General features: G+C 59.5%; 3 protein-coding genes and 1 pseudogene across 5 annotated transcripts; 3 read left to right on the plus strand and 1 right to left on the minus strand.

The window, feature by feature from the left end:
- The first annotated feature begins 32,582 nt into the window (after positions 1-32,582).
- Positions 32,583-33,289, plus strand: LOC114096960 (large ribosomal subunit protein eL6-like; annotated as a pseudogene).
- Positions 33,290-36,270: 2,981 nt separating this feature from the next.
- On the plus strand, positions 36,271-41,360 carry Tekt4 (tektin 4). Of its 2 annotated transcripts, none has more exons than XM_027940668.2 (6): positions 36,271-36,804; positions 38,056-38,126; positions 38,460-38,603; positions 39,369-39,591; positions 40,259-40,413; positions 41,144-41,360. In XM_027940668.2, the coding sequence occupies exons 1-6, from the start codon at positions 36,271-36,273 to the stop codon at positions 41,358-41,360; spliced, it is 1,344 nt and encodes a 447-aa protein (XP_027796469.2). The 2 variants fall into 2 exon arrangements, with proteins under 2 accessions (XP_027796469.2, XP_071461645.1); XM_071605544.1 differs by having other exon boundaries at positions 36,271-36,789.
- Positions 41,361-44,829: 3,469 nt separating this feature from the next.
- Positions 44,830-48,177, plus strand: C1qtnf8 (C1q and TNF related 8). 2 transcript variants are annotated; one of them, XM_027940965.2, is made up of 3 exons: positions 44,830-44,939; positions 46,802-47,023; positions 47,448-48,177. In XM_027940965.2, exons 2-3 carry the CDS (start codon positions 46,813-46,815, stop codon positions 47,996-47,998), a joined length of 762 nt encoding a protein of 253 aa, XP_027796766.2. In that variant the 5' UTR covers positions 44,830-44,939; positions 46,802-46,812; the 3' UTR covers positions 47,999-48,177. The 2 variants fall into 2 exon arrangements, with proteins under 2 accessions (XP_027796766.2, XP_027796767.2); XM_027940966.2 differs by lacking the exon at positions 44,830-44,939 and adding an exon at positions 45,949-46,007.
- Positions 48,178-55,672: 7,495 nt separating this feature from the next.
- On the minus strand, positions 55,673-56,764 carry Sstr5 (somatostatin receptor 5). The gene has a single exon (XM_027940979.1). The coding sequence runs from the start codon at positions 56,762-56,764 to the stop codon at positions 55,673-55,675; it is 1,092 nt and encodes a 363-aa protein (XP_027796780.1).
- Positions 56,765-68,144: the final 11,380 nt, after the last annotated feature.

Here is a 68,144-nt window from a genome sequence, read left to right on the forward strand (position 1 = left end):
CAGAGGATCCCTCAGCATCCCCACCCTGCCAAGCCTTTGCTCCAGGGCACCCCGTCCACATGCACTGTAGCCCCATAGCCCCTCCATCTGGCCTGTGTGGCCTCTTCCTTCCTCTCCAGCCACCCCCTCCATAGACCCAGGTCCTTCCTGAGGCCCTGTGGGTGGAGACCCACAGCTTCCCAGAGCTGGAGCAGACCCTCTTCCAGGCACTGACTCCTGCCTGTCCTCCCTGCCTGCCCCCTCTGGACCACAGACCCCCACAGACTAGGTGAGCCTCTAGGCCCCTGGCTTGGCCCCACCCTCAATTATCCAGCTCCCCCCAACTCAGCAGGCCCCATGCTTGGGGGTTTCCAAGGTGCAGCAAGATGATTTTGCATTAAAGACGAGCTTAGGACTTGCAGGGGGCCAGTGTTCCACTGAGCCTGTCTACCAGAGATGCCTGAGCTTGAGGAAGATGACCTCCATCAGGAAAGCACCCCCGGCTTCCTGCTCTGTCCTGGGGTCTGAGGGAAGAGCACAGGCAGCTGGTGCACTCTGACTGTCTATGGGCAGCCTGTAGTTTCAGGTGGGCCAGGGCAGGTGTGGACAGAGAGTGAGGCTCCCATCAATGGAGGTATCCCAGCCAGGCAGGGTCAAGGCCAGAGCTGAGGTAGCCTTGCCACCTGCCCTGGAGTCTAATACCTGCAGAGGATTCCAGCCTATGTACCAAGGAGGACCTTTAGGCCTGATTTCAAAACAGCAGTGGGCTGGGATGGCCCCTTGGTGACAGTGGCCAGAGGGTGACAGCAAGGACACCAAAGCCAACTAGGAGTGGGCCCCTGCTGGACCCACAGGCAGGAACCACAACGGCAGTTGAGTCTCAGGTTCTGCCAAAACAACTCTGTTTATTCAGCCTTGGGTCCAGCTCATAGCAGGCCAGCCACTGGGCCAGTGACATGTGTCCCCATGGCACTACACTGGACCTCACTGCCCTGGACCCCTCCTTCCTGAGAGGTGAGTAGCTGGAATCTAGGGGCCACCAGCCAGGAGCCCAGCCCCAGAGGAGTGCGGGGGACCCAGACTGCTCAGCATCACTAGGGAGAGGGGCTAGGGGTGAAACACAGGCCCCAGCTCTACTCCTGCCCCTGGGGCACCTTGCTGGAGATGTTCACCCACTGACAACTCCTTCCTCCTCTCTGAGCCCTGGGGTCACCATGTCATGTATGGCCCACTCACCTGGCAAGTCCTCTCCACCTATGGGGACTGGCTCACATCACACGTGAGGTAGCCAGTCACCTGCAGGAAGCCACATAGGGCCTGAAGACAACCCATTCCCAGTGAGCAGTGAGGTGAGGGCTTTGGAACTGGGAAGCAGGGTTGGCAGGGACAGCAGCAAGACCAAAGGCAGATGGGGCCCGTCTTGGCGTCCCCACAGTCTCCAGTGGCAGAAAGGGAACACTGCATTGTGCTAACAGAAGCCATAGGTTGGGGTCGGCGGATTCAACAGATGAAAATACAGATTGCTCAGTTAACTTGGGATTTCAGACAAATAATGAATGACTTTAAGTACATCCCGTTCATTATTTGAAACATGGTAAGAAACACTTGTTTATATCTGGAATTCAAGTTTAACTGGGCATTCTGTGTTTTACCTGGTGACCTACTGGAGGTAGTGAGAGGTGGTGAGGCCCCAGCCTCAGGGGAGCTAGGTGTCCCCCAAGGACACATAGCACCTGGCGGGCTATGGCTGTGTGCTCCACACAGTGTATCCCATTCTGTCCTGGCTGCATGAGGGAATACCATCACTGGGTGCCTTGCACAAGGCAGGCCTGTGCCTGACTGGAAGAGCACATAGCTGCTGGTGCTTGGTGGATGGAGCCTTCTCACTTCCTCATCTCTCTTACAAGAGCCCCAATCACCTGTCACCAGCCAGCTGGCCCCATGAGGCATGGTGAAGGATGGGGGCAAGACCTGAATTCTGGGGGGCATTTTAACAGACCCCCAGGGACTTCAGTGGGAGCCAGGTAGGCCCCCTCAGGTGGAGGTGGCTCCAGGAGGAGCAGAGCCTTCAGCCTGTCCCTTGGGGTCCTTGAGACCTCTGAGGTCCTCGGGAGCCAGGGCTACCTCTGCAGCCACATCTGGCCAGGACAGGCAGGAGGTGGACCCATGATAGGAAAACAGCAGGGATCTGGAGTCACATGCCCAGACAACCTCAGCAGGGCATCACCCAGGACTGAGCGCACCTGGAGAGGGGCATGCCAAGCTAGGGGCCCTAGAGTCCAGGCTGATCATCTCTGGCTAGCTTGGGTCACTGTGGGGACAGGGCAGCGGTGGGTCCCTGCAGGATGCCCTAGGCAGTGCTGTAAAAGCAGGGGAAAGCCCTTACAGGCCACTTGAGCAGAAGTTCCAGACCTGCATTCTGCAATATAGTTGCACCACAAGAACCTGGAGGGAGGGAACTGGTGGGACTCCCTCACTTGATGCCTGGTATATAGTCGGTGTTTAAAAAATGCTTTCTGGGGCTGGGTTTGTAGCTCAGCAGTACAGCACTTGCATAGCACTTGCAAGGCCCTGGGTTTGATCCTCAGCACCACATAAAAATAAATAAATGAAAAATAAAGGTATTGTGTTCACCTACAACTAAAAAAAAGCTTTCTGGCTGGGTGCGGTGGAGCACGCCTATGATCCCAGTGGCTTGGGAGGCTGAGACAGGAGGATCATGAGTTCAAAGCTAGCCTCAGCAACTGCGAGGCACTAGGCAACTCATTGAGTCCCTGTCTCTAAATAAAATACAAAATAGGGCTGGGGATGTGGCTCAGTAGTCAAGTACCCCTGAGTTCAATCCCTGGTACCCCCCCCAAAATGCTTTTTGACCCCTGGCCAGGGGGCTGTGATTACATGTGAAGACAGTTGGGGGACCCATGACCCCCAGCCTTGCTGGGAAGAGCAAGGTGTTCCTGCTTGCAGGTGATTGTCTGGCTACCAAATGACCTGAGCTCTTGTCTGGGGACTCCACCTGGGGTCACATGACATTTCATCTTCTGGAGTCCTGACTTGGCAATGACAATTTCACAAGTTTCAGAGTCAAATGATTCAAACCTGTAACCGTAGCAAGTGAGGATCCACCTGTTGAGCACAGCTGAGGAGAGAGCTGGGTCTCTCTGGTGGTGTCTGCAGACCTGGCCACCGTGTTACCAGGTCTTATCCTTCCCCGTCCTTTCTTACCTTGCCCAAAGCCTGAACACGCTGGGGGACAGCAGAACCCCTTCACCAGGTCTGGCCCTGGGCACTCTGAAGAGGCCCTGGCCAGCGTGGGTGGCCCTTTCTGCAGGCTGTGCTGTGGAGGCCAGGCAGAGGGAGGAACAGAGAGAGGGCTTTAGGCCTCTCTTGGGTTTTCACATGGCCTGTGTTTGAATTCCAGCTCTATCACTTTCTGGCTGTGCGGCCTTGGGTAATTGTCTTGTCCTCTCTGAGAATTAAATTTTCTCTTCTGGAAAACATTTGTTTTTATGAAATGAAAAGTGATGATGAATTGGCAAACAATTAACAAAATTACCACAAGACCCTTCCCCAAAGAGGCCAAAACTGCATTTACACAGAAACCTGTACACAAATGTCTGTAGCAGCACCATTCACAGAGGCCAAGAGGCGGGAACAATCTCGGTCCAACAGACAACTGGGTAAGGGAGCTGGTCTATCAGTACAGTGGAATAGTATTCAACCACAAAAAGGAAGGAAACACTGACTCCTGGATGAACTGTGAAGGCATTCTGCAGCATGAAGGAAACCAGGCGCAGAGGACAGGTGTCGTGATGTTTATGTGAAAGTTCCAGAATAAGTCAACCATAGACAGGCAAGGGTGGTTGCTGGGACCATGGAGCTTCTTTTGGGGGTGGTCATGCACTGCAAGTATGGACTGCACATGGTGAAGGATGGGGGCTAGACCTAAATTCAGGGGGGGCATTTTAACAGACCCCCAGGGACCTCAGTGGGAGCCAGGTAGGCCCCCTCAGGTGGGGGGCTCCAGGAGAAGCAGGGCCTTCAGCCTGTCCCTTAGGGTCCTTGAGACCTCTGAGGCCTTGGGGAGCCAGGGCTGCCTCTGCAGCGACATCTGGCCAGGCTGGCAGGAGGTGGACACATGATGGGGAAGAAGCAGGCAGGCACCAAGCCCCTTCCCTCCCCACCCTGTAGGCCTGCTCAGCCCCCTCTGTGGGCAGGAAGGGCCTGGCAGATCCTCTGTCAGAGCCCTTCCAGGCTATGGGGCATCCTTTCTGAAAGAGGTCCCCTAGAGGTCCACCTGGCAGGTACCCCAGATCATAGGTCAGACAGGCAGGCAGCCTTCTCAGCATCTCTATCCCCAGTCCATGCCAGGGATACCTCTAGGTCTCCCCTGATGCCCAGCCCCTGGCAGGTGCATTCTTCATGCAGCCCCAGCACCTCTCCCTTCCACCCCGTTCCCCAGAAGCCCAGCCAGGTACAGACCTGGGCACATCCTGCAGGCAGCCCAGTGCCTTCCCCCCTTACCCCAGGAGCTGGCCAAGTGCAGACCAGGCACCTCCTGCAAGCCCAGTGCCCCCCCCCCCCAGCAGATAGCCAACAGGGCCTGGGGGCAGGGGCTTGGCCTGAGGTGCCACCACTACTTGGTGCCATCTGAGGGAGAAGCTGAGTCAGACGGGGCCGTCAGTGTCACATGGAACAGCCTGCAGGCTCCCAGGGGTGCTGAGGGTGGGAGTTGTTCAGGGTGGCGTGGCCTTGCTTTACAGCTTGGTTTTTGTCATAGAACTGAACAGGAGGCAAGACCTACGTGACATGATCCCTGGAGGCAGGTGGAGGGGCTGAGGCTGCAGTCAGTGGCCAGTGGGACCAGGGCTGCAGAACTGCTCATGCCCAGCTAGGAGGTGAAGCTGCTCTCACTTTCCTAAATCCAACCCTGGTGGATGGTTCTTTATGGTTAACTGGATTAGGTCATCTGCTAACAGACATTTGAACAGTGCCTCTGAAGGGACTCCCCCTCCCAGCTGTGACAAAGGTCAGTGCCCAGAGGCCCCCATCCAGTGTCTGGCAGATGACAGTGGCAGGTGCATGAGCCCACAGGCCAGCACCAAGACCTGCTCCTTGGCTTTACTGGTGACTCCAAAAGCGTTCACCAACTTTACTGTAGATCTTCATGCTTGTTTAAGCTCTGCTGATTCCACCTAACACCGTGTCCTCAGTGGCTGTCCGAAGCTGTGTTGCAGAGTGGACGGTTCAGGGAGGGAGAGCTGCACCCCAAAGGGCAGGTGCAGATGATCTGTCTGATGAGAGCTGTGATGGGGCCTCCAAGGCAGCACCTGTTGACCCTCCATGCCCAGCTGCTGCCTATGGCCAGTCTCCATGGTCCAGCATCCCTATGCAGGGACACTGTCCTTCCATGGAGAGTGAATAAGGAAGAGTGGAGTTTCAGGCTGCAATAGGCGCCAACCCTGGGCCCAGAACTAGTCCCTGGAGGGTTAACCTCCAACAGGTGGCAAGAGCAGACTGGCTCCAGGGGTGCCCATAGAGGTATAAAGAGTCACCATTATTAGTGCTAAAAAGACAGACAAACCAACTTGGGAATGATCAGAAGACTAGAATAGAATGCCACCAAAAATTCTAGGCAGCAAATAAGAGAGGCAAAGTGCCCAGTGTTATAGTCACCAGGGGCTCAGGTTAGAGCCAGGATGAGACGGCACTTCAGGCCCACTGGATTGGCAGGCATGTAAGAGCGTTGGCTAGGTGCTGGGCAGGCTAGGAAGGAGCTGGAGCACTCACACTGCCTGCAGGGCTGCAAATGCTGTGGCCACAGGGAAGAGGGACTCCGGATGTCCTGCATGCTCCTTCCTCTGGGTGTCTATCCTGCATCCAAGTTCACAGCAGCTCCTGACCACAGACCACACCTGGACTCCTCCACAGGTGCCCACCAAGCCACAGCACAATGCCACTCTGAAGACAGAGCAGACTTAGCACTAAACACCGGCGATGCTCAAGGTGCGTGTGCCCAGTGGAAGGAGGCAGAAAGCAAGTGTGGACTGCAGACTTTTGTTCAGGTAACTTGAAAGTGCAGATTGACCCTGGTGACAGGAAGCCATTGATATATCTCGATAAAGCTGCTCTAAAGACATATGTGCAACCCCCTTCAAAGAACTGGACACTCCACGACCACGTGTTTCATTGCATGTGAAAATGTCAACACTAAAGGCAAACTTGTGAGAAGCCTGCCGAGGTGGCCATTGCTGCCTGCCCTGCGGGCCGCCCCAACTGTGGATTCCCACACGGCACAGCAAGTTCTCAAGCAGTTTTGATTCCAGACCACACACAGGCCCTGCTTCCCAGAGCTGACCCCTCAGGCAGTCTCTGCCTGCCCCAGGGGCCTGTACAGAGGCCTGCAGAACCCCAGATGGCTGGTCCAAGACTCTGGGAGCAGTGGTTGCATGGTCCCTGGGACCCTGCAGTGCCCAGTGTGTCCCCAGACCTGGGTAGTATTTACAGAGCCCCACTGCAGGCCACACCCTTCCAGGCAGCCACAGACAGCCAGGGCTGCTCCCTGTTGGGACAGCTGAGCCCTGGGATCTGCAGGCCCCACCCTTCCCTATTGTCCACCCTCAGCCTACTTGGACTCCTCATTTCCCTGATGGGGACACCAAGGCCCAGCGAGAGGAGGAGCTCACCCAGGGCAGACTGAAGGACAGCGAGCACTTTGGTTCCCTCCAGCCTGGTGCCACAGTAGCTGGAGGGTGGGGAGGACAGTGTCCACCCCTGGCAAGGAGGTAGGTGGTGGGCAAGGGAAGCATGTCCCAGCATGAGGATCTTCACTCTGCAGCCAGCAGGGTTCCTTCCCCTACAGTCAGGGGAGACCCAAGAGCAATGCCGTTCTGGGGGCAGGTGGGAAGCTCCTGCCCCTCTCACCTCCCCAAATGTCCTCCTTCCTGCCACTGGTCCTGCAGATCCACTTGTGCCACGTGTGCGTCTAGTAGCTGGATTCTCCTCCAACCTGAAGTTACAGGAATGAGCCCCCTTCCCACCAGCTGCAGGGCTCTGACCACTCTGTGTGGCTGAGGATGGCCAGAGGCCCAAGTTCAAGACCCAGCTGGGTTCCAGTGCCCAAGGGCAAGGTGCTGACCCCTGAGCCTCAAATTTCCCCTCTGTGGAATGGGCATGGCAGCCATCCCCCACCAGGGTTGCTGACCACCCAGGATGTCCAGCCCCAACACGTGTGAGGGGCCAGAAACACTGGCCTCTTAGACACTCCCTGCACTAGGTGCCACACAACAGGTGCCACACAGCAGGTGACTTAAAGCAACCGAAATGTCCTCTCTGTGCTTCTGGAAGAAAAATCCTCTGGCCTCTCCCACCCCCCAGTGTGGCCGGCAATCCTTGGTGTCCCTAGGCTGTGGCTCCAACCTCTACCTACCTCGTCACAGGGCCTTCCAGCCCTGTGTCCCTGGTTTGTCCATTCATTTCCTCTTATGGGGACATTTAGGTCCCACCCTGGTGATCTTTTATATTGAGGATCTTTTAATACAATTACATCTGTGGTGACCCCTCATCCAGGGAGGTGACGCTCACTGGTTCCGGGGTTAGGATGTGGATGTATCTGGGAGCAACCATGCACCCCATGCAGCCCCCAGCCCTGGCCCTGTCCGTTGTGGCAGTCCACCTTCCAAACCACCCGGAGGCAACTCCAAGTCCAGCCCGGCACCTTCTTCCTCTACTCAGCCCTCCCTTTGCCAAGTCGCCCATGGATACCTGGCCCGCTTCCGTCTCCTTCAAAGACTGTGCACAAAGCCTCATCTGTGGCCTCGGCAGAGGGCCTGGGGCTGTGCGGCATCCCCAGGAATGCAGTCGGCAGGATGTGTGGGTCTCCTTTATGGCCACTTCCTTCAGCGGTGCCAGCCGCCTGTGGCCACCTGGCAGGGGGCCTCCTTGTATGGTCAGGACTGATGTCTTCCCTCTCTCTTTTCTTCTGCCTGAGTTGGAACATGGACAGCAATCTTACCAGTGTTTTTACGTAGGTCAGGACAAGCACAGGGCCCACTCTGAGTCCCCGAGAAACAAACTTGGCCACAGAGCCATGTCTACAGCTAGGAATCTGGGCTCAGGGCTTTGCAGGGATGTACTAGGGCATATCCTGGCCACAGTAGTCACACAAGAAGGTTAACCTGAAAGTCCACCCCAGTAACACCTGGAACCGGCATGTGACAAACATTATGCAGGTTAGTTCACCAGAAGGAGGAAGATCTTCCTAAATGAGGGGGTACAAACCAGGCAGTAGGCTTGGCATCCCCTGGCAGGGACTGGGATGCTGATAAGTGTGAGGATATGGATCAAAGACTAGACCTGAGTCCCTACGAAGCTGGTCCTTGGAGGCAGGGCAGCAGAAAAGGTCCACTCTCAGGCACCATCCATCTGTCCCTGGCCTCTGGGTGGGAGGGAAAGGAGTCCCTGGAAGTTGTCATCTGGGTCTCCACAGTTTCAGACCCATATACTTGCAGGGCTGGAAACCCTCCAGCTGAGAAATCCAAAGAAGCTTGTCCCAGCCAGTGACGTCTCAGGGTGGCAGAGGGACCACCTTCCAGGCAAGCTGCCTGATTCTCCTGCTGGAGCCAAACTCAAAAGGAATGAGTCCACCAGCACTGTGCTGTGAGTCCCAGAATCTGAGCGGATGCCCTGTCAAGCAAGGAGAATGGGAAGGAGCACATCAAAGGTCAGGAAAAACACAAAAGAGGGAATCAAGGGCTGGGGATGTGGCTCAAGTGGTAGCGCACTCACCTAGCATGTGTGAAGCACTGGGTTCGATTCTCAGCACCACATTAAAAAATAAAATAAAATAAAGATATTGTGTCCACCTAAAACTAAAAAATAAATATTAAAAAAAGAGGGAATCAAAATTCTTAGGGAAGAAATAAGTTACCATTGGGGAGAGGGAGTGAGTGAAAAGTAAAGAGTAAATGGGTAGGTTAAACAGCTAATTGGGCATAGCTGATAAGAGAATCAGTGAGTTGGAGGATGAAGGTGGTAAAATCACCCTGATGCCCCACAGAGTAGTCTAGAGATGGAGGATAGGAAAGAGCTTAGGAGATCTGGAGGATGGACGCAGGGTCTGTCAGGCCTCTAAACAGGCGCCATTGATCTGCAGCCAGAGCCCACCATCTGCTTCTGTGAATAGCACCTTACGGGAACAGCCTTGCCCAGCAACCTACACAAGGTCTACAGCAGCCTCCACACTACACCCACAGGGATGGACCGCTGAACAGAGATGGCTGGCCCACAAGCCTACAATGTTTCCTATCTGGCCTTCTCCAAGAAATGTAGTGAGCCCTGCTCTAGAAAAGTTGCAGAAGAAAGAAAGTAGAGGCAGAATTTGAATTGTTACGGCTGAGAATTTCCCCACGTCAAGAACCCTCAAATCCCAGAAGCATAAGAATCCCACTCAGGATAAATAAATGAGCACTGTGCAGTCAGGCTAAGCAAGGTGTGTGTGTGTGGGGGGGGGCACAGGTGCCAAGAGGAGAGGAAAGCCCTCGGCTTTGAGGAGCAGCAGGTGGACACACAGCTGGCTGACGTCAGCAAGGTGAGGCCAGCCGGCCATGGAATGACATCCCAAAGCATGCAGGGAGATGTGGCCACCAGCCCAGAACCCTTGCTTAGCTACAGACACCACCTGACATGGAGGGGGAGACCTGGAGAGGACTTCTTCACCCCAGCTCCTGATGCAAGAACTGCTTCACAGGAAGAAGACCCAGAGGCAGGGAGCATGGCTTTCAAGGCTGAGAAGGCTTGATTTTTGTAGGGATAGCAACTGTCCCCAAAGTAATCCACACATTCTAGGCAATTTCCACAAAAAATCCCAACAGGTGTTCCTTGGTGCATACCAAGGTGATCCTAAACTTGAGCTGGGTGAGCAAAAAGCCAGGAGGAACCGAGCCAATTTCAAAGGAAATTCCCTCAACCGGATTTCAGGACTTGTGGTCATGCTAAAGCCACTAGAACACCAGGGAACAGAAGGCGGAAGCAGGGTGGACCTCCACAGTGAGAAAAAGGTCTCCCGTGGCTGGGTGTGGCACGAGAGAAGTCCTGCTGCCCTTGAGGAGGTGCTTGCTGGTGACACTGCCTGGTGTGGGAGCCTGCTCAGAGGAGCCCAAATAAGTGTTCAAGAAAGTCGTGAGCTGCTCATCAAACACAACCACTACTGTGTAAATTATGTAAACGCGCAATTAGCGCCAGAGTCTAAAGAAGTTTCAGTTTAAGGAACATCCTTCATAGCTGGGTGAGATATGAACAGTGGTCATGTGTGGCTTGGGGCGCAGCCTGCTCTCAAACTGTAGTCACACTGCAGCCTTAGGGGACAAGAGCAGAGCAAAAGGAAGCCGTGAGTGAGAACCAACTGGCCATGTCTCCTATTTCATTTCTATCTACAAAGCTTGGCCACATGGGTGCGTCTCCTACTTTGTAAGTTGCTGTGTGTGCAAAGGCGTGCGGGCGGGCTCTGCCGAGCAACTCTCACACCTCAAGAGCGGAAAACAGCAGTTCTCAAAAGGCCTCATCAGGTGTGGGGATCATTTACGTAAATTTACAAACACCGGCAGCCACGCGATGCGGTGTGGATCCGGGTGCCATCTCTCCTATTTTACAGCATGTTTAAACTGTCTCGTGATTGGGAAGCCAATTTTAAATGGACAGGTCTAGCTCTCAGGGTCTCCTGCTGTGGCTCTAACGAGACCCCACCCCGGCTCAGTCCTGTTCGCTGGTGGACTCGCTGGGGAACCGAAAGGACAGAAGCAGCCTCGCCCGAGCCATCTCTGCAGGGCTGGCTCACAGGTAGAGGCCACGGGAGGCCGGGTCACCACCTGAGGGGCGAGGGCAGTGCTCCCAACCCCCCTCCAGATGCCTCCTCCCCTGCCTGCAGGCCTCCAGGACCCTCCCCCACCTCCATAGCGACCCCCCAGCTCCCCCTCCCCTTCCCAGGTCCCTTCCCTGTTCTCTCCCCCAGGGCGCACCCTCCAGATGAATCCCCCATCCAGAAGCCTCCCTTCAGGACACCCCCCCCCCCCCCCAGTCTCCTTCCTGCCATCCCCGCCACAGCAGCTCCCAGCCCCTCCCCTCTCACGTCCCTCCTGCCACCACGGCCCCCTCCTGGCTCACTGCAGCCCCTCCCCTCGGCCCCTCCCAGGCCCCAGGCCCTGCCCCCGCCGGCGGCCCGGCGCGAGGGAGGGGAGGCAGCGCGCCCGTTGGGCCCGCCCAGGCACCGCGGAGAATCGATCCGACTGTAATTGGGGCTTGCAAGAGGTTTAATATTTAACTGGATTAAATATTTAAACAGGGCGGGCTGTGGGGGAGTGCAGCGGCCGGGAGACGGCGGACAGGTCCTGAGGCTGGTTCGGCCCTCACTCGGGGGACCCGCATGAGGCAGAACCTGGCGCGGATACGCAGTGGCGGCTGAGAGGCCCCCGGGTGGCAATTCTGCGAAGGTCATCAGATCATCCAAAAGGGGTCTGTGCCTAGCAAAGAGCAGATGAGCCTCGGACCTCCCGTTTTTCCCTCCCTCCGTACTGGGAATGTTTTGTCTTTGCCCAAACATTGGAGTAGCAGGAGCCTGTCCCTCGACCGCTTCTCCAGAGGGGGTGCAGGAGGGTGGCACAGCCAGATGGGGACCAGACACCTGGGCCCTCCAGCCTCTTGGCGCCATGCCCCCACCCCCTCCACCAATCGAGGCCCTGCCCTGCAGGTTTGGACCCTGCTCTGGGGATGTAGCCCTCTGTCCCATGGCCCAGGGCTTTTCCTGGCCTTCCCCTGGGCTCTGGCCAGGCTCTGCCCCCCTGGGTTCCCTGCCACAACTGCTGGGTGAGCTTCGCCTGGGCCAGGAAGCCTGTCATTGGCCTTGCAGTGTCTTGTGTCCCACCACTGCTGTGACCATGGGGCTACGGCTACGTGGTGTTTGCTCCTGGTCCCCTTGGGCTGCGGCTTCCTGCACAAAGCACCCCACGTGTCTGGCTGGCTGCTCTGGGGTCTGTGGAATGTCAGCTCAGTGTGGAGGAAGTGAGAAGGCAGCATCCTCCTGATGTCTTGCAGACCCCAGGAACTAGGAAAGAAAGCCCACACCCTGGCCAGCCCATGGCTGCATCTGAAGCCACCCTGGATCTGGAGGTCCTGGGCTGGACCCCAGAGCATGACCATGGTTGAAGGAGAAACAGAGCAGAGAGGGAGAAGCTGAGACACAGGGAACCTGACCTCAGGTGTGCCTTCTGCAGCAGGCAGCCCGTAGCATGCTGATGGATGTGCACATACCTGGCTCAGGCTTTCTCTAGCCACTGGAGAGCAGGTCTGGGTGAGAGATCACAGGGACCTCCTGGTTGTTGGCCTGGGCAAGTGACTTTCCTCTCTGAGCCCCAATTTCCTTACCTGTAACATGTGTTAGTATTTATGTCTGTGCAGAGGGTGGTCATATGGCAAAGTGCTTAGCTGGGGCCTCGATATCGTTGCTCTGGTCATCCTCAAAGGGTTTCCTGGTAAGTGAGGGATAGATAGACTGAGAGAAGCTGAGTAGAGCCAGGCAGGGTGGAGGCCTGGTGTTTGGGGGTCTTCTGCGACACCCCGTCAGCTGCCTAGAGGCTCTGCACAGCTGGGAAAGGGCCTGACCCAGATTCCTAGATGCTGCTGGTCTCAGGCAGGAACTTGCTCACTTGCTTCTGTGCAAGATGAGGCCTGTTCCTTTTATGGAAGGTCTGTCCTCATTCTGGGCTCCACCTTCCCTGAAGAGCCCAGTGCTGGGGTCTTGCCCTGGGGATGCCTAGAGGCTGCAAGAAAAGAGGCAACCAAAGACAGCTGGAATAGACTCAACTAGGGACAGGAAGATAGGAGGAAGGCCTGTGAGGGTGTTCCACAGGGCCAGGCCTTCCCTCCCCTGTCAGCTTACTGGGCAGCAATATGGCCAGGCCTGAGAATAGGTCTTGTCCCCAAAGGACCCTCACCCAGTCATTGCCCCAAATGTCAAAGCTGAAGTAGCTGGTGGCTCCAGGATCATCCAGGAGACCTACTGAGGTTGGTGGGGAAAACAGAGGCAGGGATCCTGAGTTTGGGCCAGCATGGTGAGCAGGATCAGGCCCAGATGGCAAGTAGGTGACTATGGGGCTGAATTGCCGTCTCCCATAGGATGGGGCTGGGCTGCATTTGCTCATCTGGTCTGGTTGTTGGCATGAATGAATGAAGGACGGTGGAGGGATGCAAGCATAGTAGGATGGGTGGGTGGAGTGGAGGGAGGGATGGGAAGGTGGAGGGAAGGATGGATGATGGGTGGGTAGATCTCACCACCCTGGCTGTAGGCTCCCCAGGGAACACCTAGCTGGTGGTGTTCTTAGACAACCAAGTAAGGGCCAGCAGGACCAACTTGCCAGGCTGAAAAAATCCAAACCCAAATCTTCTCCTGAGGAGCCTGCCTAGGGTCTGTATATCTGCTGGGGACCACCACTCCCCAGGGCTGCAGGGACAAGACAGGAAAGGCTCAGGGCAGAGACTGTGAGCTGGGAGGTGTGGGGTGGGAGGGTCGCTCCTCTCTGCTGCACCAGGCTGCCTCCTGCCAAGTTCGGCTCTCCCCCACGCCACTTGGTGATGCACTCAGGTCTGAGAATGGAGAGGCCCGTACAATACTGGCCTGTTGTTCAGACTTTCTTGGGTTTTTAAAGCAGAAGTACAAAAACCAAGTTGCTGACCAGGCCTCTGAGGCCTCCCTGAGCAGCTCCCCAACCCAGCCTGGGCAGCAGCTGGCATCTTCTGAGCCATGCCATGTGGACATGGTGGATGTCGGCCATATGGGCTGCAATTGGGGCCTTCCTGGACAGACTCTGGTCCCGTGGGTGGACACTGTGATGCTCAGATTGCACCATGAGGGTTGGAGAGGAGCCAGGAGTTCCTAGCAATGGTTCAGCAGGAGCACCAGGAATGTGCTAGAAGATGCTGCCCCTGTGTCGTCCACACCCATGGTGGACATCTGGGTGCTGTGACCTCCAGTGCGTGTGCCCATGCAGGCCCCACATGCCCTCACCAAGCCCTCCCTGTCTCCCTCGCCCTGAACTGGGCCGGGCTGGCCTCATCCATTGGTGCAGTCATGGCTGGGCCCTGGAGCCCCCAGGCCAGCTTCCTGATGGAGTGTCTGATCTCACAGCCCTGTTGGCCCAGACAGAGGAGCACTCTCAGACTTGGCGCACCTGCCCTGCACAGACCCCCGCCCAGCCATGGGGGGGCACACAAGGGGCCCGATGAGACTGAGGGGATCTGCTTGGTGGGCACCCAGGGCTGAGGAGTGGGGGCACAGTGCCTGGCATGGCTCAGGTTCTGTTCTCAAGGACAGAAGGAAGCTACTGGAGTTCAGAGGATGGACATTTCCTCAGGGCTCCAGGGTCCACTGCAGTGAACTGTGTGGGGATGGTGTGGAGGACAGGGTCGCTGCAGCTGCCAGGATCCTTCAGGGCTTAGCTGCAGGTGCTAGACCCAGGGCAGGGGACCCTAGGCCCCTGTATCCACCTGCCTGGAGAAAGCAGATCAGAGGCCCCTCTGCCACCACAGAGGTACGTTTGGACACCATCCCTGAACCCCAGACCACCATAGAATGTCCCCAGCCAGCCAAGGGGCCTGAGTGAGGTGGAACCAGGACCTGAACTGCATGAGGAGCAGGAAGGCTACAGCAAACCTCTCTGCCCCCAGCCCCTGCCCCCGGGCAACCGAACCCTCTCCGGGGAAAGGAGAGGTGGACCCCAGGCCCGTAGCTTCTGTGCACATGGCCCACACACTGCTTGGGTGGGAGCAGACTCACTTCCCAGCCCTGAGACCAGGAGCACTACTCTACCGTGTGGGCACAGCCACCCAGGCAGGGTCCCCTCCACCTTCTCCAGCTCCCGGTGGCTGTGGGAGGCCAACCTTACGGGTGACTGAGTTACACTCCCCAGCTGGGTGCTGAGGCACTCAGTCACAGAAATGGGTGTGTCTTGCTACAGCCCCATGGGTGAAGCTATGCTCACCTGTTTCTTTGTAATATAACCCCTTGCCCTGTTTAGGATAGAATCTTCCTTGGAAGTGCCTTGTGTGTGTCCCCTCCTCTTACTGTGCCCTTGGGTGTGGCCTACCCAGGTGTCAGTCAACCTGCTGACAGTGGACATCATGAAGATAGACTCAGCCCCCTGAAACCTGACCCCTTGCCTCATTTGAATAGCTTCTCCTCAATAAAAGGGGTCAGCGTGTGCTCTCGCTCTCTCTCTTTCTGCGGACCCTTAAGGTCAGAGGAACCATCACAGCAACCCCAGAGAAAAAGGTATTTGTGTCTCTTGTGTGGTTATTTCGTGCAGCCCAGTTAGCCCAGTTTAACTAGAGTGACCCCTGAGCCTTTTAGTCTCGAGAACAGAAACCCGGCAGGTGGCTCCAGGAGTGGGCTTCTGGCCACATGACTCCCGTCTGGGCCTCCGTCACCACACTCTGTCCCTGCCTGCTTGTGTCTGTATCCTCTTCTGTGTCTTATGAGGATGCTGTCATTGGATTTGGGACCTACTCAGATAATCCCCATGGTGATCCAGGATGATCCCATCTTAAGATCCTTAACTTAATTACATCTGCAAAGACTCCTTTCCCAATAAGGTCACATTCCTGGGTCCTTGTGGTCAGGTCATGCACGTGGCTGTCTGGGGCCGCAGCTCAGCCCTGCCTGGCATTCCCCGTGAGTCCATGAGAAGTCGGTCCCCAGATTGGGAGTTCTGGGGAGGACCAGAAGGCCTCCCGCTCAGGTGTCTGATGGAGGCTGAGTGTTAGGGACCCCGAGCTACGTGCCCACCTGCAGTGAGCACCTGGGAGGTGGCTGGAGTTCCTCCTCATCACTGCTGAAGCCTCTTATAATTAACCCTCGGCAGCATCCTTTGATTTTCAGCAACCCTCGAGCCATGCCCACAGCTGGAGGCTGAGGTTCAGCCAGGCTCCCTCGGCTCACACCAGCAGACTGACCTGCTGGTGGCTGTTTTGGTGAACAAGTTCCTCCTTGCTCTGGCCACTGAATGAACTCCTATTCAGTCTTCAACACCCATAAGATCTGTGCCCTTAAAATCTAACTTTTCACTGCAAGCAGTTATTCTTTCTCAGAGGTGAAGACCCTGGGCAAAATACCAGGGCAGAAAGTGGCCTCTGTTCAGGGATCAAGACTAAGTGGAGGGTTGGCAGCACGGGCCTCAGAGGGAGGAGCTGCTGGTGACCACCAGGTGTTTGTGTGACTTGCTGTTGTGCCAACAAGTGCCCAGACCAAGGCCAGCTTCTGCTGTGCTGTTCAGGCTACTGCTAAAGGGGGTCCTGGGCTGAGCTCTGAGCTGGGTGCTTTGGGGGGCAGCCCACTGCACCCTGGAGAGAGGTGGAGGTGGCTGGGTGGCTGGGCGTCTGGCCCTGTGTCCCAAAGAGCCATGGAGACTGGGCCTGGCATCTGCACTGGCCCTGCCCCTCCCCCATGAGACCCGGCCCCATCCATCTCCTCCTCCTTGGCTCCGCTGTGGACAGAGCCTGAGTGGCCTGGCGGGGGAGGTCTCCACGGAAACAGCCATGGCGACCAGCTCGTGGGCGGCTGTACTGAGGACCTCATGACACTGTCCAGAGTCAGCAGAACAGCCAGAGCGAGGCACCAGGGTGGGCCAGAGTGGACAGGGCCAGAGGGGGCGGGCAGAGTCTTCAAACACGGCCTCTGGCTCCAGGCCCAGGGTCCTGCAAGGCAAGTGAAGGCCCCATGTTAGTCTGGTGGTCCCGATAACCCAGGACGCTCTTGAGCACAGCTGCCCAGCAGAAGGGGCCCCTGGGGGGCTGCTCCACTGAACCTCTGTTGGCAGCATTGCCAGTCAGGGCTCCAGAGACACAGGCGTGTCCTCAACCTGGCCTGCACTTGTCCTCTGCAGAGCCCAGGCCATACCCAAAACCAATCTCTCCAGATCTCAGGGTCTGTAGGGTAGAGAAGTAGATTATCACACAGGAGGGGAGAAGCTGAGTGGTGGTGCATCAGGCAGGAGGGGAGAAGCTGAGTGGTGAGCCTCATGTGGGAGGGCAGGTGCGTACATATCAGATGCCCCTTGCTTGCCTTGGGCCAGGCGAGCCTGTAACAACACAGAAGATGCAGCACGGCAGCCCTAAGAGCCCCTGAGCCCAGCCACTCAGCTCTACCCTATTCCTATCTATCAGTCATGCCAGAGAGTCATGCCCCCACCTCTGGCTCCCCAGCAATGCCCCAGCCCCAGGGCGGGCAGCCTGATGTGGCTGAGGAGGCCCAAGAGTTACATAGGCCCAGCTTGCAGAAGGTGCTCTGGCCACCAGCCCCTCTAAACCTCCTGCAGGTCAGAGGCCCCTGAGGGCCTTGTGCTCAGGGGTGGGCTTGGGGACATGTGGGGCTCCTTCCTGCCTCCACAGGAACCAGCAGGGGCAATCTAGGCCCAGGTCTCCACTGGCCCTTCAGAGCCTGTTGGGGAGCCTCCTGGTGACTAGAAGCCTCTGCCCATAGAGTGATTCAGATAAACAAAAGGTGCCTCTGCCCCTTGGAGGAAGGCTGTCCAGTGCCCCGGGGGTAGGCAAGTCTGGCCCCTGAGGCGGAGGCAAGCCTGTTGGATAGGAGGGGAGAAGAAGGCATGACCAGACCTTTCCAGGGTGCAGTCAGGGCTGGGCCGGGTTCAGCTTGGGAAGTGGGAGGATGAGGGAACTCGGGCTTGTAGGGGTCCCAATAGGGACCCCAGGCAGTGGTGTGCTGGGGCGAGGCTCCTGGGATCCCCCACTCATTCCATAAACGTGACGTGTGCCTGTGTGCCAAGCCCTGTGCTGCTGGGGGCAGTGACACTGACAGGCTGACCCTGTCTTCCTGGGCTCACCAGCTAGGAAAGTTCCCAGGACCATGGACTCCTGGTCCTCCAGGATCTGGTACAAAGGGGGTGGTGCACAGAATCCAAGAGGTGGCAAAGGAGATGTCTCCTGGGTGCAGAACAATAGACACTGAGTGCCCATCCTGTGCAGGACAGTCAGACTCCACAGGGAAGTATAGGCTGAGCCCAGTGATGGGGCACTTCCCCCAGCCATCCCTAGGGAGATGGAGTCTGAACTCCATGAGGGGAACAGCCTGGGGTGGGCTGGGGCCTGGTAACCCAGAAGTCCCCATCTCCCTTTCCTGCAGGCTAGAGGTGTGTGCGTGGCCCCTGGCAGCCTGATCCCAGAGCATAGTGTTTGGTTCCCAGGCTGTGGCCTTGAAATGCAAATGTCATTGCTCTATTTCCAATAAGTAGTTTGCATTTGGGCCTGGAGGAGCCTGCACCGTTCCTGGGCTTCTGGGAGAGATGACCATGTCTACTGTCCCCGGAGAGCCAGGCAGGGCATCTTCAGCTCTGCCCAACGATAGCCCAGAAGTTGGCATGTGACCCCATCATGGGTTTTATAGATGAGCAGCTGAGGCTTACACCCTAGAGGCCCTGGGAGACCCCACAAAAGTCTGGTTCAGAACAGGTCAGTGCCCCATGAACTGCTCAAGCATCCCCCCGCCCCCTGTCTCAGGAGTGGCCCCTATGGGGTCAGTGAGGGATGCAGCTGCCCCTTGGAGGGTGTGGCCAGAAGCCAGAACTGAGGCCTGTTCCTCAAACTCAGACCCCTTCAGCCTGGCAGGGCACAGACAAATAGGCAGCAGTAAGGCTCTGGCCACCCTGGACACCAGGGCCAAGATGGTAGATCCAGCCCCAGTCCTTCTGATTCTGCAGCCCCTCTGATTCCGTCCCAAACCCACTGGAGCCAAGGGTGGGGAGGCCACTGTAGTGCAGGGTGGGACAGGAGGAGCTGGGTTGGGCGAGGCCACCCATCGTCCTGCTAGGTTACCTCCAGCCTCACCCCAACAAGCCAGCCTGTGTTTTCTGCTTACTCTCTGAAGTCCAGACTGAATTGCCAAATATCGTAAGCTCTGATCTTCCCGTTCCTGACCTGGCTGCACAGAGGGGTTGCAGCTGCCAGTCATCCTGTATGCAGTAGGTGCTCAGTAAGATGCCACCTACGGCCTGGTGTGTGGGTGCAGCCCAGGAGGGAGCCCCTTGTCCCCTGCTGCCCATGTTCCGCTGAAGCCCCAGACCATCAGCCATCGCCCCCTCTTCTAGGAAGTTGTCTTGGGACTGGGGGAACCCATGCTGCTCTCTGCTGGGCATCTGGAGAGGCAGAGGGCAGTCAGACCCTCAAACACTCTGCTGAGGATGCTGGCGGGACTCGCCTCTCACCAGCAGAAACTGCAAGTGTTCTGCAGGGGGACAGAGGTCCCAGCAGGTGCCAAATCCAGCACAGGCTGGGTCACTCCAGCTCCCAGCCCCAATAGAGACTAATCGCCCTCATTTTCAAACTGCCCGGACCCCTGTCCAGGCTGCCAGGAGAGGGGCTTGTGGATGTTCCAGAGACCCTGGGCTGAGGGCCAATGCCCAGGTTGACACTGTGCTTTGAGAGTAAGGAGAGACCTGCAGTCTGACCCCTTGGGGCCAAGGCATGGAGGGGTGCTTGGGCCTGGCAGAGGGGAGCCAAGATCCATCTGGACACCCCCAAGGTCATGGTTGCCTCTGCTAAGGGTCAGCAGATAACACCTGGGACGCCAAAGGGAGTCAGACCACCTCTCAGACAGTGGATATCACAGTGATAAACCAGCCGAGCCCCCTACTCTGGGGGTTTGGGGAACACATGTCCCCAGCTCAGAGACAGCGGCTGAGGCTCAGGGCTGAGAACCTGCCAAAGCCAGGAGCTTGGGACCAGGGAGCCACCAGGCTCAGCCTGTCCTCCTCACCATTCCAGATGGGCCCATGTGCTCCCAGGAGGATAGGGCCAGTGCCTTGCTTGGGGGAGGGGCATGGGGCCAGCCTGCTTTCAGGTGGGTGGCAGCAGAGTCCCCCACAGAGTAAGTTGCAGGAAGAGAGTTCCAGGGCTGGGTGGGGTTCCGGGGGATCCCTGGCTGGGGAGGGGGTTTCTGTAGAGGCCCTGGCAGTGCCATTGGAGGCAGGTATCCTGATCTGCTCTGAGCTGGCCCCTTGCTGGGCTTCCTCTGTGGGCAGTAGAATTGAAGAACTCCTTCCCTGGGTCAGCTTGAGCCAGTGAGGCGCTGCCCCAGGAGAGTACACCTGATGGCTCCTGCCCTCCCTCCCCAAGCGGCTCAGGAAGACACGGGGCGCTCCTGCCTGCTCCGGCCCCTCTCACAGGCCACAGAAGAAGCCCAGGTGTCACTTCCTCCCTCCACTCAGCCCCTGGTGTTCCTGTCCCTGGCCTTGTCACCCTCTGCCCCCTACAGCTCAGGCCCCCTCCTGTCCTCTGGGGCCTTTCCTGTCACCTTCCCCGAAAGCCTCCCTACCCCTGGCCACTGGCCCTGAGCAGGGTCACAAACCCCAGATGCTCTGCCACCCGATTCATTCCTGTCTCTCTAGAGGCAGGGACTTCCACCTGCTTTGTGTCCACGCATTCAGACTGGCTGGGCTGGGCTGGGCTGGGGTGCCCAGCCCTGTGGGTGCTGTGGGGGAGCAGAGAGGCCACAGGAGCCCTGGGCAGGTGAGTCCTGAGGTGGGAGAGGCAGCTCTCGCCAGCACCCCTGGGAGGGGTGAAACAAGGGGGGTGGCTGGGGCCTTGGCCTGGCTGGGGCCGAGCAGTGTGACCTCAGGAGCTCTCCATGACCAGGTGATGGTTGAGTCACCTCCTGGAGCCCAGGCAATGGAGTGCCCCCACCCCATGGGGACAGTGTCACCCATCTTTGTGCGAGTGCTAGATCATTGCACAATTGGGGGTACATGGCCCCTGGTCTCAACTGGGTTTCTGCTTCTCAGAAGGGCTGTCCAGCATCTGCTCAGGTCTAACAGATACCTTGCCTTGGATTAGCATAACCCTCTGTGCCTCAGTTTCTTCACCCAAGGATGGCAACAAGGTCACAGCTCCAGGGCCACTTAGAGGCCTTGGTGAGGCCAGAGTGCTCTGCGTGGGGTGGAGTCCCATTTGCTCTTTTTCTCTGGCCCAGTGTCCCCACCCCAGGGGACAAAGACCCAGGCCTGGCGGGGTTGTGAGGGGGACTTGGGTGTCTTCCACCCACAACTCACTCCAGCCTGGCAAGCAGGAGCCCATGGGCAGGAGGTGCTGAGTGGAGGCAGGGATGGCTGCGTGGGCGCAGGGGCTCCGGCACAGGCAGGGGGTTGCCAGGCAACCGCCTCAGCATCCGCTGCGTCTCTGCACGTGGGGCGGATAAGCCCCGGGTTCCAATGCGTGTGCTTTGCACTTGAAGGTGCTGCTTTCATTCTGGACAGGGTGTGTGGTGTGTTTGGGGGATGCTGCCCAGGTGCCCTTCCTTCATGGCAGCAAGGGTTGTGTCCAGGGCTGTAGCCCCTGGGGAGAATGGAGCCTGCTGAAAACCCAAGCTCTGCTCTCAGGACAGGGGACCAAGTTCTCCCAGCAACTTCCTGTGGCTCAGAGCTGGGAGCCACATGATGGGGGCCAAAGGGGGTCTTCCTGATGCACTAAAAATGACACCAGGGGCTGCCTGTCCCTCTGCCTGGGCCAAAGTGAAGAGAGACCCACTCAGGGTCCAGCCCCTCCTGGACCATCTTGGGCAGAGACTGGGCCTCAGTGGGGGACTTCACACCCAGCAGGGACTCCCTACAGGGTGCTCTGAGCTCAGCTCTGCAGTGAGGGACCATGGTATGTGCAAAGGGCATCTTGGGTGACTTGGTGGGTCCCCAACAATTCTGGGTGACCAAAGTGCCAGAGCCCTTCCAGGCTAGAGAACTGGGTGCTGTGAGCTCCAGGAGTGATGTCAAGCTGCAGGGGAGGCAGGGCCAGAGGCAAGCTCACGCTGGACAGGCCTCACTGCCCTGGGGTTGCATCTGAGGCCTTGGAGAGGGGTCTCCTGCCAGCTGAGCATCCAGAGGACATAGTCCCTGCAGGCCCAGTTCCCACCTGTCCACCCTCTTGGAACAAAGCCCACGCCTGGCCAGGGACTGGTGTTCTGCACCTTCTGTGGTCCATCTCCTCCACAGCCCAGGTCAGGGAGAGCGTCCCCTGCACCTCCAGGCCTGCAATTCCTCCTGGGAAGTGTCCAGGGCTGGGTGGATGGCAAAGGCCCCTCATGTGGCTGTGGGTTTACTGTGACCCCGTGCTTCTCTAGACATAATGTGGCTCCACCCTTGAGCGTGCCAAGCGTCCACCTCTTACTGTCTTGGGGACACCCTCTTCCAAGTAGCTGTGGCACACCTTCCAACTGTGGCCGTGCCTCACCTGTCCTGAGGGAGGTCTCTGGGTCCCTCAGTGATCTGTGCCTCGGCCGTACACCTGGCCCCTGAACTCCACTTGTCCACACTCTCCTGCAACCCAGGGCTGGTCAGGCACCAGCTGGGGCTGCCCCATGTCCTGAGTGCTCAGTGGTCAGCCTGACCAGGATCCAGGTCCAGGCCACAGCAGCCCCGACCTCAGTCTGGAAGCTTCATGAATTGATGGGGGAAGTGGGGCACTGTGCAGGGCAGGAGGAGGCTTTCTGGGGAGCTAGCCTTGAAGGGGTCAGTGCATGAGAACCTCTTGCCCCTGGGGGACCCTGGCACCTCCTGCCACCTGCTGGGGAGCAACCAGATTAGTAATTCTCCAGAGCCTGATGACAGGTGACAATCTTCCCATCTAATTGTCAAAGCTCTCTCCCTTCAACTGCTCCTCACCCCCGACCCCCTCAGCCCCCTGTCCCTTCCTGCTGACAGGGAAGCCCCCAACCCCCTGTTGAATTTAAGTTTCACAGATCCAGTACACAATTCATTCTCAGGGCAGAGCCTAGAGCCAAGGCACTCCCCAGCCAGCCAGGACTTGAACTTGAACTCAGCACTGGTCCAGGGGGGCTCTGCAAGCAACCCAAGGTTTCCTCCAGCCCCTGCCCAGCCTGAACCCCTATGGTGGGAGGGTCTCCTGGTGAGGGCAGCTGGGGTCAGGGAGGGGTCAGGGAGGGGTCAGGAGAGGACTGAGCTTATCACACTGAGTGCCCAGTGGTCAGGGCACTCTATAGGAACCTTCTCAACTGGGATGTTGGGGATTCGATGTCTTGCTGACCAACCTCTTTCTTGATGGCCATTTCTTAGTAGCAGAGGGGACAGGCCAGCCCATCTCTCTCTCCATGGGTCCTGCTGGCTCAGGGCAGTTGAGAACCCCACAGTGGCAGCCCAGGCCCTCCTTGAGGTGCAGGGGTTTCTGCAAATAGTGACCTAGAGGAAGGACTACAGAGTGTAAACCAGCCAGTGAACACGGCCTGGAGATGGGTGGGGCAGACTTGGAGCTGTGCTTGGCCAGAGAGAGCTGGGGTCTGCCTTTGCCCAGCGTGGGGCATGTGGGTGAAACTCTAAGTGCCGCACATTGGCAGGTCAGCACCCCCAGCCCAGGGCCTGGGCCCAAGACCCCACCCAGCTACCTTCCTGCTGACAGGGAAGCCCCCAGCCCCTGTAGTGGGGGGCTGAGTGCCCACACTCCCCTAGCAGCTCCATAATGAACCCTTAGGGTGGCCCTGGTTGCCACACAGACATCCTGAGGGATGGGGGCCCTCAGCCTCAGCCCCGAGCCCTCCCTAGGCCTGCCTGCTCCCAACCCCAGCAGCCGTGTCCTTTCAGAACTGATGTCCCTGGCCATGGAGTCTCTCTACCTTCTGGAGGGTTCTGGGCTCGCTGTGGGGACAGATGGTGGGGCTGAGGAGGGGGCTGGCCTGGCAGCAGCCTCACTGAACCTTGGTTCTTCATATTGATCAGGGACAATTATTCCATGGTAAACTCCATTATGTATCCCACACACCATTAAGAAGTTTAAAAATAACAATTTGTCATGGATCCCGGGGCCAAAGTTCAGGGCAGGATGTTGGCACTTGGCTGAGAAGTGGCTGTAACATAAAGGTGCACCTCAAGGAGGGGGTGGGATGATCCATGTGCAGGTAGGGACATTGATCTCCCCCAGGGAGCCTGGCCCCTGGGAGACACTGTCCACTTCAGGACCCAGGAGACCCAGCCCCTTCATGCCCTTTCTGACTCACACTGGCACTTGGGGCTGCTACACAGCTCTAGGGGGCAGGGCTCAGCTTCCCGGGGCCACTGCCCTAAATGGGAAGTAGGAGTCCAGGGGGACAAGGACAAGAATGTTGGTTCATGAGCAAGGAGCAGAGGGGCGAGTGAGGGTCTAAGGCAGGTCTGGGTGCCTGGGGAGCTGTTTATCCCCTGAGAGGAGCCCTGGCCTCAGGGACAGGCTGAGGGGTATAGGCAGGGGCCTGAGGGGAGATGGGTAGAGCACAAGCAAGCCCCAACTCAAGGGCCCCAGGGTAGCTGAGGATGTGCTGCAGGCAGGAGTGGAGCCAGTGGGAGCCCCTGACCTAGCTGGACAGTGAGGGGCCTGGCTTGACCCTTAGCACCCTCTCCCAAAGGCCTAGTGATCCCCACCAAGATCAAGATGGGAGGCCATTATCATAGCAACAGGCCATGTTCCCAGATTGCCCCATGGCTATGGGTCTCCTACTCTAGCCAGGACTTTGGGTGGCTGGGGACAGGCAGCCTCTTCTCCCAGATTTGCTAAGGGGACACACAGGGTCAGTTCCAACCTGCACCCCTCCCCTATGGGTGCCATCACCCAGATTCAGTCCTTATGTCTCTCTTGTCCCTCCTGACCCCATCCATCTCCATGGCCTCCTGACATGCCACACTGCTACCAGGCCCCAGCTGGCCAGTGGACACATTGAGTCTCATGCTGGGTCAGTGTCTGTTTTAGCCATGAGCCAACTGGGGGCCCTGGGAGCTGGAGGAGGTAGGAAGGCCCCCCCTGGAGCCTGTAGAGGGAGCCAACCCACTGGCCCTGCCACACCTTGAGTTCAGACTTCTGGTCCCCAGGCAGCGGAGCAAGGGTGTCTGTTGTTTTGGCCCCGAGGGCTGCGGGTGCTTGGCTGGGACGGTTCTGGGAAACCAGCCATGCCCGGTGGTTTTGTGGTGATCTTAAGGTGCTGTTAGGGCGGTATGAGAGGTGCATGAAGCACCGTCCACCTGGCTGTGGGGTTGGCTGTGTTCTCTAAGAAAATGCTTCCAATAAGCTGGCACCAGCTGCCACTCCCGTCCCTGCCCTGTTTCCCAGGAACTAAGTGGCACTCAGGTGCCTCTGGCTGGGTTCTCTCTTGGTCCATGATGGTGAGTTAGGCAAGTTGACTGGTGAAGTGGCCCTCAGGAGACCAGGGCTCTGCAGCCTGGGTTGAGCTGGCAGCTCTTCCAGTCCCTATGAACCCCAATGCCCACTCAAGGTTGAGTCCTTGTTGGCCACTGTCCGTCCAGTCAGTGGTGGTCCCTTTGGGACTCTGGCAATGGTGCATACATCTGCCAGAGGACGTTGGCTTTGGGCATCTCTTGGTCAGGCCCAAGCTACGCTTCCAGAGCCCACTATGCTTCCAGAGGGAGGCAGAGGTGAGGGCAACCCCGGAGGCAAGTAGGAGGGCCTGGGATCTGTGGGAGCTGAGCCCAGCTTCAGGAGGGGTCCCAGGGTGGGTCCTGGGCATGGAGGGAGGTGGACACTAGGAGTGAACAGCCATGAAGTCACAAGGACCAGGGGAGGGGCTGGTGGGGATGCACTGGTGGAACAGGCAGCTCAGAGTTCAGCAGCAGCCCCTAGAAAACCACTCCTGTGCATCTGGAGTGATGGTGTTAGTCAGCACGTGGCGCCTGCCCTTGAGTCGAGGCGAGCTCCCCAGAGCACCCTCTTTGCTCTTGTTCAGAAAAGCAAGATTTCCAATAATGCAGAGTGCATTAGCGCTGCAGGGAGGGGTCTGGTCCATCTCATTGGCGGCAGCAGTGTCTTTACAGGCCCTTTGTGTGGGCTGCGTGGTGGAAAGTCGATGCATCTACTTAGAGCATGCCCAGGGGGCTGCATGGGGCAGGCGCCCTTAATGGGGAGCCAGGAGGGCTGCCTGTTTGCCCACCTGCCTGGCTCTGCCTTGTCTTGCTGGGCCCTGCCTGAGTGGTGGGACCTTCCCTGCCCTGGATTGCTGCACGTCTGCTTTTAACCACTATGTGCAAAGAGCCCTGGTTCCCAGGAAACTCCTGCCCTTCTGGTGGCCTGAGAAGCAGAGGTTTGGGCATGTAGAGAGTGTGCCTCGATGACTGTGGGCCAGTGGCTGCCAGGCCCTTCCACTCTAGCAGGCTAGGCACCCCGAGGATCGTTTGCAGCTGCTGTCTCTGGTGAGTGTGTTTAGGGTGCTATGGGACCTTCTACCTGAACCCGTCCTCACACCCACTGGGAGCTCATGGGCATGTTAGGTTCCTGGGCAGATGCTGTCTTCAGGCCTGGCCCTCCCCATTGCCAGGCAATGCCCGCTCTCCTTCCTGGCATTGAGACCAGTCCTTGGGTGGAGTGGACACATCAGAGCTTGTTCTCTGTTGGGCAGCTGCTCCACTCCAGAAGGTGGGTGCAGCCATGGGCTCCCAGAAAGGGAGTGCTAATGAGGCTGTGGGGATGGACTCTACAGCTGGGCTGGCCCTGGGGATGGGCATCTCATCACAGTAGGGGTTCTGGGCAGGGGTGGGGGGTGGGGGCAGAGTGCAGTGCACCACCAGGCTGAGGGGGGAGGGAAGGTTGAGGTTGGCTTTGAGGGAAGGAGGCCAGCAGGAGGGGATCTCCTTTAAGGAAGGTCACATCAGAGGAGGGGTCCTGAGGCCCAAAGCCCTGACTGGGAGCAGGAGGTGGAGGGGGCCTGAGCAGCAGGCGGGCCGGGCGGGGTGCTGGTGGGGAGGGTGGGGTGGCTGTGACCTGCACTTCTCCTGCGGGCTCTTAGCCTCCTCCTGGAGAAGAGATGAACTCTGAGTGCCCCTGGGTCCACCAGCTAAGTGACTCCAGGCCACATCCACTGTTCCAGAGAGGACCTCTCAGGACCTGGTGTGTGCGTCCAGTCGACATTCTCCAAGTCTATTTTCGGCTGTCTGGACTAAGTGCTGGGTGGGGCACAGACCCTCCCATCTATTTTTGCACTCAGGTGGGGGGCACATGGGGCTAACCAGACCAGGCCTGCGGTCCAGGGTCCTGACATCCCCTAGCTGCACTTGATATGCCCTTGGTAGGCTATAGGACCCCACAGTGTCCTGATCTCAGGGCGGCACTGTGTCCTTCACTGGCCGCCTCCCAGTGGGACAGGGCTGGGGAGGACCAGCACCCTGGTGGCTCTCAGGGCCTGCCCTGCAAATGACTCTCCCAGCCCTTATCTCGCTCCAGCACACCCCTAATCAGCTCTGTTGCCAAAGAATGCTCTGCAGAAGATGTTCCCAAGTCTCTTAGCATCACACATTGCTGAGAGCTCCCAGCACTGCCCCTCCCCAAAGCTTCTTCCGGGATGGCCCAAGGTCTCAGGGGCCACTGCCACGGCTGGCTGAACCTGAAAACAGGGCCAGATTGTGTGGCCACCAGAGACCAGCTGGGAGGGGAAGTGGGCAGCTGGCTAAAGGAAGGTCAGTGTGGGTGGCAGACCCTGCAGCAGCTGGGGACCCGGTGTGGCCCCTCCAAGGTTTCTTCCAGGTCCTCATCCCCAGACCTCACAGTCTGCAGCTCAGGACTGAGCTTGGCTTCTATAAATGCTGCATGGGGCATATTCTGTGTCCTGACTAGAGGGCAGGAGACCCCATCTTAGAAAGGTTGTGGAAAAGTCCTCCCTCCCAGCTGGACTGCCTGGGGCTGCAGAGGACACAGGGTCCAGGAACTCAGGATGGAGGAAGCTCCACAGAGACTATAGCCCAGGGCAGCAAGGACATCAGTGGTCAGCTCAAGGCTGGAGAGTCAGGGTGTGATTTGCAATAGTCAGGGGCAGGATGTCTCTGTCCCAGATGGAACCTGAGGTGTCACCATCCCCTATACCAGCCCAGCCTTCTGGGCCTCCTTCCCCGGCGGGGTCTTTTACCTGGTCCTTTCTATTTGTGGGTAGACAAGCACACAGTATAGAGGCTTCTGCAAAATCACCAGTGAGGCGGGGCTGGATGGGCCCCAGAGTCGCTGCTTTTGGACTCCAGTGATGTGCCCAGTGCCCAGCCTGAACCTCCACTGTGGCGGCCCACATCTGCCCACCTTGGGACAAGGGTCCAGTATCCCCATCTGGCTGGAGTCTTCCCTCCTAGGAAAGATCAGGCCCTCAGCCAGCTGGTTCCACTGGGGTCTGCTGGATCTAGCCAGAGGTGATATGGTCCCCACTCCCCACAGGCCCTGCCAAGACCACCAGAGCCTGCCCAGGGAAGGAAACTTCATGGGGGACTGGGGAGGTCAGTTTGTAGAGGACATAGTGAGGCCAGACCTATCATGGCAGAGAGGGGTTGACCAGAGGTGGAGGGGCTGACCAGAGGTGGAGGGACAGGTCAGACTCATTTCTCTCTTCTCTCTGCAGTAGGTCCTGCCTTGGGCCAAGCAGGGCCCATTCTGACCAGAATCACAGGCCCCTGGACAGAAGCCATGCTGTCCTCCATCCCACATAACTAGAGGACAGCAAGCCATGCTACCCACCTCTCCCCACTGTTGGGACCCTCATCACCGCCAAGTCCAGGCCCTTTGGAGGCACGTGGTGTGAATGCTGGGAAGCCCGTGGGGGCAGCAGGTGGGGAGCTTCCCAGGAACCCAGGGTGGGCTGCGGTAGGTATATGGGCCCCTCTGAGCCCTGCACAGTTGGGAGGCACCGTGAGTCCTTCCTGGGGCCACGGGGCTGGGACTGGAACCACCAGTACACTGCCCAGGTTGTCCCTGGTAGGTGCTGTGAGCTCTCAAGTCCTGTCCCAAGGGTCAGCCCACTGGTGCTGGGTGCATCAGCCTGGCTGGGGGCTCCTGTGCTGCAGCCCTGGGAACTGGTCCTGGCTCTTCTGGGCAGCAGGCAGGTGAGGCTGCCAGCTCCACAGGCCTGGCAGGGAGGACGCTGCTCTGATCGCCCACTCAGCATGGGCCTCTTTACTCTGTGCTGTCCCTGACCCTGCGAGGCTGGAAGGTCTCCCAGGAGTTTTCAAAGGCTATGCTGGCCTTTGAGCCATCCTCTGAGGAGCGGGGACTGCCTTGGCCTCAGAGCCTGGCAGCTGGCCTTGTCCCCGGGAGATCACACTCTCTGCCCAGCCCCCAGGTGAGGTTGGAAAGCTTCCAATGGAGCCCCCATCTCCGCCCAGACCCACGCCCCTCAGCCCCTCAGGGTCCACCTGCTAAGCCCAGGGCTGGGGTGGATTCCCATGCCACTGGTGCTCAGGGGCCTTGTCCACATGGCCCTGTTCCAGGCCTGTGACTGAGGTGCCCCAGGGGTGTGCTGGCCCCCTCACCAGCAGATCCTGGGACTCTTACCTTGAGGGGAAGCTGAGGCCTCAGACCTTTGACATGGAGACAGACGGGACCCCCGTGAACCCCAGTGGTTCCCTCTCCCCTCTGCACCTGGATCCTCTGTGGGGACCACCAGAAGTGGGGCCCGAGACCATCAGGAGGATCTCGCTTCTCCCTAGTGCTCTCTGCCCGCCTTAGACCCACCAGTTAGAGGCACAGGTGGTGTGGGCCACCCACCCTGGGATTCCAGAGGCCAAGAGTCAGGGTGTGGGCTACATGGGGGCTGAGGCCCAGGGCACTCTTGCTCCTGCTATGGCCAGAAAAGAGGCCCTGCCATGGATGGCTAACCTGCAGCCCTGGGCTGGGGTAGAGATGAAGCAGGAGGTGGACAGACCCTGTGGTCACCTTGGTCACCCATGGCCCCCATGCTGATAAAACCAAGGTGCTGGGTGGAGCTCAGGGTGCAGCCCTGACCCCTCCCCCAATTGTCTCCACAATTGCTCAGTCTGGAGATGCTGAGGATCCTGTGTGAAGATGTCAGATGTGCCACATAAGTTAGCAGTCACGTGAACTGAGCAGGAGGAGGAATAGGAAGGGGAGGAGGTGCTTCCCTCCATGGGCAGAGGCTGCTGTGTGCTCATCTGACCTTCCTCCTTCCGTGGGAAGGAGTGCTGGGAGCCCTGGTGTCTGGGGGGCTAGTGAGTATGTGGGGAGGGCTCCAGCTTCTGGCACTGGGGTCTTTCTTAGGGTCCAGTGAAGCCCATCTCCCTGGGCTGCCCCACCTTGTCCCCAGGACTGAGTCCTCAGTGAGGCTGTGGCCATAGTCCTATGGAGAACACAAGCCTTGAACACTCTGACTCCCTTATTGGGGTGTCTTGGAGTGAGGCCACGTATCAGCCCCCACCAGCCTGGGGTCTTGGGCCAGGTAATGACTTGACCTCTCTGTGCCTCAGTTTTCCCACCAAGGTGCTTGGAGTCGGGGAGGAGGGAGACATGGGCATGGAGCCTGTTGACCTCTGCGTGTGGCTGGATGGCCCAATGGCTGGTTAGCGCGGGGGTCACATTGCTACTGGCTGTCAAGCCTTCAGGGCCAGCACCCTTTCCCACCTGCATGGCCTCAGCTGGGACGTCAGCAACCTCCACGAAGCTGGCCCATCCTGACCCGGCTCTGCAGAAGCAAAATCTCTGCTAAATCCTCTATTTAATTTTCTTCTCTAGAAAATTGTAGGAGTTCTGGAGATAAAGCTGAGCTGATAAACTGGGGATTTGGCCATTCTCGCAGGCAGCAGCCCAGGATGCCCCCCTCCGCTGCCGTGGGCCGGCACCCCACAGCAGGCCTGCATAGGTAGGCACCCGCCTCCTGGCTCCTGGGCTCCAGGGACACCTGGCAAGGACACGCGAGTGTCAGACCCAAGGACACCCTGGGCCCTGAGAGAAGACAGAGAACTTCAGGGCCTTTCTCAGCTCCTCTGCCTGGGTGGGCAGTGGGCACTTGGGCTGGCCAGGGCTAAGGCTCTGCCCCAGGAGTCCCACCAGCCTGATGGAGACCAGCAGCACCCTTCTCTCGGCTGCCTCCTGTCCAGACAGCCAGGGTCTCTTCTGGCTGCCCAGCCTCCATCCAGTCTCTGTGGATCCAGTCTAGGCCCAGGCCTTCTGCCCACGTCCCTCCAGCTCCACGCCCATCATGCTGCCATCAGGGTACCAGGTAGCTTCCAGCCACTTCTTAGTACAAGTCTGTCTCAGACCCTGGATGCCCAGATCTGTAGAACGGCCCCTTTGATGGGTCCTGCCCTCCTGTGGGTGCTTCCCAACTTCCGAGGGTGTGTGTGCTTATGCCAGGCACTCTTGGTAGGGATGGGCTGTTGCCTGTCCTTCTTGTCCTGCCCCCATTGTTTGCAGTCCTTTTCTATAGTGTGGGGTCACTTGCAAGGCAGGGACTGCCAAGGCAGGTGCAAGAGCAGACCATTTCCAGAAAGCCGAATGGACTGCTAAGACCCCCGGGACAGACATTCTGGGCACTGGGTCACTGGGCTGCCTGATGCAGAGGCTGGGCAGAGCACCTGGGTGCTTCCCAGAAGCCAGCTGCTCAGCTTCAGGCAGGTGAGCTGCTATAGCGCCTTGCCTGGGCTCTGCCTCTGTGGCAATATCCGTGGTCCTGGGGCCCCTTCTGCACCCGCCTGAGGCCGGGGTGTGATGGAGGAAGCGGGTCACCAGCCTCCTGGTCCACCTGGTCTGCCATGTGCAGAGACACAATGGGGACTCCATGGAGGGTCACCCCAAGCCCCTGTCACCACACAGGCACGACTTGCGTCCCCTGCAGACTGTGGCCTACAGTGCTCTTCCTCCAGAAAGCCTCCTGGGCCTGCCTCCCCCAAGCCTCTTCTCCCTCGCTTCCCGTGTGCATGTGACACATGGTGTCCAGTTGCTGCAGGGCCAGCTCATAGCTGTCCAAACTGCTTTAAGTCCTCCTGTTTATCAAAACGTCTTGCTGGTCCCAGGAGAGGTGCAGGGATGTGCCACCCCCCACACCCCTGCACAGCTCCTTAAGTTGTCGTTCCTGCCAGGATAAGCAGGGGGGCCAGGCCAGGGTGGGGGACAGCCAGGTGGCTCAATCTCTCTCCCAGTCCCACCATGTTGCATGACCTTGGGCCCGTCCTGGCTATCTGGGCTTCCCAGGAAATGCCTGTCACAGGTGGAGGCTGTGAAGCTAAGTGGAGGTGACATGCTGGTCACCTGCTGGTACCTTCCAGGCTGGAGACAGCAGGCAGGGGCCTTTGGGCTGAGGCCAGCTGGCCAGACCCAGCAGGAAGGTCCCTCTCACCCAGGCCCACCCCAGTAATGGTATTTGGAGAGTCTCTGGGGACAGGCCATGGTCACTGCTGCTCCAGAAGAAGCTTTCTGCATCTACGTGCCGTGCAGGTACGGGAGGTCAAGGATGACTCAGTTCTCTTTCCCATCTTACACAACGGCAGTTGAGAAGGCTGACCTGGACACTAGGAGAAGAAACCTGCAGCCAAGAAGGCTGATGTCATTGGCAAGTTAAAAAGGGAGACCCCGAGCTGAGAAGCCCAAGAGGGGAAGCCCCACTGCAGCCGAGACCCTGTCCTGGCTGGAGGATCTGGAGATACTCCCCATCTGCGAGGTGTTCCTGAAGGGCCGTGTACGAGAGGAAGCACTCAGCTGCTGCATCAAAGTCGAGAAGAAGGAGGAGAAGGTTCTTGTTGCTGTCACAGCACCAGTTGGTGGTGACAAGAACGGGAGGTGCCAGGGTGGTGAGGCTTTGCAAAATGCCTAGATGCTATCCCACTGCAGATGTGCCAGGAAAGCTGCTAAGCCATGGCAAAACACCCCCAGCCAGCGGGTGGGAAACTGCGAGCCAGCCTCACTCCAGGCCCATCCTGATCTTTCTCACCGGGCACCACGGAGGCAAGAGAGGGGTCTTCCCAAAGCCGCCGAGCAGTGGCTTGCTACTTGGGTCGGCACCTCTTTCCTTTAAGCAAGTTCCTCTGCATAGAACACACCAGAAATGTGCCATCGCCACTGCCACAAAGGCTGATGTCAGCAACATAAAAATCCCAAATACCTCACTGATGCTTACTTCAAGAAGAAGAAGTTGGGGCTGGGGATGTGGCTCAAGTGGTAACATGCTCACCTGGCAAGCGCAGGGCACTGGGTTCGATCCTCAGCACCACATACAAATAGAAAAAGATGTTGTGCCCACCGAAAACTGAAAAATAAATATTAAAAAATTCTCTCTCTCTCTCTCTCTTTAAAAAAAAAAAAAGAAGAAGTTGCAGAAACCCAGACACCAGGAAGGTGGAATCTTCAACAAAGAAAGAGAAGATATAAGATCACAGAGCAGCGCAAGGTTGATCAGAAAGCTGTGGACTCACAAATTTTACCCCAAACCAAAGCTGTTCCTTATCTCCGGGGCTATATGCCATCCGTTTTTGCTCTCACAAATAAAATTTACCATCACAAATTGATGTTCTAAATTTCTTACATAGAATCTAATTAAATAACTGATACATTAAAAAAAAAAAAAAAAAAAAAAAGAGGTGGTCAAGGATGGTCACAGCGTTTCCAGGGAGAACCTTGAGGTCTGAACTACTAGTCAGGCCAAGGTCATGTCCCTGGGTGAAACTGGGATGGAGCCCTGGGGTCCAAGGCCATTATCACAGAGAACTGGTATCAAAGCCGCCCTTCTGTAGCCAGGGCCGGTGACTCTGCAGCTACCCTGGTGGGACAAGACTAGGACTCAACAGAACACTGCCTGGGCGGCATGGGGTGGGCTGAGGCCAGGGCAGCCCCCTACCTATCCACAATCCCAGAGGCCCCTGTACAGAGATGCATGTTTCAGAGCCAGGCCCCACAGCCATACAGCCCCTGGGCCACTACCTGCAGCTAGCCAGGTGGCCACAGCCCTACCCTCTCCAACCCTGTGCTTGAGCAGGGCTCTAACAGGCCCCCTGTGGCCCCAGCTCAGGGGCTGCCTAGGGCTTGTGAGGTGAGACCCCACATTACAAGGGCATCTAGAGGGAAGGGACTCTGCAGAGAACTGGTTAGGGGCATCCTTTGGGGCTGCTCTGGGAGGAAGGAGCTCCTGGTCTCTGAGCAGCAAGCTCAGTCTGGATGGGGCCCAGGGCCTTTCTGACCCCACTGAGGCTCCAAATCCTCAAGGGGAGGGGTGCCAGGGCCCATGCCCCAGGGAACCATGGCAAGTTCCAAGACCCAATCCTCCCATCGAAAATGTAATTTGGAAACCAGCAAATCCAATAGGCCTGAGTGCCACAAGTGCCCGCTCAGCTCCAGCACCATACCCTGCATAGCTGTGCCCACCCAGCCAGCTGCCCACCCTGGCCTTGCTCCTGTACTTGACTGCCCAGGCTGTGTGGGGCATGAAGGCCTCAAGGTCACCATTTAGTGGCTTCCACTCAGGCTATGCCCTGAGCAGGCAGGGAAACTGGCTGCCAGGGCCCCTGCCTGGCTACATAGAGGATGGGGCAGGAGCTATTCTCAGGCTACCTTCACCCATGAACACCTCTGGCTTCTGGACAGAGGGCCAGGGACAGTGGTTGAGAGGGAAAGGCCCTACCCATCCCCCCAGGCACTCTATCCACCAGGCTGTGGAGCCAGCCTCCTGGAGCTCTGCCTGAGACGGAGCCTCATGGGAACAGGGCCCACCTACCATGCTCCCTGGAACCTGGACACTGAGGCTGAGGGTCACCAAGCTTGGCTCAGCCGGGCCTCCTCTTCCTTTGCAGTCCTCTGGGTGTGGGCCAGGGGATGGAGGCCGGCAGCTCCCCATCACTCTGGCTATGGGAAAGGGCATCCTGTGAAGCACAGGCTCTAGACAGAAGGCAGAGCCAGGGGTCCCGTCCAGGTGGCCCTGTGCCTGCAGCCATCTGGGGAAGTCACACAGGGGCTTGAGGATGGGCCCCAGGCCACATCAGCCCCCAAGGTCCCACCTCCCGCCCCTGAAGGATAGCAGGAGCAGCTGCTCAGTCTGGTCAGGGAAGTCTCAGGACTGCTGTCCCCAAAGCCCTTGTGCACGAAGCACCGGCTGCACAGGTTTATAAGGGCCACGCTGCGTGTGGGAGGTAAGGCCAGGCCAGACCTGTACCTCTGTGACAGCAGCACGGAACGAGGGCCTTGCTGCGAGGTCAGTGTAGGGGAGGGCGCCAGGAGGCACAGCCTGGTTAAGGTCAGGCCAAAGCTGGTGTGTCCGAGGAGGAGGCTGGGGGCCAGGGGAACTGGAGGGAGAGGAGGCAGAAAGGCCTGGAGCCACAGGACCCCTGTTGGGGTAGGATGCAGGTTTCCTGCTGGGAGGATAGTGTGTGGTGGGGTGCCTCCAGGGAAGCCAGCAGAGAGGCTGCAGGGCCACCCAGAGCAGGGTGGTCAGGGAGCTGGTGCCCAGAAACATTCTACAGCCAATAGTGCCACCTGCTGCTCATGTTGGGTGTCGCCCTGGCCTGGCTCTCCCTGGCCCCAGGATGGATGGGACCTGTTTCCTGGGGTGCAACCCAGCTCTGAGTGACCTTGGGACACACTGGGCAGACCTGCTGCCTCCCTCCGGGGTAGATGTGGCAGTCTGCCTTCAGGCACAGGCTGAGCTCAACCCCACACAGCCACCTCCCTGCACTGTCCCAGGAAGACCTAAGCTGGGACAGCTAGGAGGAGCAGATGTGGCCAGGGTCCCAGTAGGCACTGCCCTGGGCTCAGTCTCCCAAGTGTGGAGCAGGGACCGGGTTGGGACTGCAGGCTCTGACTGGGTGAGACGGCAGGTTAGGGGTTGGCTGAGGGACCACTGGTGTGGAGTGGAGCTGGTATGGGGGACATGGAGGCAGGAGAGAAGTCCCCTCGAGGACTGCAGAGGTGAGGTGCACTGTCTGCACTAGCACCCCACCCCAGGCCCATCCCGGACTGCCCCTCCCTCCAACAGGGCCTCACAAGAGACAGGGCCTCACTGTCTTGCTATTGGAGCACAGAGTCCAGCACAGGGCCAGGCCCGGAAAACAACCCTAGGCACAAAGGACAGATGAGCCAACAAAGGTAACAGAGTGCCTAGGGCTACAGGATCCCTCCCCTGCAGGCTCCCAGATCACAGGGACACACAGGCCTGGGATGGCCCCCTGCTCTGTCCCCCCTAGAACAGGGACACATAGGCCTGGGACTGGACTCAGGAACCTCCAGGAGATCTGCACCTTAGTCATGGTGGGGGGGATGATGGGGAGGAGCTGCTGGGCCCTTTAAGAGGCAGTTCTGCCGGCCCTGACTTCCCCCTCCCCCGAAGGAGGGGCCCTGCTGCCCAGCAACAAGAGGTCCTTGGTGTGTACAGTGTCCTGTCGCTTGGGCGACCAGGAGCTGCTTTCTCTTGAGACACTGTGGCTGGTGCTGTCCTGCTGACCTGGCTGCTGACTTCCAGTGACCCTCCCCCTTGTGCCCCACCCAGCCCCTGGCTGGGTGGCCAGCACCATGGCGCAGACTGATGTGCTACTGACTAAGGAGCCGGCCCCGCAGACCGTGCCACCGTGTGAGCTATCGCCCAAGGTGTATGATGTGGCCTGCAATACGGGGGCCTATACGTCCTCAGGCCTGGCCACCACCGGCTTCCGCACGGCCAAGTACCTGATGGACGAGTGGTACCAGAACTTGTATGCCCACTACCACCAGGCCTTTGCGGACCGTGACCACTCAGAGCGGCAGCGGCATGAGAGCCAGCACCTGGCATCGGAGACAGAGGCACTGGCCCAGCGCACGCAGCAGGACTCCACGCGCAGGGTGGGCGAGCGCCTGCAGGACATGCACAGCTGGAAGTCAGAGCTGCAGCGGGAGGTGGAGGAGCTGATCGCAGATACTGACCTGCTGCTGGCCCAGAAGCTGCGGCTGGAGCGTGCCCTGGACGCTTTGGCAGTGCCCTATTCCATCGCCATGGACAACCTGCAGTGCCGGGAGCGCCGCCAGCACCCTGACCTCGTGCGGGACCATGTGGAGGTGGAGCTGCTGAAGGTGGGCAGAGGACAGCACCTGCCACCCTAGGGCCCGTCCTCTCCAGAGCTCTGGGAAGTGAAGCCCGGCCCTGGCCCCGGGGTCGAGTTTGAGGCTCCCCCTCCCAGGACGCCCCTGCCCTGGACTTCTGTTCCCACAATGGAAACTCAGGCCAGTCAGAGCAGAAGGCATAGGGGCAGGCCAGGAGCTGTTTGCACCTGTTCATGCCACATGCCGCCCCTTCCTCACCTCCTGAGTTTCCCTTCTCTGAATGTTCCCTGTCTCTTTCAAACCCAGCATGACATGGCCTTGGGAGCCCCAGGAGGACTAACAGGCCTGGTTGCTGCTCCTGGGTCTGCAGAATTCCTGAGTCTCTCAAAGTCAGGGCCTCTGTATGCAAAGGCCTGTGGCAACGTGAGATTCAGGGAGATAAAGAGCCTCCCCAGTCCCAGGGCCTCAGAGAGCCCCTGCCCCAGCCCACACTCAGGCAGCAACTTGAGTCCCTCCCCTCCCACATTCTCTCCACATGCCTACCCACCCCCTCCAAGGGCCCCTGCGAAACTGTCTGCCTGCTCAAGATTCCCTAACAAGAACACCAAGGAGTGGGGACACAGACCACAGAGGAGGAGGGGCGTAGAAACCCTACCAAACCCAAGTCACAGGGAATAGGGTCCTTCACACACAGAACAGAAACCCACACTGGGCATGGTGGTGCACTCCTGTAAACCCAGCAGCCTGGGAGGCTGAGGCAGGAGGATCCCAAGTTTGAGGCATCTCATTTAATTTTTGAGGATCTTAATGAGATCTGTCTCAAAAATAAAAGGGCTGGGGGTGTAGTTCAGTTGTAGAGCAAACCTGGGCTCAATCCCCAGCACCCCCCACACCCCCCCCAAAAAGGAAACCCAGCATTACCCTCACATTCTTGATTCTCTGAGGTCCTCAGAGGGTAAGGCTAGCACTTTCAGTGCACTGGGTGGGCTTTGGGGATAATCTCAGAGCCTAGGGAAACTGTCTCAGGTGACCCTCCCCGCAGCCCCTAGAAGCCCCTGGCAAAAAACGCCACCAAAAAGGTTAAGAAGCCCAGAATGAGCCCAGGAAGAAAGCTGGCTCACCCTGTTCTCCAGGAAAAAACGGTGGGGTGAAGGCTGACGAGGGGCTGGACCTGAAGTTCTACAGGGATCCAGGGCCCATAGTAGCCTGTGCCTCCTCAGACCCTCACCAGGGGTGATAGCAGGAGGGCTGCTGCTCAAGAGGGGTCTCCTCCTCCTCCAGGAGGCTGAGCTCATCCGGAACATCCAGCAGTTGCTGAAGAGGACCATCATGCAGGCTGTGAACCAGATATGGTGGGTCACAGTGGCCCCCAGGGTGGCCTAGGGATGGCCCCCATCTCCAGCCATAGGCTAGCTGTGGGGTGGGACATGGGGGTGTGTGACCCTGTGGCTCAGAGAGGGGAGGGGGCCACCAGGCCAGTCGGTAGCACAGGGCTGACATTTTCAACCAGGCCAGCATCTGTTCTGAAGTCTCCTACCTGGGGGGCTGCTCCTGGCACTGCTGGCTTGTGAGGGCCCCGGGGACACCCTGGACAGTACAGGTCCTGGAGCTGAGCTGGAGCCCGTGCAGCTGGGAGGGGTTATGGTCCTGGTGCCCTGCGGCTCCAGACCACCTTCCCTCCCCAGGCTGAACTGGCAGCACAAGGAGACTTGCGAGATGGACTGGTCAGACAAGGTGGAGTCCTACAACATTGATGATACCTGTGCCCGTTACAACAACCAGAGCACCCAAGTGCAGTTCCACCCACACTCCACCAAGCTGGAGGAAAGGTGAGAACCCCAGGGCAAGCCCAACACCTGCCCACTCGCGGCTGCCCCTGTGGAGATCTGCAGGACTCCTTCCCCCAGACCCCAAATACTCTCATTGCCCAAGCCTCTTGGGCAGCACTCCGCTCCCGGGACCCACAAACAAGACCCCTGCTCCAGCCAGGCACAGTGGCATGGGCCTGTAATCCCAGCGGCTCTGGAGGCTGAGACAGGAGGATCCCAAGTTCAAAGCCAGCCTCAGCAAAAGCGAGGCACTAAGCAACTCTGGGAGACCACGTCTTTAAATAAGATACAAAATAGGGCTGGGGTGTGGTTCAGTGGTCGAGTACCCCTGAGTTCAATCCTCGGTAGCCCCCCCGAAAAAAGACCGCTGACCCTGTGCCCAGCATCCGTGCAGTTCACACAGGGCCAGGGAGGCGCCAGGTTGCGTTTCCGCACGCGACCAGCAGAGGGCACGCGGCACCCGCCGGAGTCAACGCCACCCGGGGTGGGGGGCGGTGGGGATGTGGCTTGGCCGTGGGGCGAGGGATGGGGCGCCATGGGACGTAACGGGGCCTTGGAATCTCGTAGAAGGACACGTGGGGACGAGGCGGAGTTACCAGGACTTGCTGGGCCACGGGACCGCGGGCGCACGGAGAACGCTACAGGGCGGGGCTACAGGGGCGCGGGGGCACTTGGCGAGGTCACGCGGGGCGGGGCGGGAAAGCACGCGGGAAGCGCCAGAACCGTCCGCACAGTCCCCCCGACCGGCCACGTCCCCGCCCGCAGCGCCTCCACGCCCGAGACCTGGGCCAGGTTCACTCAAGACAACCTGCTCCGCGCCAAGCGGGAGCTTCTGGCCTCGGCCAACTTGTGGACGCTCATCGACGCAATCCTGCGGGACACCAGTGAGGACCTGCGGCTGCAGTGCGACGCCGTCAACCTGGCCTTCTCGCGCCGCTGCGAGGAACTGGAGGACGCGCTCCACAAGCTGCGGTGCCACCTGCACAAGGTGGGGGTCGAAGGGACACACCGGCCTCTGGGAAGCCTACCCCGTCAAAAGCGCCAGCCCGGACACGCCCCCGCATGGGCACGCCCACTCCTTATGGGACAAGTCCTCCCTGGGACACGCCCACTCCTGGGAATTCTCGCCCCATAAAGAGAGACTGGATCCTCTGGGGCATGCCCAGCCATGAGGGGCCTCCTCGGCCCTCCTCTGCCTTCCGGCACCGCCCCCTGCCCCTGTGAGACCCCAGAAGCAGGCATTCACATCTCACTCCTTAAGCTGGTGTAAAACCAGGTTCCATTGGAAGTTCCAAGTTTCTGGGTGGCTGACCAGCAGTGACAGCCTGCAGGGTGGGCTGGGGTCAGGAGGTGTGGGGCACAATGTGTCTTGGCCTCTCTCTGACTCCAGGCACTTAGCGTGGCCTTTGCTTGCCTCCATGTCCCAGGGTTGGGGCCTGTTGACCACCAGGGCTCTGGACTCTCAGGCCAGAGCTGGGATGTAGCAGGCTGCACCAGGTGCCCCTGGATGGGGCTCCTGCTAGACACAGCCCTGAGGCTGGGGTCTCCAGCCAGGCCTGGACAGCGTGGCCAGGGAAGGAGGAAGTGCTGGGGAGGGAGAGAGGGCAGCCTGCAGGTGCAGGCCTGGCTCAGGGCCATGACACTGTCCTCTGCAGATCCTGCGGGAGATCACTGACCAGGAGCACCAGGTGGCCATGCTGAAGCAGGCCATCAAGGACAAGGAGGCCCCGCTGCGCGTGGCCCAGACCCGCCTGTATCAACGCTCATTCCGGCCCAATGTGGAGCTGTGCCGGGACACTGCCCAGTTCAGGTGCCCAGAGTCTCTGATCTCCCTCAGCCATTGAAGCCTCTCACACAAGCAGATATGGACCCTGGACATGATCCTGGGTGGGGCTTGCATGTCAGGGTTCCATGTCACTCAGGGCTGTCTGATCTTCCTGCAAGAGACCTCAGGGCCTGACAAGCTGAACTTCTGAGGCCACAGGCCCAGAGGAAGGCCCTGCAGGCCTGTCTGCCCACCCTGCCTCTCTGCTGTAGAGTGACTGTGTTCCTGCTGAGGCATGGATGGGCCACATGCTTGTTTTCCTAGTTCATCAAGTCCCAGTTGCTCTTCTAACATGAGTCCCCCCTTCTTTCTCCTTCTCTGTCCTTCAATTTGTTCAAGAAACTGGAGGCCCCAGCAGGTTCCAATGGTGGGTACTGTGTCCAGTCATCAGGGATTGAGCCTGGTCACCTGGCCACTGCTTACCATGGCCACTTGGTGCTGCTATTGCCCAGGGTCTTGCAGAGCCCAGGGCAAAGGCTCCACTTCCCTGCTGGGAGCAGCTGGTGGAGGTCCTGCATAACTTGGAGAGAAGAGCCTCTTTCTTCACACTGTGGCCCTTAGGGCTCCACCCAAGGGCATGGCCCTGGCCCTGGCCCTGGCCCTGTCCTGTGTGCCATAGGGTCAGCTTCCCTGTGAGTTTCCTGACTGCCCAGAGTCCCCAACTTCTGGAACTCTGCTCCCCACCGAGCACCCACTCCTGCGCCTCTGCCCGCAGGCTGGTGAGCGAGGTGGAGGAACTGCACATGTCCCTGGATGCACTGAGGGAGAAGCTCCAGGAGGCAGAGCAGGCATTGCACAACCTGGAGGAGACACGTCTGAGCCTGGAGAAGGACATCGCCATCAAGACCAATAGTCTGTTCATCGACCGCCAGAAGTGCATGGCCCACCGCGCACGGTACCCCAGCGTCCTCCAGCTGGCCGGCTACCAGTGACTGCTGCTGGCACCCGGTGGTACTGTGTTGTCCCAAATAAAAAACATATTGACTTTCTGCAGATGCGTGTGGTCCAGGGTGGAGTCCAGTTGCTGTCCATCTGGGTAGCATCTCCCATCCTGTACAGCCAGGCTTTGCCTGTAGACCCCATTGTCCTGGCCTGGAGAGATGAGGGCTCAGAGCTGAGGGCCAGTGGTCCTGTGCTTCAGTGGACATCATCAGCCTAAGTGAAGACAGAGGCTCTCCACAACCCAACTTCACTGTTGCACTGTCTAGTCCAGAGCAGGGCTGTCCAGCTGGGCCTTCCCCTCCCCTCTGGGCTGGCTTCTTCCTGCCATCTCTGGCCTTGGGCATCCTGTTGGGGTCACCTCATGGCTCCTTCCCCAACACCCCAGGCCTTACCCTCAGCTCCTGTATCCTCAGGATGGGCTGATCCTCCCCAGCACCCTGCCTCCATAGGACCCAGGAAGGGGGCTGGTCACACCCTGAAGAGTGGGGAGGGGGCTCTTGTCTCTGAGGCCCAGGCCCACAGGGTGCTAGTACTGCCCTACAGGGAAAGGGGAGAGGAACAGAGGTGCAAAGCCATCTGCACATGGACACCTAGCCCCAAGAGCCTGGGCTCTGCTGCCCCTGCCCCCACCACTTGCTGACCCCTACATAGGCCACTCCAAGTCCCTGTGTGGACCCCTGCAGTCACAGACCCCAGGAGAGCAGGCAAGTGCAGAGAGCCTTCCTGGGATCATCATCCACCAGGATGGGGATGGGGTGCCTGAGTGGGAGCAGGGCAGGGAGGGCTTCCTGGGGGAGGCCTTGGCTGCTGCAGTGTGGACCAAGGCACAGAGCCTGGGTCAGGGGAGGAGGTGGACATGCTGGATAGAGAGTCCTGAAGCCTCTTGCCCTCTTTGGCATTCTTCTGGGCCAGGCCCTTGGCTCCCTGGACACTCACTGCCCACTGAGGGGGAGAGGCAAACATGGCCTAGGCAGCAGCCTCCTGCTTTCTGTGCGGGTCACTCTCACACAGCTGCCCTGCCAGGCCCCACCCAGCCTTTGCCTGGCAGCCCTGCCCTTTCTTCCGCAGCCTTGACACCTGCAGGGGAGGGGCAGCAAACATGGGAGGAGCCTCCAGGTCCTCCCTTCAGTAACGTTGCCTCCTGGCCCCACAGAAACCACTTATCACGGCTTGGTCACCACGACGACAGCCAGAGCCCTGCTCTTGCTTTCTAGTGTGCCATTTAAATTCACTCTGGGTGCTGCCACCATGAAGCTCCAGTGGGGGGACAGTCCAGAGGTTCTGGGGCTGGCAGAGACTTGGAAGCTGTGCCTCTCAGCAGTACATGGAGCAGGTGGCCTGTACCCCTCTGCAGCTCATGGGTAGGGGCCCAGGAGCATGGCCAGCCATACCACCGTGGGGGCTGAGGACTGTTCATGTCATGTCCACACAGTTCTTCAAAGCCCCTGGAGGCCACCAGGTAGGACCTGGAACAGTGACCCCTCAATAGCCTGCAATCCCTGCCTCCTGCAGTAAACACCCTAGGGGCCAAGTGGCTGGGGTGAGGTCACCAGTTCCAGACCCTTGAATGCCACTACCAAGGAGGGAGTCAGGCTGCCTGCCTGGAGAAGGGACAGGAATGGCTAGACCTGTCCCCTGTCTGTCGCTCTGTGCAGAGCTGCTGCCCCATGTTGGCCAGGTGCGGGGGGGTGAGACACTCTCTGCTGTCCCACCACACCACGCCCCTCACCGCTAGAGGCAGATCATCACCAGCTCTAGCAGCAGAGTGTCTGCGAAGAGGCTCAGGAGATAACAGCCCCTCTGGGCCTCTGCTGCCAGCCTCATTATCACCTGCAGGCTCAAGCTGCTCTGCGCACCCTGCCCATCAGCACACAGGGCCCTCGTCCCTGGTGTGGGAGAGCAGCAGGCTGCTGGGCTGAGGAGTGTCGGGGTGTGGGGGCTGTTCCTGGGCGAAGTTCTTCACCCCTAATGCTGGGGCGGGGGTGGCTCAGGAGGAGTTACTCTAGTCACACTGTGTGTTCCGGCTGCTCAGGCTCCTGGGGCCACCGTGGGTTTGTGTGCATTTGACCCCACACACCCGGGCTCCACGGCAGGTGAGCCACATCTGCAGGGCCTGGTTTTGCAGTGAGGCCCATGGCAACATGGCAGTAGGGATGGGCCTTCAGCCTGGAGCTGCCTGGCCGGACCACTGGGGTCTCCTACTCTCAGAGTGCCCTCTAGACTCCCGGATTGTCCAGCCCCTCATCCCTGAGTCCATCTGGTCACAGAAGGTCCCTCTGTGGATCCCCTTCCTGCTGCAGAGATCACACAGGGGTCCTAGGGAGGGTGAGAGAAGCTCCAGGTGACTTAGGCCTCCACAGTAGCCAGGAGGACCTGGTACCCACCCTGAGCTGCCCCTCTGCCCATAATGGGCCCAGCTTGCTTCTCCTTGGACAGGGGGCACTCTCTGCCACCCAGGGGTCTGCTAGGACCCCAGGGCTCTTCTTGATCCCAGGAGGGCAAGGGTAGAGAGGGAGGGCTGCTCCCAGCTACAGATTTGATCCCCCTCTCCAGCTCTCTAGTTACCCCGTGCACTAGAGTCAACTTTGCTTCATACACAGCATCATCCAGCCATACCTGGACACAGCTTCCTGGCAAATCAAGGCATCGCGGCCCGCTTCCAATCGCCTGCGTTCCCCTATCTGTGCACCCCTGACCAGGCCACTTGGTTGCTCTCATAGGCAGCAAAGAGCTGGCCCTGGACTGACCTTAGGGCCTCTGGCTACAGAGTACATGGTCTGTCCTTCCCTGGGATGGCCAGACTTGGGCAGCTGTAGTGGACTCCGACTCTACCCATGTTACCCCAGAACCCATACCAACTGTCTGCACTCAGGCCACCCCGGGGTGGGGGCCATGGGCCACAGAGCCCCCAACCTCCTAGGCACCAATAGTGTAATACTGACACCCCCTGAGCCCTGCCTGCTGCCTAGGTAGGTCCTAGGTAGGTCCAAGTGTCCTCCTGGGGACACTGGCCACCCCTTGCCAGTGGAGAATCCCAAGACCCACAGGGGTACTGACTGCAGAGGTGTCAGGGTACTGAGCCTGGCACCTGGCCCTTCCCTGCTGACACAGGCTCCCATTTCCATAGGAAGAAAGCGTCACCCTCCCAGGCTCCTGGCAGGTGGGGGCAGGGGGGCAACCAGCGGGGACACAGAACCCCCTTCCATGACATTGCAGGATGTCTACCTCGGGGGCCATGACGCCCAGCCACGCTCTCCAGTTGTCATGGAGATGCCAGTGTCTGTGTCTGAGCTAGGGCTATTTCTGTCCTGAGACTCATTGTCCTGCCCCCGCAGAGTCACCCTTCCTGCAATGGCCCCTCCCTTCAGAGCCCGAGGGTGCGTGTGCTGCCCGCTAGCTCCTGCCCAGACACTATCCCAGGCAGGGTCCAGGAGGACTGGGCCCCTGAGGGCCACCAGACCTGAGGGGGCCCCCCAGGCCCCTTCCTGGGCTTTTTCTCTCCCCTTGAAGAGATTCTTCATCCCCACTGGCTCTTGGGGGGGTCCTTGGCCAGCCCCACGAAGTTCAGGGTAAGGGTCTGTCTCTCATTGGGGGCAGCTCTGCTGGTATCGGGGAGCACTGAACAGTGGTGGGGAGATGACCCTGAGCCCTGGTACATGGCTGAGGCTAGCAGTGTCCTCTGAGGCTGGACTTCACCATTTTGACCAGATAGTGACCTTCTCAGCCACTCCAGAGCTGCCATTGGTGCCCAAGTCTCAGAGACAGGGATCCAGTGTTCTTCGGGAACCCTAGGACCTCCAGCACTCCAAGGGCAATGCTGGGGCAGCACAGGGAAGCCCTGTCCACCCCACCCAGCTCCTGTGGGGACATGGTGTCTCCTGACGTCTACAACCCAGACGAGAGAGCTGCTCGGGGGGCTGCAGGCCAGGGTGGGATGGGCAAATCAGTCATGGGGCTTCAGATCTTCACACCCTCTTCTGTGTTGCCATAGCCCACAGTGGGTGAAGACAGCTGTCCCCAGAGGGGGCCACCAGGCCCTGCTGGGTGCCAAGCTGGGGTGTGAGCTGTCACCTCTGAGGCTAGCAGCCCTGCCCTGGCTTTTGCCAGCCTTCGACAGCCCCTGCCTACCCTCCAGCCTGCAAACACCCACAGCTGGGTCTTCCATCCCCCATCACTGCCTCCCACCCTTCTCTCCTCCCTGGTCATCAGTGTGGACAGCCAGGGGGCAGGCTGGTGGGGGAGCTGGGCCAGCCAAGCAGAACCAGCAGGCAGGGGTGGGCCACCCTAGTTCTCAGGCTACTTCTGCTGCCTCTCCAGCAGGCAGCCTGGCTCAGGGGGAGTCAGCCCTAGGGAGTCGCCATGTCCCATGTCCCAGGTTGTGGGGCCAGGGCCCTGTGTGGAATTGATCTCTGGCTAACACTGAATGCAGCCCTATCTGCCACTGACTGGGGGGGCTCCACTGCTGGGGGTTGGGGGCATGGCACCAAGGGGCACTGTCATTATCCTTAAAAGTCTGCCCTCGTGCCAGGGCTTCTGGCGGTTTCATGGAGGAGTGGAGGCAGACACCACAGACCCCGAACACCGTCTACTCTCCAGGGCTCCCTCTGTCCATGGCCAGACGCTCTCTGTGTCACCAGGTGGGTTGGTGGCCCAGACAGCCTGGTGCACATGGGGGCCCTGGCCTGGGCCCCCCACACTAACACGTGGCCTTCAGCACCCTGCCCATGCTCTGTCCAGTCATCCCTCCCCAAACAGGGAAGCAACCTTGGTTTTCTGTGGGGAGCAGGCTCCAGCCTGAGGCGCCACTCGCCAGCCTGCCTGCCCAGGCCACCCCAAGCCCCTGCTCATGAGGGGTACTAGGTTGGGCAGGAGGAGCTGGAGCCCTGGCAGGCTGTGCAGCCCTTTGGGGCAGGTGACTGGGGGAGGCCTGGCAGTAGGCAGGGGGCTCTGCCTGCGCCTGGCCCAGGGGCAGTGTGGAGCTGCCCTCCGCCTGTTGGTCTTGGCCATCCTGGGAAGCCGCAGGCGCCAGGCAGTGTGAAAGGCTCCTTTCACAGACTGCTGCAGGACTGTGGGAGCTCACGGGGCTATAGCTGGTAGCGCTTGCCGCTGAGAGGTAACCGGATTGTGGGCTGTGGCAGATAGGGGTCCCCAAGCTACCTGGGCAGGCTGGGCTCCCTCCACCCAGCAGTAACCCCCACAGCTGTTCCCCACCCATCTGCCTGGTCCAGGGTGCCCTGGGCTCCTGGACTCTGGGCAGTCAGGGTGTTGCAACTGGGGGAGCTGCAGCTTGGGAGGGCAGGGTCCACAGGGTGCACTGGGCAGAGCAGCCCTCAAGCCTTGGCTGGGCTCCCACTGCAGCCCTGAGGCCCTGACCTGACACACTAGGGGCTCTAGCAGGCTCCTTCTCAGACGCCACTCTCCCCCACCCCAGGTCTGACCAGGATGGCAGCCCCCGCCCTCATGGTCCTGGTGCTGGTGCTGCCTGCAGGGGCCTGGCCTAGCCTGGGCCTGTCCAGGAGGCCCTGTGTGCACTGCTGCCGTCCACCATGGCCCCCTGCTGCCGCCCCTGGCCCACACACCCCTTTGAGTGAACAGGCCCTGTGGGTGGGGCTGCCCCGTGTGCGGCCCACCATTGACATCTCTATCCTCAAAGGTGAGTCTGCACAGAGGTGCCACCTGCACCCAGCCCCTGCCCCACAAGCAGGAAGCAGGCTGCTCTGGGGGACTGAGTGGGTGCTGGGACCCTGGGGCAGGGAGGGTCCTGAGGCTGGACAGCAGGCTATGCTTAGCTCAGACCTGGGTAGGAACTTCCTTGCTCTTGCTCTGCACAACCCAGCTCAAACCCTCCTCTGCAGCTGCCTCAGCACGGCTGCCCCTTTGGCGAGTGGTTTCTCACTGTCCTGAGAAGCAGATTGGGGCCCTTACAGATGAGGAAACTCAGGCTGGGGAGAAGTGAGGCCATGGCCTGGGTGGCCTTGAGGCCTGGAGCCCCAGCCTTGGACCTGGCAAGGTAACGGGGCCTGCAGGCGGCGGGAGGTGGGGACCGTGCTGACCCAGGCCCTGCTTGCTCCCTGCAGGAGAGAAGGGTGAGGCAGGGGCCAGAGGTCACGCAGGAAGGAGCGGGAAGGAGGGTCCCCAGGGCTCCCGCGGCCTGCAGGGCCACAAAGGCCAGAAGGGGCAGATGGGGTTTCCGGGTGCCCCGTGCCAGCATGCCCACGTGGCCTTCTCTGTGGGTCGGCGTGAGGGACTGCACAGCGTGGAGGACTTCCAAGCGGTGCCCTTTGATATGGAGCTGGTCAACCTGGACGGCACCTTCGACCTGGCCACGGGCCGCTTCCGCTGCAAGGTGCCGGGCATCTACTTCCTGAGCCTGCACGTGCACACCTGGAACTTCAAGGAGGCCTACCTGCACATCATGCTGGACCAGCGGCCCATGGCCGTGCTGTATGCACAACCCAGTGAGCGCAGCCTCATGCAGGCCCAGAGCCTGCTGCTGCCGCTGGCGGCCAGCAGCACCGTCTGGGTGCGCATGTTCCACCGTGACCAGGACAACGCCATCCACGGAGAGCCCGGGGACCTCTATATCACCTTCAGTGGCCACCTGGTCAAGCCGGCTAGTGAGCTCTAGCTCATGGTCCCGTGGCCTTCACTTCCAGACCTCTGCCCAGTGCAGGACTTGAGTGGCTGAGCACTGGGGTGTAGGGAGAGCAACTCAGCACCTGGCCTGTCCTTGTGAGGTCTTCCACAGATGGAGTGGCCACACCCAGTCACAGGGGGCAGAGGGATATCATGGGCCTGGTCTACCATGGTGGCTGAGTGCCACCGTGGGACCTGTTCTATCTGCTCATAAAGGCTGTGCCAGGCCCCAGGGCCACACACGGGCTTGCTCCTTGTCGGGGGTTCGGAGGCACCAATGGGGGCTGGGCTGGGCTGGGGGAGGCCAGGGATCGCAGGAAATTGCTGGTCTTTGAGGCACCAGATTCCAGCAGGAGAAAGACAGCAAGCTTCCCGGGGTCAAGGGCGGCACGAGCAGAGAGGGGTGCTGGCCGGGAATGGGAGGCTTGCCCTTGGGGTGAAATGTGGCTGAGCACTGGAGGGCTGCTTTTCTGGGTCTCCAGGGTCCCCCGTGTCTGCAGAGGGCTGGGCTGGGGGGAGTTGGCACTCCATGCCGCAGAGCTTGGAGCCAACCCCAGGTCACAGGTGACTTGGCCAAATATGTGGGAGCAATTATGGGGGTCCCTTTGGAAAAGGAGTGTGGGCTGTGTCTCTCTTTCCTGCCCCTGGGGTCTGGCCAGGCTAGGTCCTGGGAACCTCCATCCGCCCCCAGGTCTGGAATCAGACTTTGCCTGCCACATGGCCCTGCATGCCCTTCCTCATTTCCTTGGCCCCTCTGGCGCCTCTCCTGCTCTGACCTCCTCCTCTCTGGGTCCTCCTTGTGTCTCTTCTCAGGGGCTGTTCCTTCTCCCCATCCCTAGCCTGTGTTCTCTGGCAATGAGACCACAGGGCACTGGCAGGAACAGCATCTAGAATCACCAAACGGCCGAGCTGGCTGACACTCTGGGAAGGCACACAAAGCTGCAGGCCAGGGTCTGGAAGGTGGCAGAAGGCAGCTGCTGGTGGGCTAGGAGCCCCTCTCCCCCTGGGAGGCACTAGGGCTAGGCTCCAGGGACGCTGGCCCCTTGGGCCTTGTCCATTCTGGAAGGCCCCTGGCCTGAGGAGTACCCTTGTCCTCTCTTGCCCTGGCCCCACTCCCTGCCTCCAAGGGCCTCTGACTGGGGTCATGAGATGAATCCCAACCAGCTGGGACTTTCGCACCTTGGCCCAGGAGGCCCTGAGGGGACAGGCTCCTCCTTGGCCACCAGGGCTCACCCCAGGAAGGGAAACTGAGGGCCCCACTTGCCCCTTACACAGCATGACCTGGAGAAGATTCTCCTATTCTCCTGACCAGGTGTGGGGGACACAACTGGAAATAGCAGCCCTCCCGGTCACCAAGGGGCCAGTGGAGGGGTAGACGCCAGTTACCTCACAGGCCTGCAGCCCTGAACCAAGGCTAGAGCCAGAGCCAGTAGTCATTTTTTCCCTCCTACCTGGTGGCCCAGGTGCAGGGACAGTGGGCAGAGGTGGCAGGAGAGGCAGCCGGGGCAGGGAGGCAGAGCTGCAGAAGGTTGGCAGCAGCTGCCCTACCAGGCACAGGGCACTGCTCCCTTGTGAGATGGGCCCAGCCCGACTCTTGGAAGCACCCCTCGTCCTCATAGAGAGATGTCCACTCCACAGGACACTGAGTGTTCTGGCTGGCTTCTGAGGACAGGTAGAAAGCTGAGGTCCAGCCAGGGCTCACAAAGCACCCAGCACTTGCAGTTCTGAGAGTCGACCTCCTAGAGGAAGGGCCCCTGGTGGGCAGGGCTGAGGGGACAGTGCAGAGGCAGGAGCAAGGGCTGCATGCAGCAGCAGGCCCTGAAGGGCTGGCCCCTTTGCTGTCCACAGGAGCTCATCAGTGGGGGAGGGGGCTGCTTCCAGCTGTGGCCAGAGCCTGCAGCCCCCATCCCTCCCCATCTGCAGCAGCCAGTTTTCCACCTGCACTCCCAGGGGCCCTTCCTCCAGGCTTCCCTGGTGTGTCTAAAGGTCTTGGGAAAGTTAAGGAGGAGGCCAGGCAGGGGGTCTCTGGGGACAGGGCTCAGGAGGGGCTTAGGGCCAGGGTGGGACTGGGGGCCAGGCCCTGGCACCTGGAAACTCCATCCCAGAGAGTCAGCCCCACCCGGGATGCTGAGGTGTGGGAAGCCCCTGTGTCCTTTTATGGTTGGAGTAGCTGGACACACCCGGGCTGGTGGCAACCGGCAGGCACAGCAAGAAGCTGCCTGAATGCTAGTGGTGTGGCAGTACGTGGCAGCAGAGAGGCTTCCCTACAGAGAAGAGGTATCTACACAGGGTATCTACATCCTCCCACTCCTGAACTCCCCTCCTGCCCATCCAGGACACCCATGTCCCTACATCCTGAGGGCCAGCCTGGCCAGAAGGGATCCAGGAGAGAAGTCCCAGCCCAGTCCTGGCTGTGCATCCTCAGGCATGTTGCCTGACCTCTCTGAAGCACCAGGGTGTGTGGTTGGTGCTCACAGGAGCCACACGGTGAAATCCAGGTCCAGTTCCAGCCCAGCTGGCTTCAAACATCCTACGTTCTGTCTCCCCTGCTCTGCAGCCTCCACTTCCCTCCTGCAGTGGGGTGCAAAGGGCCTCTGTTTGGGCTTCCAGTGCAGGTCGAGCAACCTTGCCTGGGGCTGAGCTGGGTCTGGGTGCTGGGCCTTGGAGGAGCCTGCAGACATGGGGGCCAATGTGGTGGCCACTCTCCCTACTCCCACCCACTCAGCACGAATGCAGCTGTCCAGAGCTCTATGGGGGCCCTGGGGCAAGGGTCCCCTTGGGAAGGCAGCCTTGGACAAGGTCTGCCAGGGCAAGGAGAACACCTATCCACACCAGGCTCTGGATGGGGGCACCCAGGAATTCCGGAGGACAGCCCTGGACCAGCCACCTTGGACCTGCAGCCTCCTTCTCTGCAGAAAGCCCCGCACTGCAGGAGGCGCTGCAGGGAGTTTCTGATCTCCAGAGCCCAGGAATTGCCCACCACCACACGGGGAGGCAGGGATGAGTCCAGACAAGGGCCCAGGCAGGACCAGGGCCAGGCCTGCTGCCAGGTTGCCCACTGAAGGGACGAGAGTAGTGGCACCTGCTGACAGTAGCACAGCTACCATGTGGACAGGCCAGGGAGGGGACCGCGTCTCTCTGACGGTGGCGAAGCGTATCTGTTAAACCCCATATGCTGGGTTAGAGAGGCAGTAGGACACCTAACCCCCAGCCTCAATGCACTTGTGGGGATGTGCTTGGGGCCACTGTCCTGGCCCAGGATGAGACAGCAGTTATTTATTTTTAAAAATGACCAAGAAATGGAAGAAGATAAGAAAGTCACATTCAATTTTCTTCAAAGTAATAAAAGCCCAAGGGGCACAGGCCAGCCCAGGCAGGTTGAGGATGGTCCTCGGAAAGAGGCTGGAGACCTGTCACTAGCACCCTCATTTCCCACCCAGTGAGAGGGCAGGAATGACAGCCAGGAGCATGGTGAATGCCAGCTGTGTGCCCTTGGTTCAACCAGGAATGAAGGAGGGAAGACCGTGGCTGTGTGGCAACCCCAAGACGTTTAGGGGAATGACCGGGAGCTTCCCCATGAGAGGGACACAGGTGGCAACGTGGTGCCCAAGCACAAGGGAACCCTGGACACCTGCTGGGATGGGCCCTGAGGACAGGGTGCTGGGTGACATAAACCAGTCACAAAAGGGCCAGTCCTCTGTGCTGCCATCCTGAGAGGTCACATCCTCTAGGGGAGCCACAGCCAGGTGGGTAGAGAAGTGATGGGGCTCCTCTCTCCTGGGCCCCTGCCTGGCTCCAGGGGCCCTGGGCCTGAGCCCTCAGGCTGTTCAGAGCAAGGGGACAAACACAGGCTTGGCCAGGGCAGGACAGGCCCAAGTGGGAGAGCAGCAGGAGCCCGGCCAGCATGAGGGCAGCTCTGGGATGCCCTCACTCCTGGCCGCCCACTCAGGCTCATGACCCTCACCTCGTGAACTTGGGTGGAAGGGCCACGCTCTCGGATTTGCTGGCCCCATCTTGGCCTTCTCGCTGCCCTGCACTGACCCCAAGGACACCTCCCAGGGGTGTCAGCCCATAGGAGCCCAGCAGGGCATGAGCCTGGGGGCTGGTCCATCTCCATCCAGGGAGGAAAAGCCCCAGGGCCAACCAATCAACTGCCGTGATCAGGACCTCCTCACACTGCTCCTGAGTGACACTTCTTTCCATGCGGGAGATGCCTCAGGAAGCGTGGGGATAGGGAGCCCCAGAGTCGAGCAGGAGAGAATCACAAGTGGATGTCCTAGCCTGGCTTCCTGGGACCCCACAGCCCCACCAGCTCCCACCTTGGCAGACCCTTTGATGGGAGGCAATGGCATCCCCAGCCCCCTGGCCACCTATGCCCCATCTATTCTGCCCAGTGCCCACCCTCACCCTTGCTGCTCTCGCTTTCCCCAGGACAGCACAGCAGGGGCCTGATGGGGACATGCCCTCCCCAGCACTCACCTGGGACCCCGAACATGAGGAGGTGGGTGGGCTGGCAGGAGCCACTGCCCAGGCCTGTGAGCCCAGACTTACTCGGCTGCCATCCTGGGGGCGGGGAACGCCTGCTCTGCTTGTGGGGGCTGTTCCCCAACACCCACCTTTCCTGACCTGTACCCTGCCCTGCTGGGCAAATAGAGACCTCCTGTCCCCCATCCTCATCCCTGCCTTGCAGGCCGGATTTCCTGAGCAAGGTCACTCTGGGAACCGCTGGAGCCCAGTGGCCAATAAAACCCATCGATGCGGATGGAGCGCCCATAAAGCAGGTTGCCGCTCCCGCCCAGGATGTTTGCCCTGCGCCACCCCCACCCTACTGGCCGTGGCCTGCAGATGGTGGAGGCTCTGCGGCCTCTGTGGTGTCACTGCCCCTCGGTCACATCTGTGGAGACTGGGGACCCCGAGGCCTCAACGGGAGGGCAGGGAGCAGCTCAGGACTCCAAGGGCTCTCCAAGCTCAGGCCTTTATGGCAGGTGCCCTGAGGTGTCCCACCTTGCTCACACAGGTCAGGACTGGTCCCAGGAGCCACGGGCTGCATAGAACCTCCCAGAACATCCCACAGGCTCAGCCCACCACCTGAGGTCTCTCCCTCACTCATGCCCCAGCTGGAAGCCAGCATGGCCCTAGGCCATGCCAGGGACAGTGATTCTGCCTCTTCAGCACCCTGGGAGTTCACATTCCCTGCCCCAGATACCTGGCCCGGGCCCAGCTGCCTTGCCCCTTCCCTGGAGGGCCTGCCCTCCACCGGCTCTCTCTTCCTCCAGTCTTGGTGCTCCTGATCTCTCCTGTCCTCCTTCCTTCCTGGAAGCCAGGACAGGCTCCCCAGCCACCCCACCCCAGGCTGGAGAGCTCGGGCCTGTGCTCTTTTGCCTCTGGATCTTCACACAGGCTGTTTCCTTCGCCTGGAATGCACTTCCTGCTCAACGCTCCCTGCAACGAAACCCCAGTGGGCACACAGTAGGTGCACACCAGTGCCTGTCCAAGGACACACACTTTCCGGTCTCCCAAGCCAGGGGCCTGCACTAGTGAGATGTGAACCGGGTTCAGCGGTGAGGCATCCCTGGAGCTCACTGTCCCTGATGGGCCTGGGGGCGAAGGCCACATGCTGCTCAGGTTGACCAGAGGCGGGTATGCCCCCAACGAGGGGAAGACTATCAGCAAAGGCAGCCAGGAGAGCACCTGCAGCCAGGTGAGCATGTGGGTCCAGCAGGGCTGTGGGGCTGGGGTGTTAGACAGAGGGACAAGGGGTCCTGGGGCTGGTGTCTGGACAATGCTACAATTTCACAGGGGCCTCAGACTGAACAAGATGGGGCAGGAGGCTTCCAGGAGGGCCAAGTGTCCTCTGGCAGGGGGAACCTGCCTTACTGCAGAGGCCCTGTAGTCCCCTCTCTGTAACTAGGAGCTGGCCTGCTGGGCTCCGGGCAGGACATTCTGCTGGCCCCACCCAGGGAGGGCCTCTGTCAGATCAGATCGACTGGGGAGGTTGGTCTGGGCAGAGATTTCCGAGCCATCTGCTCTCCCCCAAGCTGTTCCAACAGGAGCACCTTTTCTCCAAATCCTAGGGGAGGCCTGACAGGAGGTGGGAGCTGCAGAGCAAACAGGCCTTGGTCTCTCCCTGGATGTCTTTCCCTGGACGTGCCTTGGGATGCTGGACCTGTGGGCAGGGGTGGGTTTTGCCTGCAGCCCCTGGGGGCAGGCAGAGTTCTGTGGAACCCACATCGAGAACACTTCACCTGCCCAGAGTAGCTAATCCCAGGAGGCCAGGGATGGCCAGCCCCAGCTCGGCACCCTGATGACCCCCACTTTGTGAACCCTGCTGCCCACTCCCAAATGGGCGTGGCCAACCCATCCCAGCCTCGCCTGGGTTCGGTAGGCAGGCTGGGCTGCGGGCCTCACACCTACAACACACTCTGGTTCCCGCTGGCTTCCCATGGCTTCAGGGACAATATTTGCTTTGAGGAAGGATCAAACATTTATTCTCTAATTCATTCAGGGAGCAGGTTCTCGAACACAAGTGCCCTCAGCACACAGAATGAGTGTCCAGGCTTGGCCTCTGGCAGAGGGTCGTGCCTGCTGCCCAGCAGCACCAGCCTGGCCTTTGTGCTACCCAGCCCTGCTTAGCCTGGCCCAGCACCCTCCTGCAGGGCTGGGCAGTGCCAGGCAGGGCTGCCCCAAAGCAGTGTGCCCCCTGGGGGGAATCCCAGCAAGGTTTGGCACAGGGGTGCTTGGCCCCCCCACCTGGGCAGTTCCAGCCTAGAGGGCAGATTCCTCGGGGGCCCACCCTTTGCTGGCATTTGTGTTAACCCACATAGAGCGGCCCCTGTGGATGGCTGCAGGCTGCCTCCTGAGCCCCCAACCAGGCAGAAGACAGGACTGTGCTGCCTCGTGGCCCCTGACCTCAGAGACACCTCCCTGCCCTGGCTGGGCCCCTCAGACTAAACCCCTGCCAGTGTAGCCATGCCCTGTCCCTGTGGGTGCCCCTCCCCCATCCCACTGTGGAGCCCAGGAGGGTGCCTCGCTCTCCCTCTGGACAGAGGTGGTGGGGGACAGGTGGGTGGACAGAGGCCCCAAGGAGAGGGTATCCTCTGGGATCCCAGTTCATGCTGGCTGCCCAAGACCTACATGGCTTTGCACCTGCCTCCCCGAGGTCCACACAGCTACAGGGCCAGCAAGGAGCTGGGGTGGCCACTAGTCCCTGGGAGCTCTGGGGAGCAGAGGCCACAGGTGAGCATACAGGGAATTGTGCTCTGTGACCAGGTGACTCAGGGCTCAAGGACGAGGGCACAAACAGAGAGTGGGCAGAGCCCCAGCACAGGCTCACACCAGTGGTCAGGAGGAGTGTCTCCCCGCAGCTGGCCTCCTGGAGAAACTGCTCCCCGGCCTGGATGGCTGATGTAGGTTGGGGCCAGGATGGGAGGTGGAGATATCAGGCACTTCCTGGGGCATGACCAAACCCCTTCTTCCTCTCTAGAACTTGGCCTGAGCGGGAGGACAGGCCGGCAGCTAGCTGGTCACTGAGGCACCCATCGTGCCATGTCCACACCTGCCCTGGCCCCATTCAGCCCCATCCTCACAGGGCCACTGAGGAGTATCCATCTTGTAGCCCCAGGGCTGAGCAATGGGGAGCCCACAGGACCTGGGCACTGCTGCGGCCTCATAGCCGGCTGGTCTGCATGCGCCCATTGGCCTCACAGCTGCGCACAGGCAGTGCCACCTCCTGCGGCCGTCCACTCTTGTCCGGCTGTGGCTCCACGGTGTCTGCATCCTCTGCACCATAGCCCCCACGGAGGCACAGAACCTTCCGGAAGCTCTGGCGGAAGTTGTCAGAGAGGAAGCCGTAGAGCAGGGGGTTGGCGCAGCTGTTGGCATAGGACAGGACCACCACAAAGAAGTAGAGGCCGGCGGAGGTGGGCTCCTCGGGCAGCGTGAAGGCCAGGTTGACGATGTTGACTATGAAGAAAGGCAGCCAGCAGCCCACGAACACCAGCACCACCACCACCACCATGCGTGTCACCTTGCGCTCCGACCGCCGTCGTCGCGAGGAGCCCACACGCACACCCGACGCCTTCACCTTCACCACAATCAGCAGGTAGCAGAGGCAGATGACCAGCAGCGGCCCGAAGAAGCCCAGCACGGACGTGTAGGTGATGAAGGCGGCACCCCACAGTCCCACTGGCTCCGGCCAGCTGAGGTTGCAGGTGCCCCATCCCTCTTGGATGTCAGCGAAGACCAGCAGCGGCAGCGACATGAGCAGAGAGAAGGCCCAGACGGCTGCGCTGGCCAGTTTGGCCACCCGCGGGCGGCGCCACCGGGCAGAGCGCAGTGGATGGACCACGGCCAGGTAGCGGTCCACACTCATGATGGTCAGGCAAAAGATGCTGGTGAACTGGTTGATGCCATCTAGTGTCATGACTAGGCGGCACAGGAAAGAGCCGAATGGCCAGTAGGAGACTGCGTTCTGTGTGGCCAGGAAGGGCAGCCCCAGCATGAGCAGCACATCGGCCACGGCGAGGTTGAGGATGTACACGTTGGTGACCGTCTTCATCTTGGCGTGGCGCAGTACCACATAGATGACCAGTGTGTTGCCGCCCAGCCCTACCACGCATACCAGCAGATACAGGATGGGCACAAGCACTGCCCGGGCACCCACTGAGGGTGCCGGTCCCCCCTGCGTCCCGTTGTGGCCACCTCCAGGGGTGACCGACACATTCCAGTCCTGCATGGAGGCCGGGAACAGGGGCTCCATGGTGGAGGCCAAGGCCACGTGCTGGCCAAAGCCGTCTCTAGAGAAGAGAAGGACAGGTGCGGTGAGCGGGGCAGACGGGATTCCTTCCTCCTGCCTCCCTGCCCCGCCCGCCTGGTGGCAGGTAAACATTGTTAGTCATGTTCAACTGGGCTGGAAATCACATTAAGCAAATTGTTTGGAAAACAAGGGAGGAAGGAAAAGCCATGTGGTCAGTAGACAGGCGTCCTGGTGAGCCAAGACAGACATGGCTGTTGATAGCCACAGCGGCCGCTCTGTGACCTCCCACTCCACTGGCCCTGAGGCCTCTTAGACCCCTAGGGGCAGCACAGTAGGAAAGGCACCAGGTGGTCAGGGGCCTCCAGAGCAGGACTGCAGCACCCAGCTGACCTGCAGGACATGCAGTGACCTCAGCCCAGCTCTGCTGGGAGTGGGCGATGCTGGGCTCCACAGGGCCTGGGCCTTCCTCTCCCAGGAGGCTCTGTCAGTGTCCACCTGGCTCTAGGGAATGCTATCCCTGGCACATGATGTCCACCTCCCAGCAGCCTGTTTTGAGAAGCTGTGCAGTGGCACCAGAGGTCCCTATACCTGGACAGTGGCCACAGCCTGTGGACTCCAGAGTGGGTGACACGGAGCTAAATAACCTAGGAAACAGCATGGGAGCAGGTGGACATGAGAGATGTACAGAAGGTGCTGGCCAAGGACACAGCCCAGGAGGGTGCAGGACTCGGGAGACAGAGCCCGGTGGGGACAGGCACGTGTGGTATCAGTGGAGAGGCAGAGACAGGCACAGAGTATATCGACATGGCAAGTCCAGGGGTAGGCACACATCAAGATGCATCTTTCATAGGAAGATGAGGCTCACGAGGGAGCAGCTGCCTGCCCAGGAGGAAGGGCACCAAGAGGCAGCCACTCTGGACCCACAGAGCCCCTGGGCCTGAGCCAGGCTGCTAGCCACGATCAGTGGCCTGAGTGACCCATGCTATCTCAGACAGGGGATGCTCACACCACTGCCAGGGCTGGGGACACCAGGGATGGGGCATAGGCAATTAAGCCTGGAAGACAAGACAGGACACCCTCCTACCCTGGGGTCCACACCCACACCTCCAGTCACCTAGGTTGCAGGCCAGGCTGCTCAGCACTGGCTAGTCGGCCTGGAAAGTTGGCAGGGGGATGGGTCATGAGCTCACTTCAGGTCCAGCAGGGCCATGGGGGTTACCTGCTGCGCAGAGACTGCTTCAGTGTGTTAGGGGTCTCAAGCAAGGCCTGGACAAAGATTGTCAAGGAAATTGACTTTCTTGGTGGGAAGGTGGTAGGGATTGAATCCAAGGGTGCTCTGCCACCAAGCAGCACCCCCAGACCTTTTTATTTTTTATTTTAAGACAGGGGCTCACTTTCTTTCCAGGCTGGCCTTGAACTTGTGATCTTCCTGCCTCAGCCCCAAGTTGCTGGGATTATAAGCGTGAGCACTGTACCGTACCCAGTCCCTATAAATTTGACTTTTAAGAAGTAAAATGAACAAGTGTCTATTCTTAAAAATAATAGACCTTTGTCATGAACAAATACAGTCATTTAAATGCACAAACAAAACCCAAGCCCAGCAAAGTCCAGATCAGCTCCAGTCTGGAGAGTATTGAACAGATAATTGGAGAACTGAACGGGGCTGAAGGAGCCCTGCACAGCAGACTAAAATATCAGCCAGGGCTACAGGGCGAAGCCACAAAAGACAGAGAGGAGTCTCCCAGAGCCCACAGACAAGCTGTGTCACCAGCAGAGGAAAGTCATGGCCACTGAGCAGCACAGCATCAAGGACAAGGAGGGAACTCTCAAGAACACCAGGCAGAGACAAGAGGGAAGCATCACCTGGTGTCAGGAGTGACGGGAGGACAACGTGCTTCCATCAGCAAAGAGGAGCTGCAGCCTGGCAAACCTGAGAGACCAGGCTGCCACCTGGAGTCCTCCTAGTGGAGCGCCTGGAGCCAGAAAGGTGAGGACTGATCAGAGCTGTGTTGCCCGGGTGGTCAGTGAGGCTGCAGGTGTGTGGTGAACATTTGTGTTGCAGAAATCTACCTAGCAAAAAGTCAAGGTAGATGCCTGTTGGAAATGACTGCTTTTTAAGGCCGTGTCAGGGAGTCCCTCTGGCTGGACTCCAAGTTCTCAGGTCTGAAGGGCTGTTAGGGCATGGGACGTGGTACCCGTTGCTTCAACCAGCATCTGCATGTGGCCAGGAGCGAGTCTGCCTCAGATACAGGCTGCCCTAGAAGCTGGTCCTGGAGGACAGCAAGGGGGCTTGTTTATCTGTCCCCAAGGCCTGGCCCCAAGGGCCTCTCCACATTTCTAAAGGAAGCTGAGCATTTAAAGTAATGTTTATGGCTCCCACGGACAGCTGTGGGAAGGCCTGTAGGAGGCCTGTGGTCTGGAGACAACAAATTCTGTGAGAGGCAAGGTGAGTGACGTGTATGGGCTGCGGTCACCCCCTCCCCAGAACACCAAGGAAGGGCTTCTAGCCCATACCCCTGAGGCCTGAGCAGGGCAGAGATGACCAAGCAGCCCTGAAGGTGGGCTGCCCACTTGTGAGGGTGGCTCAGGTCCTTTCTGTCACAGGCCTTGGACTCCTGAACATATGTTTGATCTTAAGTAAATTCCTCTTGTCTGCAGCTCTCAGCCACTCCCAGGTGCCCCAGTTGCCCAGAACCCAGAAGGGCTCAGCAGGCTATCAGGCTCCCACTTCTGCTGCCGGTAACCACGTCAACTCTCCAGTTATACTTCATAGCAGGAAAGAAGGAAACAGGCCCCCATGCTACTCCAGCCTCTTGGAAGCTCATCCTGACAGGCCATTAATCAGAAGCAGCAACTTTAGTCTCAAAAAGTAGGCACCTGTGAAAAATTGCCCCAGGCCCCTTTCAGATGCAGCAGGAGGGAAGTGACCATGGGGCCTGTGGCACCCAGACCCCCCCCTCTCAGGAGAGGATCTACTTAGCTGGCCCACTCTCATGGCACCAGGAGCAGGCCCAGCCCACATACCTGCCCCACTCTGGCTGTGTGCTCCTGAGCAAGCCAGGCTGCTTCTCTGAACCCTGGCTTCAGGAGCAGCACCTCCTGCCAACTGCAAAGTTACTGAACACATGAGATAAGCTCAGGCATGAAGATACCAGGTGCAAGGCCTGGTGCTCAGTCATTGCTCCCACAGGCCACCCTAGGTAGCTCAGCTTCTCCCCAGCATCAGGAAGGGCATCTGCCCAGGCTCCTGGGAGAAGATGGGCGGGACAAGGGCCTGGGAACAAGGATGGGTCTCAGAACCTGTGTCCCCTAGGCCTGACAGCCATGGTCAGGCCAGCCCCCAATAAAGTCTGCAATAGCCGGCATCATCAGGTAGCTGGAGCTTGGAGAGGTATGAGTGCTGCAACTCAGGGGACTCCCAGACCCCTGCCTCACCAGGGGGAGAGCATACCAGTGTTCTTGTGAGCTGGAGAAAGCATAGACTGCATCTTGGCTGAGACAGCAGCCTAATCCTGCCACCCTCCCCCAGGACAAGCTTCCTGACCTCTGCTTCCTCTGTTGGGACCCCCTGCCCCGCCCCCAGCAAGGCTCTGACTGTGCAGCCAATGGCAATCCCCACTCCTGCCCCTCCACTCTCTTTAGGGCAGCCTGGGGCCAGGGGCAGTATCCTCCTCACATTAAGGGAAACTGGTGGGAGCAGGCAGGCCAGAGCTGCACAGCCCCCCTCAAGGGCTCAGAAGGGTATGTATGGCCAGTAGATATTTCAAGACTACCTTCCACCTCCAGCGCACTTCTTTGGAAATTTCCATGGTTACTTTCCTGGGGAATCAATACTGGGTCATGATCATTAATGTATGGACCACCTCTGCCCTGGAGGCTCCGGTCCCACCCTATTCCCAGAGCTTGGGGACTGTTCCAACACACTTGGTAACCACAACTGGCTCTGGGTGACCTGGCTCCTAGCCTCCTTGCCCTGGGACACACCTGGCAGCCGGAAGGTTCTGGGGTGGACAGGGTCTGCACCCCACTGCAGGGCATTCTTGATTTCCTGGAGGGGTGGGTATACTTGGAGGTCAGGTGGGCACAAGTGCCCAGCTGGGATCTGAAGCTCTGTTCCCAGCAGGCAGGGGTGCACCCCAGTCCCCCAGTTGTGAGAGGCACCTCCAGAACCCCAGACCTTGATGCTGCATCAGGCCTTGGGCCCCAGAGTTGGTCATACTCTACCTGCAGCTTAACTGCAGCTTGAGGACCCTTGGCTGAGTACATGGATCTCCACCTCCCTCCTCCTTCCCCAGCCCAGAGTTGGCCAACCCCACCTTACAAGACGCCTATCCTGCACCCTAGGCTCCTACTGCCTCCATACCGTTTCCTGAACCCCCACCAGTCCCAGCCTCAGAGCCCTCCCACCAGTCACAGAGCACCCTCGGGGCCATCTGGGTTCCTGTGGCTTCTGCCCTGACCCGGGTACAAGGGGCGGCCTCCAGAACGCAGAGGCCTGAGGGCGACGAGGGGAGGGGGCTGCGGAGAGAAAGGGGTGCAGCTGCCCAGTCTGGAGAGCAGACGGAGGGGGACACAGGGCAGCGACAGGTGAATCCTGCGAGTGTCAGGCCAGCCCCCAATAAAGTCTGCAATAGTCTTTGGCCGGGGTGCGTGGGCGCCTGGGCGCGCCTCAGGCACTGGGTGCGCAGCCGGTCCCCAGGCCAGGGTTGCGTGCAGAGCGCTGAGACCTTCGGAGACGGTAAAAGAGACCCGAGCGGGACCTGGGCCGGGGCGCAGGGCAGGGGCTCCCGCGCGGGATGCGGTGGGCAGCGCGGCGGCACTCACCTGGCCAGCGGCTCCCTCCGGTTCCCGTAGCAGTGTCCGCGCAGCGATCGCTCCAGGCGCCGGGAGGGGAGGCGGGTCAGGTCGGGGGCGGGGCGAGCGCCGGGGGTCGGGGCGGGGCGGGGCGAGTGCCGGGTTTGGGGGTGTCGGGGGCTTGCCTTGAGGAGGGGAAGAGACAGTATGAGGGTTGGGTGTGGGGGTCGAGGCGGGTCACGTGTGGGCGGGCGGGTCGCGCTCTGGAGCGAGACTGTGGGAGAGGCGCTGACACTTCTCCTGCTTGGCTCCCCGCGAGTCCCCAGCCCTGGCCGTAGGTCATTCCCAACACCTCTGTGCAGGGACCTGTAGTCCCGGTCCTGTTGGCTGTGACTCTGATGACGGTCCCTGTCCCCACCCCATTCTTTTGCTGTTCACTCTGGGCCGCAGACCCCAGCAGAGGGCCAATGGAGTCCCTCTATAGTCCTCAGTCTGAGGACTGAAGAGGGGGCGCCCTTGCGCAGCGGGAGGCCTAGGGGTTTACCGAGGACTCTCTGAGATGGGAGGAAAAGGGAGGGCAGAGTTGACCCCAGCCGGCTTAGTGGTCCTGAGTGGTCCTGAGAATCGCAGGATGACTGCTGGTTCATCTGTGGCAGGGTCTCCCTGTAGCAGAACAGGGTTCCCAGGGGCTAAAGCACAGGCGCAGCCTCTGCAAGTGTGACTGGACCATCAATGCTAGCCCCTGGTTTTAACAAGGAGAACTCCCCTGCTAGGCACAGATAGCTGAGTGGGCCTGAGGAAATCCCACCCTGGGATGCAGTTCCCAGGACCCTTACCCTGCACCTGGAGCCTGGCCACTGTCTGAGTGAATGAGGGGTTCCAGGAGGCACCCATACCTGGAGGAGTGTGGGGAGCAGCCTAGCTGCCTGTCCACAGGTGGGCATGCTGCTGCTCCCCTCCTGTTGACTCTGTGCAGCTCCCTTCTCAGGGAGGCTGGGTACCCGGACTGTTTTCTCTCTCTCTCTCTCTCTCTCTTTCTCTCTCGTACTTGAGATTTAACCAAGGGTTGCTCTACCACTTAGCTACATCCCAGAACTTTTTATATTTTATTTTGAGACAGGTTCTCACTAGGTTGTTGAGGCTGTCCTTGAACTTGGTGGTTCTCCTGCTTCAGCCTCCTGAGTAGCTGGGATTATAGGTGTGTGCCACTGCACCTTACTTCATTTTGTTCTTTATGCTTCTCTATGACTCCATATTTCCTACTAGGAATGTGATTCTGTTTGTAATGGAGAAAGTGCTTAGAGAACTAAGAAGCCCAGCCTCAAAGCTAGTACCTGCTATCATGTGGAGGCCCTGGCTGGTCCTTGAGGCTCACAGTACCCTTCCCTACCCAGACTTGGATCTTAATGTTCAGGAAGTCGTCCAGCTGCCCTTCTCCCACCCCCAGACCCCAGGCTCCCAAGGGGCTGAATAGACCCCATCCCCGTGGAGGGCCAGCACCCAGTTTGGAGAAAATGGAGTTGGAAAGAGGAAAGCCAGCCTGTGGGATGCAGCCCTCCCCACCGGCCCCATGGCTGCCTCTCAGGTTGGAGGAGCCTCCCTGGCCCCAGGGCAGTTGCTGAGCTGATGTCCTTCCCTGAGGTGCTGCCACAGCAGCAGGGGTGGTGGTGGGGGGGTGGGGGCAGAGCACCCTCTGCCCTGGGCAGGCAGGCTGAGCCGTCCTGGCTTTCTAGGACCTCTGTGGAAGCAGGCTCAGCCTGTGCTGGGGTCCAGCACCTGGGTCCCGTGGGTGGCTCCTGGGGATGAGGTAGTAAGCTGGGCCTGCTGGCTGGCAAGGCAGCCTCTCCAAGCACACAGGTGTGATCTGCTGCACAGCAGCAGAGTCAGCAAACCATCTCTACATACCTAGAAAGAGCGCTCCTCAGGTGTCTGGCTGCCCTCAGTGGTATAGAGGTGCCTGTGGTGAAACAGCATCTGCCCACAGCTTAGGACAGAGCTGAGACATGCAACAAACCAAGAAACATTTTTTAAAAATTAAAAAAAAATTTTTAGTTGTAGTTGGACACAATACCTTTATTTAATTAATTTATTTTTATGTGGTGTTGAGGATTGAACCCAGGGCTAGGCAAGCCTCACATGTGCTAAGCAAGTGCTCTACCACTGAGCTACACCCTCAGCCCTTAAAATTTTTTGTACTGGGAATTGAACTCAGGGGCACTCAACCACTGAGTTATTGAGTTACATCCCCCATTTCTTTTATTTTTTGAGACAGGGTCCCCCTAAATTGCTGAGGCAGGCCTTGAACTTGTGATTTTCCTGCCTCAGCATCTGAGTCTCTGGGAGTATAGGTGTGGGCCACTGCACCCAGCTCAAAATATATATATCTTTTAAAGGTAGAAAGTTTTAGATTGTAATAAATACAGAGAGAAGCATAATGACAAAAATAACAGGCACGAGGGGCCAGGATTACTTCTCCAGGGAGGAGTGGCCCAGTGAGGAAGAGAGCCACAGGTGCAAAGGTCTGGGGCAGAGAGAAGTGTGTGGCTAGGCAGGTGAGGCCAGAAAAGTGGCGATCCCGGCCAGGTCTCCAGGAGGACTCCTCTGTGTTGTGGGGCCAGTTCTGTTTCTGTCCCACCACTGTCTTCTCCCACTTGCTGATTGCCCAGGCCCCTGGATCAGAGAGCTAAGTGGGAGCAGCCCAAGCTTCCTGATGTGTCCACGTCTTGGGGTAGAGGGCTAGTAGAGTTGCTTGCAGAACCTGGCCAGTTCCGGGCTCAGGAGGTGTCAGGGGGCCGACTGGGTGCATCCAGTCTGACCATGCATCTTAATTTCCACATAACAAACCTGCTTCAGACCTGCCAGGCCTGGCTGGCTCCAGGAGCTGGGTCAGCAGAGGCAGTCAGTGTCCTTGGCTCCAGACCCTGTGCTGTCCACCAAGAGCAGGCCCTTCTGTCTCTGACTGCCTAGGGCTCCCCCTAACAGGGACTCAGGCCTGGGCCTGGCCCTACCCCCAACTCCAGTATGGGGACACTGGGCCCAGCAGCAGCCAGTGTCCCCAGCTCACCACCCTTCAGGGCGAAGACCCAGGTTTCCCATGGAACCCTGCAGCAAGACAGGCTTGACCAACACAGGTCCCTTCTCCAGGCCTGTTCTCCTACCACTGTGAGCGGGGAGACAAGAGCCTGGCCTCAGGCCCTGGACAGGACCAGAGGTGGTGCTTGCTAGAACAGAGCACAGAACAGCCTCTGACCCCTGGGCCCAACCCAGAGGCCAGTCCAACCACCCTATAGCTGGGGAAACTGAGGACCCAGGCAAGGGGTCCACCCTGGTTACAGTTATCAGACAACCAGATTCTCCTTCTTCTCTCCCGAGACTCTGGTAGGGACAAACCAGTAAAGGGATGAGAACTGTCCTGAGACCCTGACACTGGGTAATCACAGGGCCCATGGAGACCCTTCTAGGCCAGCCCTGACCTGGGACCCTGGGAAAAAGCTTGAGGGAGGGACTCTCTGAAGGGCAGGTCTCAAAGACTCTGCCTCTTCTCCCTCACACCTTCTTTCCACCCAACCCAGGCTGGGTGCCCTTCTGTCCCAGGTCCCTTCCCTCCATCCTCGCCTTGGGTCAGGGCTGGGTGCAGGGAGGCAATAAGCTGGGTCATGGCCCCTCCCCAGGCCTTGCCCTTCCTAGTGTAAGCCTCTCTACTCTCTGGAGATGCCTGGGCCCCACCTTGCCCCCCACAGTGATGGCTCCCCTGGTGGATCTTCCCAGAACCTACACAGGACCTGTCCCCACCTGCCTGGCAGCCCCTCCCCAACTAGAGCTGTCCTCCTAGCTCCTGGCCTCACACCTGCCTGACCATCCTGTTTGGGGCTCCTGAAGAAGGCTTCAGAGTACCACTGTCCTGGGATTTTTGATGCCCTAGATGTGGGTCCCCGGGGAGCCTGGGGACAGAGGGGAGGCCTGGGGGCGCCTCTGCCTACCTCTGCCTCCCTAGTTGCATATGCTCTGAGCAGTGCCTGTGCCCAGCCCCATGCTTCCCTGGGAGGATCAAGTGAGGTGAAGCCTGCCTGGGGACACTGCGGAGGTCCAACCAGAACGGGAGGATTAGCAGCTGCCGGGAGCCCTGGCAACCGAAAGATGGCCCCACGGACGTCCCAGGGACGGTCTCATCCTGTCTATGACCCCAGTGTGGCCACGACCCCCCTTCTGGAGCTGCACAGTGGCCGCTAGACACAGCCCTTGCCCCCACCCCTGCCCAGGCAGAGGCCAGGTGTCCCTGCTCAGTGATCATTCACAAGCCAAAGGCCAGCTCCTTCCACTTGGCACACCTGAGGCCTCCTGTGCTCGTCCCCAGGCTGGGGTGCCCCCAGGTGGCGAGGAGACCCTGGACTCTACCTCCCACCAACTCTGCCCACCAAGCCTTTGCCCTGGCTGTGCTCCACGCCTGGTGCACCCACCTCCCTTCCTCCAGGAGGTACCCTGGCTCCCACAGGCTGTGCCCAGCACCCTGCAGAAGCTCACAGAAGGCCCCAAGACCTGGGGTTCTTGTTCTCTCTTTTCTTGGGGTCGGGCACACGCAGCCTCCCCATGAACACTGATCAGCACACTCACTGGCCCTGGCTGCTGGAGTGGGCACCATGGCCCATGGGGAGAGGAGGCAGAAGAGCTTGGCCTCCCGCAGGGCCAGCGAGCTGCCCGCCCAGCGGCTGTGACTCTCCGCCAGGCTCCCAGCAGGAGCAGGACAGTCACAGCGCATGCAGGGCAGTGGGCAGCCGTCTCAGAGCAGGCCTGGGCCTATGTGCCACGTTGGAGCTCTGCGGGAGTCCTGCCCGCCCCGGGAACAGAGGGCATTGTAGATATTAGCCTGCGACCCGCGCGGGCTTCACGAATGAAGGTTCAAGTCATAAGAAACCGTTAGGGAGTTTTGAATTAAAGAGACAGACTCTAATTACCTTTAAACCAGCTCCAGGACGGCTCCTCCTAGCTCCAGCCTCCAGCCACCTATTGTGGTAGCGAGATTTACTGAAGAGGCTAGCGAGAGAGAGAGAGAGAGAGAGAGAGAGAGAGAGAGAGAGAGAGAACACGCCAGGGAGTGTGTTTTATTGGGGAACAAAAAATTCTGGGGAAAATCCCATCCAATAAAGATTAAGGGGGGCAGCATCCCAAGGTCAGGGGCAACGATTGGGTCTTCGGGGTAGTGGCCAGACTCGCCTCCGCACGACAAGCCCTCAGACCTGGGGAAGGGTGGGGAAAGCTCTGACACAGCTATGCCTAAGCGCCTCTCGCCCAGCCAGGGAGGTAACTCAAATCACGTGCGAGGATGGTGTCCCACAGCAGATTCCAGCCCAGAGGGCGCTCTGAGGTCCAGGGTCAGGTGCCTGCTATGGCAGACAGCAGAACATGGACACCTACCCTGGGTCCAGACAGACAGAGGGTGCCCCTGGAGCCTTCTGAGGACATGCCTTCTGCAGGACCTGAGCCCAGCCCTTAGGGATCTGGGGTGGATGGCCCCCTCCTGACTGCACATGGTTTCATGCTCTGTGGTGCTCCCCCCACTTTAAAATAGGGGTCATATTAAAATGCAGTTTCCCTAGCCATCCCAGCGGAGGGAGGGAAGTGGCGGCATTGGCCACCTGGGTGGGTGGGCCTTACAAGGCTCCCTCTCTAACCCACCCTGCCCCTCTGCAGAGCCCAGCTGGGATGGAAGGGGCCCCTGCCTTCTCCGCCTGCTCCTCCTGGCCCCAAGTGCTCAGTGTTGCTGAGGGACCAGGGAGGTGGCCCTTGGGAGGGCACTAGTTCATCAAGTGCGTCTCCAGGGAGTAGCCTGGGTCCATGGGGTTGCTGAGCAGGGGCAGGGGTAGCTGTGAGTGAGCAGGGCTGGGTGCTCTGTGTCTATGATCCCAGCCTCACAGCTGTTTCCCTGAGCTGGGCCTGGGTCCATCCTGGTGGCCCTGGGGCTGCCAGACGGGCACAGGGCCATCCACCGTCAAGCCTTCAGGAAATTGCCCATTAAGGCCCGGTTACTGTTCCGCCCTAGCCTGTAAGCTCAGCACCATTCAAAAATGACCTGCATGGTGCCACACGCCAGTCAGAAACCTAGTGTTTTCCTGCCCCAAACGGTCCTACGGGAAACAGCCCTGCTTCCTGGCCTTTCGGCACAGACACAACCCAGAGCCCAAGCAGAGCTGGGACCCAGGAATCCCCCAGACATCCCCCCGGGTGTGAGGCCTGCCTCAGCCCAGCCTCAGTAGATGCTGCCCACTGAGCAGCACCCTCCTCCCACTAGGGATGGCATCAGGGCCCATTGGTGCCAGTCTTGTGCCTGAGGAAGATGGCAGGGGCCCAGTGGTCCCAAGAGGCCAGTGGGCTGAGAGGAGGGCTGGACCCTGTCTGAAAACCCAGGCTTTGGGGCACTCTGGTGTGCCCTGAGGAGCTTGTTACCTGGGTGGGCCGGATCCTTGTAGCCCAGCCTCCTGGAGCAGAAGGGAGCCCTGTGTCCCTCCACACTGCCTGGCAAGGCCCAGAGCCTTGTTTCCATGCAGGTACGTCTGCGGCTGACTCACTCCCAGCTCACTCCAGTCTCTGATTT

The sequence above is a fragment of the Marmota flaviventris genome, chromosome 19 (genome assembly GCF_047511675.1).
Source record: "Marmota flaviventris isolate mMarFla1 chromosome 19, mMarFla1.hap1, whole genome shotgun sequence".
NCBI classification, from domain to species: Eukaryota; Metazoa; Chordata; class Mammalia; order Rodentia; family Sciuridae; genus Marmota; species Marmota flaviventris.

What these genes read in the sequence shown, in the direction of transcription:
- Sstr5 (XM_027940979.1), bottom strand. Translation starts at nt 56,764, where the DNA reads ATGGAGCCCCTGTTCCCGGCCTCCATGCAGGACTGGAATGTGTCGGTC.
- C1qtnf8 (XM_027940965.2), top strand. Translation starts at nt 46,813, where the DNA reads ATGGCAGCCCCCGCCCTCATGGTCCTGGTGCTGGTGCTGCCTGCAGGG. An exon ending in TGACATCTCTATCCTCAAAG is followed by an intron (nt 47,024 to 47,447) that starts GTGAGTCTGCAC and finishes TGCTCCCTGCAG; the next exon opens with GAGAGAAGGGTGAGGCAGGG.
- Tekt4 (XM_027940668.2), top strand. Translation starts at nt 36,271, where the DNA reads ATGGCGCAGACTGATGTGCTACTGACTAAGGAGCCGGCCCCGCAGACC. An exon ending in TGGAGGTGGAGCTGCTGAAG is followed by an intron (nt 36,805 to 38,055) that starts GTGGGCAGAGGA and finishes CTCCTCCTCCAG; the next exon opens with GAGGCTGAGCTCATCCGGAA. An exon ending in TCCACCAAGCTGGAGGAAAG is followed by an intron (nt 38,604 to 39,368) that starts GTGAGAACCCCA and finishes CCCCGCCCGCAG; the next exon opens with CGCCTCCACGCCCGAGACCT.